We start from the raw sequence: 72089 nt of genomic DNA on the forward strand, positions 1-72089 counted from the left end.
CGAGCGCTTCCGGACGGTCCTCCTCTTTCTAGGCCGCTCGATCCCAGCCTATGGGTGGCCAAGTGCATCCACTTCGATCTTTTCACTAAAGAAAAGGACTTTGTGAAGGGGATGATTGAAGAAGAGGTCTCAAACATGGCTTTCGAGCTGGCCGCTCGGTCCACCATGTGTATGGCCTATGCCGCTATGAAGAAGGCAGTCGCCTCGACCGAGCTTCAAGCGCTTTAAGAAAAGTATGATGAAGCAATGAACTTGAACAAGGAACTTACCCCTTCGGCTGGACGAGGTGGAGAAGATGGCAGAGCATGACAAGAACAAGGCAATAACTCTACTTGCCGAGTCCCACTCCTCCCACCGAAAACTTCAATGCTCCAATGATGAGCTGAAGCTTGACCCTCAGCGATCCACTAACAAAAACAAAGAACTGGTGACCAAGAGGGACAATCTTTTGACTGAACGAGGTGCCCTACGCGATACAGTGCTAAAGTTGGAAAATGAAAACAAGTTCCTAGGTGATGAAGTTGTCAACGAGCATCTCCTCGATTTTGAGAAAGCGCTCGCTCAGTGCAACTTGCTTTTCCAAGTGCCCTTAGAAGACCCCCATCTCGACGTCGGAATGATCGTAGTTGAGGTCGAGCTGGTCCCCATTCAAGTCCCTCCGCCTTCAACCCCAATCATTCAGGCTGTCGAGCAACCCTAGTCGTTGAAGTAATTGAAGAACTAAGGGGGCCAATGCTTAAATTTGATAGTTTTTTGTTTTTTGTACCAGGGTTCAGTTTCCTGCCCTTGGTCCTTTGTAATGAACTATTTTCATCGAATATACAAGTTTTTACCTTGTTTATACTTTTTTGCCTTCTCAATATTTATTCCCGAACATATTATCGAGATCTATAACTTAGCTTTTTCGCGCGCGTCTGGGCGTTTTCTCAGAACATTCCCTCAGTCGCTAAGGTAAGAGTTACTAAAACATTTCTTACCGAGCTTTTAGACTCTAGGAGTTCATTGAGAACGTTCCATAGGTCTTGGTGAGAATTGCAAAAACGTTCCTCACCGAGTGTTTAGACTCTAGGAGTTCATTGAGAACGTTCCCTAGGTCTTGGTGAGAGTTATGAAAACGTTCATCACCGAGCGTTTAGACTCTAGAAGTTCATTGAGAAAGTTCCCTAGGTCTTGGTGAGAGTTACGAAAACGTTCCTCACCGAGCATTTAGACTCTAGGAGTTCATTGAGAACATTCCCTAGGTCTTGGTGAGAACTTCAGACGGTTATCCTCGACCCATTTTAGTAGAAACAATTTTATTGGCCATGTTGAAAGTATGGGCATTATGGATAAGTCGATATTAACATGATGATGTTATCTATCTATATGGATATGTATAGTTATATGCTTATACTGTCATGACACTTGTGAATTCAGTCAAAATTATGTTTCTCTTTATTCTATTGTTATCCACATTAAGTTATATACATGTATTATTGATTGTGGTAACATGTTATATCTCTTTTAGAGACATGAAAGTTATAAGATTGATTAAAGTTATGTTGAGTTGGTTTGATTATGTGATACATGGAAGGAATCTTGTCATTCATGAATTTTGCCCGCCATGATCCGATCATTTCGATTCATATAAGAATGATGACTTGATAATTCTAATGAATGGTGCACACTTAAAGTTTATTTTTAGATCTTCAAGTCATCACATGAACCAAGTTGGAGAATGTTAAATTATATTAATTTAATAATTGGTTCATGTAATTTAAAGAATAACTTTGATGTAAGGATTCTAATGTGATGATTATTAGAATATAAATGTATTAAAGTTATAGGGATGAGTTTAGAGTTATTAAAATTAATCCCTCCCTTCTCACTTCAATAAAGGACATTTTGATATTTTATTAAAGTTGGTATAATATCACAAAAGAGGAAAAATGTTTTACTTCTGTTGACACGTTAAGTTTCTGAAAAGTGAGAGAGAAAACGTTATGTTCTTAGAAAGAAAAAGAAACTATGACTTTGACAGGGGAAACATCCTTGATAATTTCTATATCATCAAGAAAACATCAAAGAGAAGTAAGGGAAGGGAGAACAATTGACAAGAAAGAACTACAATGCATCCAGGTAAGTTCTTTTCTACTGTGCATGTGAGAACACTGAGAATCATGAAATTCAAGATCGTGTATGTTTTCATTTAATTGAAACTATAGAAATTGCATATAAAAGATGTTGCTAAATAGTTCCTTAATCTTTTAGTAGTTATTTTGTATAAGAGTTTGTTCTTTTTCAAAAACTCATGTTATCTATAGTTTGTTTATGTATATTTTATTATTATAATTATTATTTTGGATAATATTATATATATTTTTAATTATCTGGTTTGCTTTATCAATTTTATAATGTTTTGTTAATAATTTTATACTATTAAACATTATGTTAGATAATGATAAGGTGATATGATCGAACATAATTTTAATTAGAGTAATTTTGTTTTTCATATTTCAAGTTTTCATCGTTTTATTTTGATTGTAAGTGAAGCTTTTTGTTATTCATGAAATCATAATTGAATAGATGAGTTTGTTAAGCTAGTAGTAATATGTTTGTTTGGTTTGTGAATTAAGCCTTGAAAGAGAAATTTTGGATTTTTCTTAATTTTTTTATGTTTTTTTATAAAGACATTCCTTAGAGAACACATTAATCAATTTAAAGATTTGTTAATTAATTTATTTTAGTTGATTTTATATTGGAAATATAGTTTGATCTCGTGTTTAAATTTAATGAATTATGATGAGTGAGTTTTACAAAGTTTATTAGACTATAGAGATTGGGATAAACCTTTTGTGCACTATTAGTAGTTCACTAAATACAAATGTTACTATGGGCTTACACCTTATCGATCGGGGACGGTAACAAAACAGATGTGGATAACCGAGCGGTAGATATACCAGAAAACATCTCATGACTGTTTGGTCCCGACAACCGTTGAGTAGAGTTAAGGCGCAATTAATGTCACAACGACTATTGTTAAACAATTAAGATTTACATTAATGATCATTAAGAGGTAAATTAATTGGTCAGATTCTTTTAAACTCTATATATAAGGGTTTTATCTCGAGGTAAACTCACTTTGACTCATTATTAAATTACTAAAGACCAATAGAGAAAATTTTTGACTTGAGTGTCAGAGTGTCTTCTGCAGGTCACCCCCACACACTGATCGGTTAACTGGAGCAAGGAGAAGGCAAGACGCTCGGCTGCGATAGGAACTCTTCAGAGGGTTATCCTCGTCCCATTTCAGCGGAAACATTTTGGCCCCCACCAACGCTCAAGTCAGAAATTTTCTTTGTAGGTCTTTAGTAATTTAATAAGGGTTAAATATGCTTTTAGTCCTTCAACTATCAAGCGATTTTATTTTTCGCCCCTCTTTCAAACTTTAGTACACTTTGATCCTTGTCCTTAAGAAAAGTATAATTTTTAGTCCTCCATAACTAATGGCGTTAATTTTTTTCTTAGGTGGCTAACGGTGTGCTACATCATTTTTTTTTTCTTTTTCTGAAATGTGTCAATCCTTTCCTGCTAATGTCGAGCTTCTCTCTCTCCCTCTCCCTCTGTCGACAAACTGTCTCCCTCTACACCGATCAGACCGGCACCAACATCTTCCACTCTGTCTCCATTGCCAACGAGGACCCCATAGCACTCACAGAGATCGGTGATCTCTGTGAGGCAGACCCTTATCACCAACAACAATGATCAACAACAAGCATACTTTTCCCTATTCATTCCTCTATCTTCTAAGCAAGCAACCAAAATGGAAGGAAGGGTTTGCATAAGATTCCAGAGACCCATCAAAATACATCATCAAGAAGAAATATTTTTTTCTCTCTCACAGCCCTAAAGCAAGGGACCCTTTTCCACAAGAAAGAACCTTTTGCCGCGAACACAAAGTGTTAAAGCCATGGCAGCACCCAAAAACGCAAGAATCAGGACCCCTAACTCCAAATTTCAAAGAAAAAAAGAGAACACAAGGAAAGGAAACCCCAAAATCCAATTTGAAAACAAAGATTCCAACTCCTCCAATCGCAACATCAGAAAAACCAAGAACAAAAACCCCAAAGAAAAATTCCCAAAAAGAAAAATTCCCTAATTCAGAAACCCTAAAATCAAACCCTCAAATTACAAGATCAAAACCCTCAACCTATAGGTGCCAACCTACAGAGAAGAAACACAAGAACAACCCCAAATCACAAGCCAAGAATGACAATGCTGCTTTTCTTCAGAGGGGGTGTAACGGGATTTGCACGTGGGTCTTGAATTTTGTGCCGAATGGTGCCATTCTGATGTTGTTTATGAGAGTGTATTTAGGAAGGAAGAGGAAACCTAATAAGAATATGGGTGATTACGAATGTGGTGAGAATAAAATCGGTCGTTCCTGCTCTTTTTTTTGCGCTGGAAAGGAAGCAGATAACAATAAATTGAAGTCCAATTAAAATCACAGATTGAAGGTTGTTTATGGAATTGGGCACTCTCACTTTACATTTAATAACATATGTGCAGATTCTCTAAAAGGACAAATATATTTTAGGAAGATGTGTAAAGTGTTTTTTTTTAGTACTTTTTTTGATCGATAGCACTGTATTCTGAAGCTTGTTATTAGATTATTCCGGGAGAGATCAAGTATATTAAGAGATGGAAAATTTGGGAAAAGAAAAGATGACAATGCAATGTCATTTTCTCTAAGATAAAGCTCTTGTAGATGAAGGCTAAAATTGAATAACAATTGAAATGTTGAGGAAGTTAGCACATTTGAACACAAATCATTATCGACCTAGCAATACTGTCAATAATGCCAAGCCTCGATACAAAGTTTCGCAACCACAAAGCGTGAAGCGTGGTCTCAAAGCATGCCATGAATTCAGCCTCCATGGTGGAAGTAGCATAATATTCACCACCTCTATCAGATCTCACTACTTTTACTTTTCTATTAAATTTCCTTTCCACCTCCTTTATGAACACCTCAAGGATGTTCACTGATTGAGATTTTTCATGTAATAAATGTATATAACAATAACATGAGGAGTCATCAATAAAGGAGATAAAATATTTTTCACCACTCCAAGATTTAATGTCAAAAGGACCACAAATATCAGTGTGTATTAACTCAAGAAGTTGACTGCTTCTTGTGGCGGGATATTTTGATATGTGTTTTGTTTGTTTACCCTTAATACAATCAATACATACATCCCAGTCATCAAAATCCAATTGAGGTAAAATTTCATTTTTCACTAACCTCAACATCCTTTCTTTGGATATGTGACCTAATCTTTTATGTCATAAGAAAATAAAACATTCATTTCCTACACTATATTTTCTATCAACAACATGTTCAACATTAAATAGTGATTCAGAAAAATTAACATCAAGATTTAAACGATATAAACCATCCAATAATGTACCATATCCATAATAGTAGAAAGTTTATACAAATGAAAAATATCATTTTCAATCCTAAAGTTAAAACCTAAATAATCCAACTTTGCAACAGAAATTAAATTCCTAGCACAACCAAGAACACAGAGATACTTTTCAAGATTCAGACAATAACTAGTGTCTATAATCAATTTGTAAGTCTCAATTTCATCTATATGTACCTTCATTCTATTCCCCATACATAAATACTTTTCAGTTCCTTTTGTGGGCTTGATTGAAAGGAAACCCTCCATAATATTAGAAACATAAGTGGTAGCTCCAGAATTCAACGACCAGGTATTATTAGGTACTTCAATTATATTTGCTTCAAAACTTACAGAAACATAAAAAGTACCTTTCTTTTCGAACCAAGATTTTCTTTTCGGACAATCTTTCTTGAAGTGACCCACTTTCTTGCAAAAGAAACATTTTTGGTCCTTCTGGATATTGCCCTTATACACTTTCATTGGGGCTTTGTCTGTCTTGTTCTTCTTTCCTGATTTGGCTTTACTGAAGCTAACACTTTCATTTTCTTCAATCTCCCTTCCTCCTGTACCAACATGGCTTTGATTTCTTGAAGGTTCCATTTATCCTTAAGAGTGTTATAGTTCACTTGGAACTGGCCAAATTCAGGAGGAAGAGAGTTCATGATAAACTGTCTAGAAAAGACTCATTCACCTCCAATCCCATTGACTTCAATCTTGCTGCTATATTAGCCATTCTAGTTACATGGTCATGTATGGGCTGTGACCAGTCAAACTTTTTGGTAGTCAACTCATTTATAAGAGTTCACACAATAGACTTGTCAATTATGTCTGATTATGAGTACTCCTTGATCATTTTCATGAATTCCTTTGTGTTTTTCGTTTTAGGCATAAAAGGCTTTACATTCTCTGCCATAGACATGCGCATCAAGTTTAGTGACAGCCTGTTAGACCTATGCCAAGCCTCATAAAGAGACTTCTCATCACTTGTAATTGTCTCTATAATGGCTGCGGGCATTTCATCCATCATAATAGCCATATCCAGATCTAATACATCTAGTTGGAATTGAATTTGTTCTGACCAATTAGCATAATTTAGCCCATTAAACTTGACCACATTATTGCTCAAACCTAATAAATTCATAGAAACTAGAAATAATACACAAGCTCATACATTAATGCTTTGATAAAAGTTAATGAATTCAAACAAAATAACTACACTAGTCATGCATTTAAGTTCACCTTTGGATGACACTTAAACATATAGGTAATCGTATAAGTCATTCATTTAAGTTCATCTTTGGGTGATTCTTAAACTGACAAATTCCATACAATTAAGAAACTAAAATGAATATACCTTAATAAACAATCAATCATACTTAAGTCTATATGTATGTTATATTTGGATATACAAACATATTACTAAGTATATGAAATGTCTCACTTTAATGTCATCAATTATAAACAATGGTTCACCTAATGGAAATACACACTCCAATGGAATTTTAAAATAATGCATCTGCATTCTCCTAACAGTGTTTTTGGATTCAAAGCATCATAACATGAGCAATTTAAAAAGAACAGTGGAATTACCAAAACTTTTAATTTTGATTAGAATTATAACTCACCCGAAATTCAACTTAATTGAATTTTCTTCATCCAAGTTTAATTAAAAATTACATATAATTCATAAAACAAAGCATTATGTCATGCGTGTCAGTAGATGCACTTTTCAAATTAAAAGCATTTGTAACCTTCAAACTTTTAATTCACATCTGATTTCCATTCAAAGCACAATGACAATAACACATCCTTATATCCTTATTGTTAGAATATAATATAAGCCGCAACAGTAAAGTTGCTTTATTGTGACAATCCTATACATGGCTTCTGGGTCAAATTCACATAACAAGGAATTGAATTTTCTTTCATACCAATAAAAAATAATTAATATCATAGTAAAATTAAACATCTAAAAAATTTAAAATCCCTAAATTTTATAATTCAAAAATTAGGATTTCTATAATTGAGAAAATTACCATTCATGGAGAATCATAAAATCCAGAACCTAGTTCTGATACCACTTGTAAGTAATTTCTATAATTTCAATTAAATGAAAACATACAGGATCTTGAATTTCATGATTCTCACTATTCTCACATACATAGTAGAAAAGAACTTACTTGGGTCCATTGTAATTCTTTCTTGTCAATTGTTCTCTCTTCCCTTACTTCTCTTTGATGCTTTATTAATGATATAGAAATTATCAAGGATGTTTCCCTCTGTCAAAGTCACATTTTCTTTTTCATTCTGAGAACGTAACGTTTTCTCTCTCACTTTTCAAAAACTTAACGTGTCAACATAAGTAAAACATTTTTCCTCTTTTATGATATTATACCAACTTTAATAAAATACCAAAATACCCTTTATTGAAGTGAGAAGAGAGGGATTAATTTTAATAATTCTAAAATCATCCTTATAACTTTAATACATTTATATTCTAATAATCATCACAATAGAATCCTTACATCAAAGTTATTCTTTAAATTACATGAATCAATTACTAAATTAATATAATTTAACATCTTTGTCACTCACCAGAGACTTATCATTACCCATCTCCTCATTTTTTTATGAAGTAAAGTGACCATCACAAAAAAGACAAATAAAAACACAAAAGAAACAACAAGGTAAGCTAGTTGCAAAAAAGAATTATCATTATATATTTAAACTATATCAAATACAAGCTAAAGCTAAGCATGAATAAGGTTTAATAAACTTATATATTCACTTAAACAGTTGACATTAAACTAGAATATTTGGATACATGACATTGACATCAGAACTCACGAGAGGTGTGCCCCTATGGTAGTTTCTAAGCTTTGAAAAGCCATAACTTCAAGGGATATCATCCGACCACACACAATAATCCGTTCTGCATCTAAGACCAAACATAATTCATAAACTAAGACCTTCTGCTACCTTTCACGACATAATCCATTATACTCTATTTGAGTGTGAATGGTTATTAGAGCGACAAAATACACCCTTAATAAATCTCATATGTCAATGCATACACTAAAGTTATCACTACCAAGAATTTCTCCTTAAAATTCCTTATACCATCACCATTATACATACTCACAAGAACATTTCAACTTCAATTAAATACAATAATAATCATAACATGCATAAAGTTCATTATAGGTCTACCTCAAATGGCCAAATAAGAAAACAGATCCAACATACAAATTGACACTTAAAGGTGTTCCACGCCAAACCTTTTGTAAAAAGTAACGCTCAGCAACAGTTCTCACACTCAGCGACAATTATGGTGCTTAATGTCATTCTTCTCACAAAAAGTTACGCTTAGTGACACTTTCTGATGCTCAACGTCCTAGAGCTAAATTGTTTCAAAGTTGTAGTACAAAGATGGTGCTTAGCATCACCTTGTTGCCGCTCAAGGCCAAAACATTCACATCAGAACTCACGAGAGGTGTGCCCCTATGGTAGTTTCTAAGCTTTGAAAAGCCATAACTTCAAGGGATATCATCCGACCACACACAATAATCCGTTCTGCATCTAAGACCAAACATAATTCATAAACTAAGACCTTCTGCTACCTTTCACGACATAATCCATTATACTCTATTTGAGTGTGAATGGTTATTAGAGCGACAAAATACACCCTTAATAAATCTCATATGTCAATGCATACACTAAAGTTATCACTACCAAGAATTTCTCCTTAAAATTCCTTATACCATCACCATTATACATACTCACAAGAACATTTCAACTTCAATTAAATACAATAATAATCATAACATGCATAAAGTTCATTATAGGTCTACCTCAAATGGCCAAATAAGAAAACAGATCCAACATACAAATTGACACTTAAAGGTGTTCCACGCCAAACCTTTTGCAAAAAGTAACGCTCAGCAACAGTTCTCACACTCAGCGACAATTATGGTGCTTAATGTCATTCTTCTCACAAAAAGTTACGCTTAGTGACACTTTCTGATGCTCAACGTCCTAGAGCTAAATTGTTTCAAAGTTGTAGTACAAAGATGGTGCTTAGCATCACCTTGTTGCCGCTCAAGGCCAAAACATTCACATCAGAACTCACGAGAGGTGTGCCCCTATGGTAGTTTCTAAGCTTTGAAAAGCCATAACTTCAAGGGATATCATCCGACCACACACAATAATCCGTTCTGCATCTAAGACCAAACATAATTCATAAACTAAGACCTTCTGCTACCTTTCACGACATAATCCATTATACTCTATTTGAGTGTGAATGCTTATTAGAGCGACAAAATACACCCTTAATAAATCTCATATGTCAATGCATACACTAAAGTTATCACTACCAAGAATTTCTCCTTAAAATTCCTTATACCATCACCATTATACATACTCACAAGAACATTTCAACTTCAATTAAATACAATAATAATCATAACATGCATAAAGTTCATTATAGGTCTACCTCAAATGGCCAAATAAGAAAACAGATCCAACATACAAATTGACACTTAAAGGTGTTCCACGCCAAACCTTTTGCAAAAAGTAACGCTCAACAACAGTTCTCACACTCAGTGACAATTATGGTGCTTAACGTCATTCTTCTCACAAAAAGTTAGGCTTAGTGACACTTTCTGATGCTCAACGTCCTAGAGCTAAATTGTTTCAAAGTTGTAGTACAAAGATGGTGCTCAGCATCACCTTGTTGCCGCTCAAGGCCAAAACATTCACAAAAAGTGATGTTTAGCCTGTCGCTCAACATCCTAGAACTAAAATGATCCCAGTCCTATAGCGCAAGCTGGCGCTCAGCACCACTTTAATACCACTTAATGTCGTATTAATTGACGACAAATGTATTTTGTGATTTTAAGTGAACTTTGACCTAATCAATTACTCAAATTTGTATTATTTTCTTTATACATTGGTTTAAAACAGTTTTAAACATGAAAACTCGTACCAATTTGTTCAATTGTTCAGATTCAAATTCTCTCAATCACACAAACACAAGCACAAACAAGCATAAATCATGAACCAATCATTCAAACCTTATAAGCTAAATCAACCATACTCCCATAAATCAAATTTATCAAAAACAACTAAAATTCATTCTCAACATAAAAATCAACCATCATCATGCATTCATCAATTTAGCAAGAACACTACAAAAGAATTAAAGACTAGCTTCTCTTATCTTGACAAAGTTGCTCAACGAATCAAAAAGCCAAAATGCCTCCTAACTCGTAAGGTACCCCCTTTCTACATTTAGAGACAACATCAAAACGATTTGATCATGCCAACAATGACATTGACCAACAAAGATTCAAGAATCACGACACCAAGGACACATACGAGAAAAAGGTTGAAAACTAACTTACTACAAATAAGAAATTGATCAAATGATCCTGACGAGCTCATCCCAAGGAAAAACTTTGCCACTCTTAAAGGGTTATATTTTAAAACTTTGCCACTCTTAAAATACACTTATTACATTCTCACATAATTGATACTCTATAATAAAAATTACTTTATCAAATTAGAGGAAATTAGAAAAAAGGGAAAATAATAATTTAAAAAAATGATAAAATTTATAAATGAATAACTAAAATTGTAATTTATATATACTAATTTTTAACTCTACTTTAGTTTCTAAAGGACCATGTAAAATCAAATTTGATAGATTTATATTAAGTATGAACAAAATTATATTTTATAAAACTCTTCCAGAAAACATAACTTATAACTTTTTTAAAGATGATGCAACAAAATACTATATATAAAATAAAATAAAATTTTATAACATGGCTATTGGATATGTCAAAGCAACCTTATCAAACCATAGTTCAACCAACATATAGCTTGCCACTTGTATTGCCTATCATTGATGCACATGGAAACCTAAAAATTGCAGAAGAAAATGGTGACATAAGTCATTTTGGAGGTAATGCGGCCAAATGCTTCCATGGTACCCACAATACAAATTAAAGAAAGAGAGAAAGCTAGAAGATTCTTCTCATACTTTTTGGCAGATTCAACACTTCAAGGTCACATTTAGAAGATATATGTTCATCCATAACTTTCCACCATAAAAGAGGAAATGTAACACACACCAACTTAAAAAACTTTAATGCTTTAGTTTGCATAATGCTATTTAGTAATTTTAAATATATGATACTTTTTAACTTTTATTGTTTAATTAATGTTATTAATTAGAGTTAGTTTGAAATAAAAAATATCAATTAACATAGTTAAGACAATAAATAATATTTTAAGTAAATATAAGTATATTATATTATTAGACGTATAATTTAGTTTTTTTTTTATTTCAAATATGTTTTAAAATTTTGCAAATATTATTTTGTATCATTTTAATTTTGTAATTTTTATTATTCTTAAATATTTTAGATTTTTATTAATATTTTTAGTCTTTACTATTAACTGTACTTGGTACCAAAAATTTAAAATATTAACTAAAATAATTAAATTACTTTTAAGTTCATAATTCAATTAATTAATATATATGTTTAATATATTTTTTAAAATAAGACAGTCGCATCTAATTTTATTTTTCTAATATATTGAGAAAATTATTAAGATATTTTCATAAGCACAAGTTTATCGTTTTTAACGTAAAGAAATTGAAGGAATACATAATAAGGATGTTCTACCATTATATTTGGCGTAGATACTATTTTAATTCTTATTTTTGTTTAGTTTAGTATTTATTTATGTTCAGTTTGTTTAATGTAGTTTTTATTATTGTTGTTTGTGTGTTTAATTTGATTTTTTCATAAAGAGTTTAAATGGTTAACAAAAAAGTATAATAATATGTTTGCATGTGCTATTTTTACTTAGGTGGCTTGATACGTAATTTTTTTGAGTTGTAAGTTGTAATTTTCTTAATTGAAGACTTAATTGAAAATAGGAAATTATTATTGTATTTTGAGATCCAAATTAAGGGTAAAAAGGAAATCAGGTTTGGAAAATGAACTAGATTCATGATATATGTTTGGTTGTCAATCTTTTTATTATAATACTTGAAGATAACGAATTTATCGTTCTTCACATGATGGTGATTAAAAAAAGTTAAAGTTAATTTTTATTTGTAATTGTGATGAAATGATAATATCAATGACAAAAACTTCAAATTATATTGACAAGAATTTCAAAGAATATGTTCAGAATCTACTAATTCCCTCAATGAAATTTGAAAATTTTAATTAATTAATGAATATGATTTTGTTCAATTTCAAACCTTAAAATTAATTGCCATCCATTTTTAATTAAGTCTTCAATTAAAAAAAATACAACTCACAAAATAGTTATTCTTTCATTAATAATTTAAACATCGTCATAAAAATAATTAAATTGGATAAAATTGATTAAAATAAGAACCTGGACGAAAAAAAAAACCTATATTAAAAAATTGAACGAAAATAAAACTAAAATAATATTTACGTTTTAATAAAAACTATAATAAGGGAGTAAAAAAGTTCAACGATAGCTTTCGGCTTCAAGAAAAATCATACTTTTTATTGTTTTTAAATATAAACAATATGTGTTCCTATTTTTATCTCAGTTATGTTATTTTTTAAAATATTATAATTTAAATTGGTTTTAAAAAAAATGATTTCAATATCATATTAAAATAATATAAAATACTTTTTTTAACAGACAATACATGACATATTTATCATGCTTATATGATAAATGCAATTTCATGATCAATAATAATAATATAAACCCTACGTGTAATTTATTGAGAAAAATACTTCAGGTAACATTCATAAAATACAAGAATGAAATAGATGTATATTTTAATTAGAAAGAAAATATAACTTTTCATAAAATTGTACATAACTCAAATTTTTATTATATAATCACAGATAATACAAATATATATATATATATATATATATATATATATATATATATATTAGTTTTTAAAAATATTTTAGAAAATACATTAAAAAATTAATAAAAGTTAATCAACTTAATTATTTTATTGTAGAGATTTTTCTTTTTCTGAAAACTGGAGGCAGTACTAAACTATTTTATTAATGACTTTTTCCGACAACTGTACTGACAAGGTGCAGAAATGGTACACACAATTTATGAACAGCTTGTTATTAATTTCCCTTATTTTTTATTTTTTAATTATAGATAATTACATTTTTTATAAGACTAGTTAAAAGTAATACTAATTTGTATAAATAAATCCATTAATTATAAGTGTATAAAAATAATTTTAATTAAATTTATTTTTGTTGATTTGTTAAGTAATTTGTGAAACACATCAATTTAAGTATTTGTAGTTGCTTTATATACTACATATAGTTTCAGAAAAATGTTAAAATATATTTAACATTATCCATTCGATTAATGAATCATGTTGCAGGAACGAAGGCTGGAAAATGAGTCCACAAATTGAAGGTGAACCGAAGATTTTTTACGTTTGCCTCAACAACAGACAGAAAAACAAGAAGAAAATATGTTGGTTTCATTTTGTTTGTGTATTTTTTCAAACAGAAACCGATTAACATTCTGGTTTTAAGGTCCTCAAAGTTAGTAAAGCTTCCAAAACATAGATTCACACAGACATTTCACATTAGCATTGCTTCTATGTACAGATTGAACAGGCAAAGCAATCTTATTTTTCTAGAAAGCAAACTTATGCTATTGAAGTGTTGTGTTGTCAGTTTCTCATGACACACCATGATGAAGATGGACCTGTGGCAGCTCCAATTGAAGGCTCTCTCTTCTTCTTTTCCTGCCACAAGTGTTTGGTTTTGGATCATACTCTCCAGCCTCAAGAGGGAAGTTGAGAATGGCCTTCTGACCTCTCATCTTGAAAGCAGCACAATCATAGGCCTTAGCAGCATCAATTTCACTGTCGAAAGTGCCAAGCCAAACCCTTGTACCTTTCCTTGTAGGGTCACGGATTTCAGCAGCAAACTTACCCCAGGGCCTTCTCCTAACTCCTCTATAACGTTTTCCTACATCGTATTCTGCTTTCTTTGCCTTCTCTTGTGATTCTGATGATGCCAATGGTTCAGGAGAATTGCATTTGTTTAAGGGGATGGAGATGGTTGATGTTGATGTGGAGTTCATGATGGGCTTCTGATCAACAAACTCCATGTCTGCCACCAAGTCATAGCCTTCAAGGAAAGTGAAGAAGCTGGTGTTGTCTGAGATATATGAGCTGAAATCAAACTCTGCTGACGAGGGGGCTTCAAGCTTCACAAGGTTGGAGAAATTGGAGAAAAAGGAGGTTGAGATGTTTTCTCCTAAGAGATGTTGGCGTATGAGATCCAAGTTTGAAGTTTCTTCTGCTGTTGTCATCTTTAAGGAGTGGTGAAGAAATGTGAGGTGGATTAATGGATTGAAAAATTGCTAGAAGCTAAGGTAGATATTTATATTTGTTTGTCAAGGGAAAAGGGCCCCCACAATACCAAAGTCTTTGTTCAAATAGTTGTTTTCAATTAACAGGTCATTTGATGATGTAAACACAATCCTGTGTTCTATCTAGTATCTGCTCTCTACCCTTCGAATTTGGGGAAACCTTCCAACTAGATATTTCTCAAAGAAATACTAGCAAGTTGGAAATTTTGCCAGAACAAGGGTCTATGAGTGTGTTGGAATACTTGTTCAGTTCAGGTCAAGAATATATCAGCAGTGATTATTCTTTAATATCCTTATTCTATATAGGATAAGGTTATCTGAAATTGTAAAAAAACTCAAATTTTAATATTTTTTTATCTGGATTAAGTTAGCACCATGCATCATCTATCTAAGATGTCGTCTGTTTTGTAAACTGAAACTCTGTATCAGTTTTATCTTTAAAAAAAGATGAAAGATTCTAATGATGGCTATTCTAACGATGACTTTAAAAATGTGTATTTGAAAGTATGCAAACTCTAAACAAACGCACCCTTATAATGTCAAGTTTTCTTTACCTTTTGTATCTTAAAATTGAAAATTAACCTAATGTTTAACTGAAGTTGATCAAATTGCATTTGTTTATTATTGATAATGGCCATTGTTACGAGAGAGTAGAAGACAGAAAAGGGACCCACATTCAGTTGTGAGAGACATCAGAATTGATGGTTGGATGAGAAAGGAGGCTCTTTTACCTGGTTTTTGCAATGAGGTGTTTGTGGACACTGCATCTTCTTATCCAAATTGTGATGTCATAGTGTTGGAGGTGTGCCCACAAAGAAAAACACAATCTTTAATTGCATTTCACCAAGTTGGTCCTTGGCATATTCTCATATCCTCTGTTGTTCTTACAAGGAAGCAATCGACATGGACATCGGGGACAACAAAATCATGCAACTTGTGCTACCATTTTCTGCAATAATTCTTATTTAAGATATTTTATACACATCTTTTGTAATTTTAAATATTTTTTAATATGAATTTTATTTTTGGGATGTTTTGTCCATGTCTAGAACTCAAAAAGTTGGTTTTGTCCATGCAAGAAGGAGACTATCTCCATTGCAATATATAGAAAGTGGTTTTTAATAATGTTGATAGGACCCTATTTCTCAACTTGCACCAAAACCATTGGCCATGAATTTTGATACCATTAACCTTTCACATAAAATCAAAAACATCCTCATTAATAGGTAACAACATTACTTGCTCAACTAGGTTACCAAATCCAACAATGCAAAATAGTTGTTGAGAAATAACATTTTGCAAGAGTTTTTCAGTCCAAAATTTAATTAAATTAAATTATTTTCTGTGATGGCTTTTAGTCGCTGAATGTGAATGTTGAATTCATTATCTGAAATAGAATTTTCTGACATAATTTAAAACAATACCACATCATTTTTAGAATTTGATTTGTTAAATTCATCTTATGAAAGGTCATTATTGTACTCTCAAATTTGTTTTCTGATTGTATGATAAAGATGAAATCAAATATGAGAACCTTACTAAAATATGATATAAATAAACATCAATTTGTTCAAGATTTTTGTACAAATCAGATAATATTTTTGTGTTATCCTATTATATATTTGACAAAGAAGAATATTTGAGAATTCAAAGCTGTTATGTTGATTGCATATTACCCGTGTAAGCATTATTAACACATATATTAATATTAAATATGAAAGATATCTTTTTCTTTTTTTCATTTTCTTTAAATTGAAAAAGAAGAGTTATTCATTAGAACATTATTATATTAGAAGAAAATAAAATATGGGTGATGATCCTTCTTAGTTATTAACAAGTTGTGATGATGATGACAAAAGGGTTGGTGGTAGTTAGAAGGAGAGAGTATCATTTTCAATTATTTTTTAAATTAGTTTCTTTTTTAGGATTAAATTAAATATTACAATAACATGATATGAAATAGAAACTTGGATAAATGTATTAGAATATTTTTTGTAACTTTTTGTTGGATATGATTAATTATAATATTTTGTTTGGCTAATAAGGAGTTAACATTGTGATTCATACGGTGACGTCTTAGTCCATGAATAATGTCATTAATTTCAAATATGGGACATTTACTTCTAATTATGCAAGAAACATAGTGAATTGAACCACTAGATCACAATGGGCGGTGCCTACGGTAAATAACTCCATGTTGTTACACAGTATTAATTTCTCTTTAAAATTGGTCATTGAAAACTCTAGAATTTGAAACAAAGCACATATAATAAGAGCATGATATTAAAATACACAATAAGTCCAAAGAAGAATTATAACTTTTATAAGGATAAAATTATAAACATTTTTCTATATTTTTATAAGAATAAAGCTATATACTATTTTATAATCATGAAAAGGATTGCAGTCGAAGCTGTGTAATGTAATTATGCAAAGTTTTATGTAAATGTGTATTCCATAAGAAAGTGATTCATACCAAGGAAAAGAACAATGAGAAAGGTTTTAGAAGAAAGAAATGTTATTTCACTTATGTTTATTGTGTCTATATAAAAAGAGAGTCGAGTTTATATAGAAGAGGGAAAATAAAGAGAATATAAAACAGAAAAAATAGAAAACAATTAGGAATTTATTGTATTCTCATAACCCATCTCAAGTTTGGAATAGATGTTCATAGTGTCAAGCTTGGAATAGATGTTTATAGTGTCAAGCTTGAAATTGATATTGTGAAAGGTGGAAGAACAACGAAACTTGGTTAGGATATAAGCAAGTTGTAGAGTAGTGTATATAAGAAGGAGCTTGACAGTGTCTTGTTGGACCTTTTCATGGATGAGATGAGAGTCAATTTTTATATGCTTCATTTGTTCATGAAAAACTTGGTCGTTGGCAATTTTAATGGCGAACATGTTTTCATAGTAGATGGTCGTAGGTTGGGAGAGAGGGAGGCATAGGTCCTTCAAAAGATTGATGAGCTATTGAATTTTACAAACAGTTTGTGCATGGGCACGATACTCTGCTTTTGAGGAGCTGCGTGAGACCGTTGACTACTTTTTTTATTTCCAGGATATTGATGAGTCACCCAGATAGATAATGTATCTAGTGGTTGATTTGAGGGAGTTAGCCTTGACCAGGGGTTTGCTTTATATAATGCAGGATTTGAAAGGCAGTTTGTTGGTCAAGTTGGTGGGGCAACAACGTATTGACTTAAATGATGGACAACATAGGTTATATTTAGGCGAGTGTTAGTGAGGTAAGTGAGTCTCTCGATCAACCTTCTGAATGCAGTGAGATCATCAACAGGATCACCTTCAGAAGATACTTGGGTGGAGAAATTCATTAGGGTGCTAATAAGTGTTGGATCAAGCATCTTGGTTTCGGTGAGAAGATCCAGGGCATATTTCCGTTCCAATAGAAAGATGCCTTATTTGCTTCTACCAACCTCAAAACCCATAAAGTAAGACAAATTGCCAAGATTCTTTATTCTAAATTGGTCATTGAGCATGTTAGTAACTATATCAATATCATGAATATTGTTGCCAATAATTATTATATCATCAACATAAATAAGCAGTATAGTGATATTGTCCCATTATGTTTGGTAAAGAGATAATGGTCACCAAATGTTTGTTAAAACTTGTTAGAGAGAAGAAAATAGGATAACTTGTCATACCATTGTTTGCTAGCTTATTTCAATCCATAGAAGGATTTGTGGAGAAGACAAACCTGGGTTTTAACTTGACATATAAACTTCTTCATTTTAATCACCATGCAAGAAGACATTGTTGACATCCAATTATCATAGATGCCAATTTTTAGCTGATTCTAATGATAGAATGAAACAAACACCAGTTAGTTTAACCATAGGGAAAAAAGTGTCAAAGTAATCAATACCCTCCATTTAAGTGTAACCCTTGGCAACTAGGCGAGCTTTGAATCTATCTATGTCCCATCAGCTTTTTGTTTTGTTTTTGTACACCCATTTACACCCTATGACCTTCGTGTTAGGGGAAGAGTGGTGATGGTTGTTAAGATGTCGGCAAGTGTACCGAATTGTATCAAGTAATAATAAAATAGTAAGATCAAGTATCGTTTCCCAAAGCACTCATGGCACTAAACAATTATGTGATTACCCAACTAATTAAGACTTTTTAAGAACAATTTAGTGGTTTTGAATGCAAATGCTATAAAAATAAACATGAATGCAATTTTGACCAATTGAAAGAAAAACAAAAAAGTGAATGGATGATATTGAAAATATGAGATGAATATGTTGTTGGGGTTTAGATTTCACCAAGTTTCCTCTCATGCATATATGAATTCATCTTCTTCATTAATGTTAATATCACTTTCTAAATTACTAAAAACCTGATGTTTCAGCGAAGAAAGCCTATCCTTAATTACTAGTTTACAATGTCTTGTCTCCCTAGCAATTAATTATGCATTACATACGCACAGAAGCTTAAGATAACCAAAACTCATATCCCTATGTCTAGGCAATACTGCTTTTCGGAGCAATTCTCCATATCTAGGTTTCCCCGTATGTGTCCATATCACGAAAACCAATAATCATGTCATGAATGAGTTAAACATAACAAGCATTGAGCAAAGAAGAATAATCCTAACAATTAATGAAAGAAGCATAAATAAATAAGAATCAATTCAAATACATGAGAGTTCACAAGGTTAGATCATCCCCAACAAAAAAAAAATGTTTAGTTCCCCATCGTCATGGAGAAACTAGATGAACAATGGAATGAAAAAGATAGAAAAACCCTAAAAACTGAAGAGGAGAGCTTCCACATCCACTTTTGCCTTCAGAGAGTTGGAGAAAATCTGAATTTATGTCAATTCTGTCAAGAGATACCCTCTCTAGGTCGAGCTAATCCTTAAATAGGGCTGAATTGGGCCTTGGGCCAACGTTGCCACCGCTCAGCGCCCCTACTTAGGGCGCTCAGGCGTGCTTGCGAGAGAATGGCGCTCAGCGTCCAATGGAGGGCGCTCAGGCGTGAAACGTTGTAGGAAATATGGCGCTCACCGCCCCAAAAAGGGCGCCCAGGCGTGAATGCGAAGCTCCAGCGCTGAAGGTCATGAAAGGGGCGCCCAAGCGTGAGTGCGACCTTCTGTAACCTTCTCTTCTGGTGCTCTTTCTGTCCTTTATGAGTTCCAACTTCTTGACAACTTAACTCCTCTTCCAATTCATCCCAATTTCCTACAAAACCAAGGGAATTTAGTGATAAAATCTTCAAGTGTAACCTCAACTCTCTTATTTCCCAAAATAAACCAAAATCAAGAGAACAAACAAGTTTCTAAGTCAAAAAGGGTTCATTTGATATCAAAATTTACTCTCAAATAACGGTGAAATCAATTGTTATCAATGGTCAATGTGTTGTTGTATTCAAGAGCAGTGATTTTTTCCCGCATAGCTTATCGCCAATGACTATGTTGCATGGTCTCCTTATAATCTTGTGGACCAACAAGATTGTCTATAGAAAAAATGAAGGTTTTATATGCAAGTGATAATTTTTCAAAAGTTAAGACACTATCAATAGGGTACTTAGTGTTGGTGGTACTATAAGAAGAGATATGAAAATCTTTTAGATAAGCAAGGGGATTTCTAACTCTAGTAGACCGTCCAGGAGTTTGATTTTCATTTTCTGCATTTTCTTAGGCATGGTCATTAGTTATGGACATATTATCAACTAGAACAATAGTATGAGTTTGATCATCATCATAAATAGATTATTTATTGTGTAATGGTAGATAATAGTGAAGGTCTGTAACAACAGTGAGTGGTATCAGGAAATTCAGTTTCAGTGAAAACAACATTTCTAGAAATTTTAATATCATGATTTTCAAGATCATATGTAATGTAACCTTTTGTAGCATGATGTAGACCAAGAAATAGGATGGTCTTGGCATGAGGGTCAAGTTTCTTCTTATTGGCTTGAAGAGTGCTAACATAGTAAAGACAACAAAAAGCTTTTAATCTAGAAATGTAAAATCTTTTTGTTATAACATGTCATACAATGAGTTATGATTGAGAAAAGGGGTAGGCATAATGTTAATAAGAAGAGTAGCATAGTTAAAGGCCTAGGCCCATAAGTGAATGGGAGTTTGAGAATGAAAAAGTAAAGTTCTAGTTACATTTAAAAGAAGTTGATGTTTCCTCTCAACTATACCATTCTGTTGAGGGGTTTTAATGCAAGATGTTTGATGGATAATGCCTTCTTAGTTGAACAAATCTTTCATAGCAAACTTGTTGCCATTATCAGACCTAATAGTCTTGATGCTGACTTTGAATTGATTTTTAACATATGCAATGAAATGAACAATATGTTGGTAAGTTTCAATTTTTTTTTTCATTAAGTGAACCCAAGTGTATCTAGTATAATAATCAACTATGGTTAGAAAATATCTATGAGAGTGTAATGAAGGATTATAGCAAGGTCCTCAAATATCAATGTGAATAAGATCAAAAGCATTTGAGGTATAAGAGGTACTATGAACAAAAGGTAGCCTTTTATGTTTAGCAATATGACAGACATTGCAATGATCGTGAAATCTTTCGGTAATTGTCGATAATCATAAATTTGTCGATAAATATTTATTGATAATTAATTATCGACGGGTTCTGACCTTCACTAAAATATGCAACCAAAATTGTGATTGGGTCTTCTTCCTCTTCTTTTTCCTTTTTTTATTCTTCTTCCTCCTCTCCTCCTTGTCGTGTGTCCAACGTCGCCACTGTGTCCACTATTGTCACCTCGTCTCCTCCTCCTCCTTTGCTTTCTCTTTTTATTCCTCCTTTTTCTCGTCCTCCTCTAACTCTGACAACCACCATTGTCGCACCTTTGTGTCAACGTCGTGCCTCTTTGTTACTACAACCACCGACTTCGACCTCCTACTCCTTTTATTCCTCTTCTTTTCTCTCTTCTTTTTCTCATTCATCTTCCCTTAATATTTAACAAATTCTATCAGACTTGATGAGAAAATTGTTGTTCAATTTACCAACATATTTACCAATAGAAAAATATGTCAGTAATTAGAATTATAAGTTATCGATGAGATATACCGACCAAATTCACTATTGATACATTATCGATGAAAATATTTATCGATAATACAAATTTTAATTTACCAACAGATTTTACCTACGAATTTTACTGACAGATTCATTAATAAAAGAAATATATATTTGTAGTTTAAATTCTAAAATTTGTCAATAAACTTAGATTTATCAATAAATTTGTTTCTGTTGATAGATATTTGTTAGTAATTATAAAACTATTTATAATGTTTATTGGAGTATGAACAAGTATAACATCCCAATTGCTATTATAAAAGTTTATTGTCAATTTATTGTTGAGATGTTTTTGTTAGTGAAATTATAAAAAGATATAATAATTCTAAAAATTTAATAATACTAGTATAATACGTTATATGTGTTTCTTAAAAGCAATTTACTCATTCATGTTTCTCCTCCAATCCATCGAAAAGTAACTTGTTTATTTGTGTTAAGTTCATTCAAAAGTAGCTTTTTCATTTGCATTTCTTTTCTTGTTTTATTTTAAAATCATTTCTATTTCAATAAACTTATAGAAATTATTACTTTTACTAATTTAATTAAATAAAAGTAAAGTTATTAAAATTTGTATCCAAGCTGTAGATCACCTCACAAATCCATATATGAAATGTTATGCAAGATGAGTAAGAGAAATTAACCATTATTTCTTATGCAGGAGAGACAGGTCCAATCCACTTTTTACATGCCAAATACGGGACATACTAACCTGGATTACTATCCCTATATTTTTTTTTTTCAATCTCACAACCACAATGCAAAAGAAATGATAAATATCTTTTGCCTTTTATTTTATTATTATTTTATTATTATTTTATTATTATTCTTAAATACAATCTAACACTCTCATTCCCTCACTTCCTCCTAAGTTTTCAATCATAGTGAATTATTTTTTAATAATAGTTCATGTATTTCCGAAAATTCTTTCTGAAACACATTTTATGCTGAAGTGTTTCAAAAATACTAGTGCAGAAGGTATTAAATATGTTTAGGAAAATTTGTTCTGGAAATTTGTTTTGAAAAACATAATTCATAATATATTACACACGTTTTGGAAATTTTATTTCAAAAATTTCATTTAAAAAATTTTCTCAGAAATTCTGTTCCAAAAATGTCATTATGAAAATTCTGAAAAATCCTGTTCCAGAAAACCTGTTATGAAATTAATAATCTAAAAAACACTTATCATTTTGAAAATTGATGGAGTGTAGAAATAAAATATGAGGTGTAAGAAAAAATTGGTAGGAAAAGAAGTAAGGTTAATGCGAATTTAAAGCCCAAATTAAATCAATCACTATTACCACAATCCACTTTATTAAAATATATAAGACCATTTCTTCCTGTCCGTACCTTTTTCTTTTCCTTATATAATTTCACTTTTACCCTTACTAAAAACCCTAATTGGTTTTTGTCTCACGTCGTCGCCTGCACTTACAGTCTCCTTTCTTCTTCACTTTTCTCCTCATACAAAAATGGTGCACCTCCATCTCATTCTCTCACTGGTCTTCGATAGTTGTCCTGCATCTCTACACTTGAGTTCCGAATTATTCATTCTAAAATGTATTATTAGATTTAGAAATACATTTCAGATTGTCAGGAATGTATTTTTAGTATATTTTGTATTGACCAATCCGACCGAAAATGCATTTTAAACTATCTAATCCAAAAATCATATCTTCAAATTGATCAATTAAAAAATAATTACTGAATTTCAAATTCACTAAATTCAAAATATATTCCCAAATCTAAGAATTATTTTTGGATTGGTCAATCTAAAAACATATTTTAGATTATCTAATCCAAAAATCACACATAAATTTTAGATTGAGCAATTTAGAATACATATTTTTAGATTTAGATTAAGCAATGTAGAGTGCATTCTCGGATTTGGAAGTGCATTCGGAAATCGCACCTGAGTTTCAAATTAAACAATCAGAAACCAGTTGAACTTTTCTTATTTTATTATATATTTAAGAAGGTAAACGGGATAATATATTTTATTGGGGTAAAAAAGGGAGGTGCATGAAAACATAGCCAACATATAAATGTGCACATAACTCTTGCTGTCCTAATATTAAAAATAGAAATTCATTTTAAAAAAAATACCAAAGCTCTTTATATTTCCAAGAGGAATGAGAATTCTATACTCAAATCATATTACCAATCTTTATGAACTCCATCTCAATGTTTCTTCTTTTAGTAATGTTCACTTGAATTCTTCGTGAATTTGTTAAATCTTTACTTCTCTTTAATGTCCTCAATACTCTACTTCCTCAGAAATTATAAATAAATGACTTCGTCTGCATCAATGCAATTCACAACTGTGAGAATATTTCTGTCTTTGCTTGTGACTTTTGAGCACCATTTAGGTCACAACCACGCCTGAGTTAGGAGAATAATTCTTCCTGACGCAAGTGAAGACCCATAGTGTTAGTCCAACATTTTCCTACCTCACTTCAAATCTCTTCCAATTCTCTACCTCACATCAGATTTCATCAATATGTAATCATATTATTAAAATGAATTTACAATAATAATAATAATCTACAATCGCCTAATATTTTTTCTAATTCACTGCCTGACTTCAAAATTACTGCTGTTATTCTGATCACTCGTAAACTCTTCAAAATATAATTAGTATAACCTTAAAATCATGGCTAATAAAAAAATGAAAAAATTATTATATATTATATTATTTACAAGCTGTATTTTATACAAATATTTTTATTTATATAAAAACCGTTTTGAAATATTTGAATTTTTATTGTAGAGAATGATGTGTGCCAAATGTAAAATAAATAAATAGTTTAATTTTAATGCCGTCAAAGTAAATTGTTAATTAATTAAAAATCATAACCAGACATTTAAGTAGTTATTACATGGTTAATAAATTAACTTTACATGCCATATGAACATGATTAAATGACAATGTGTAAAACATTTACATCAGGTGTATATACAAATCAATTTCATAAATAAATAACCTCAAATGCGGATACAAAAAATGGAATATAGATATTTGAAATTCTATTGTCCCCGTGCAATTCACGGTTTCCGACTAGTTTATACAGTGTTAAGGATTATGGATGAGATCCATAAACAAAAAATTCATTTTCTTCTTCACGTCAATTTCATCACTCAGGAAACCAATTGTTTCCATCCTACAACGAATTCAATTTCAGATAAATTCGATTATTATAAACTCTAGCTTACTTACAAATAGTCAGTTTAGATTTACCTATAGGAAGCATAAATTGCCAAGCAGGCATATTTAAGAGACAGAAGGCTACTACAGAAGAAAATGATCAATCATATGCTGTATAACATCTGCACCTTCTATTTGTGTGATTTGGTCTTTGACCTGTAAAGCATTGTAAAAGATGAAGGAATAACATGCGCAGATAAACCAATGCATTCAAACAAATACAGTTTGAAAGACTGACTATATCAGAAAGAGGATAATTTAAATGGTGATTAATTATGAGTCATACATCAAAATTTAAAGGATATGCAGACGAGCAAATATGTTTATCACAAGGGTATCGCAAGACAGACCTGAATGATAGTATGAGCAGCAAATTTATTCTTGCTATTGCGGAAGCTAACATCTACTTTTTCCCATGACACACGAGATAAGCCAGTTACAAGCTCCTCTGCAAGTTTTCATTCGAATTAGAAACCGTTTACAAATTGAAGATAACATAAAATAGAAAGAAACAGACCACACCGTGACTCTATGGCCCAAATTCAGGCCATTTTAGTTATCCAGGGCAAGATCAATGGCCCCCATAACAACCAAATCTTGTCCTTTTTATTACCTAGAGCCAGCTTCAAATAGATCAACAAAAATTGCTGGGGTCTACAGAATTTAGAACAAGTGTAGAGCCATCTAGCATAAAGACCTTTTTATGGGTCTCTCTTAATGAAGCTGACCAAAATAAGTATTTAGGTGATTCATAAAAAAAAATTTGTCATTGCTTATCAGGGTAGGTTCCGGAACTGTTCAGCATTTCTCATGGTTTGATTGCACTCCATGAAAGATATTCACCTTCCTACGGGATTATTTAATGCTTAAAAGTTACTTGATGCACAAGATTATGGATTTCCTTTTAAAACAAACAATTTTGGATATTGTTAGAATATTCTAAAAATTCTAAAAAATATCTCATAGTATCTTGATTTTGTACGTTCAGAGTAGTAATTTAGAGTATGTTAGATGACCTCCGGAGTGGTTTCCATATTTCATTATATTTCCCGATTTATTTCATTATTTGATTATATTACCTACTGTAAATAGAGGTTAGTGCATTGTCTTTTTTTTTGTAACATATCATTACACACCATACTCTAAACCAAATTGCATTTAGGAAACGGCAGCCTTAGATTATTATTAACATCGGTAGTATTCACACAACCATGTAGAGGGGGTGTAGTGGAACGCAAAAAAACTACAATGAGTGAACTTCCAAAACCAAGAAAAGTTTACATTTATAAAAATTACTGAAGACGCTAACCTTCTATCTTGTCAGAGTTGTTATCTTCCAATATGTCATATTGTTCAGCATCAGAACAAGCCTTGCAGTGCTCTTCATATACAACATGTGTATATTTTTCATTGAGGGTATCCTTCCACTACCAACCAAATAATTTAGCTCATTATATGATAACAATGATCCATTAAATAAGGCAACATGAAAAGATAAGTTAGTGAATATACATTTGCAAGTTCACTTTGACGTCTAATTGATGACGTTCTCCAGCCAACAATATCTAAATTAATTTATGAAGGAAAACCAAATAAATTAATGCACAATTAAATGCACCTAGAATCAGTAGAGAGAAGCAAATAAGGATACGATCATAGTCCACATTTGAATATGCAAATCGGCGTTTAAAACTGCTCAATGCAGACCTACACAAGACAAACAGAAGACATGAAGATCGTTTAAAGGAATCAATCTCAGCAAATTACATGTATATAAAAGAAAACAAATATATGATGCAACAAACATACATGAAATACAAATCACCATAGTCTTCAATCATGCGTTTAAGCAATGGAGGTTTTCCTTCATCATCATCAGTAAGGAAAAGATGCCGACCAGTTCTTCTAAAAATGAAATGAATAACACAACTGGCAACTTTCTCAAAAGCAGGTACCCCCAAAAGAAATGGAACCTGATTCAAAAACCATTGAAATTTAAATACCCAAGTAGAAAAAAGTGATACAACTTTCTTTCATGAAAATATCCCCAGTCAAACATAAGAACTTTATGTCATCCCTAATGGTATTGCAACATACTTTATAAAATTATCTTCATTACAATCTATGAAAGAAATCCAAAAATAATCATTTTCTATGGAAGACAAACTGATGGAGAAATTATTTATACTGAAAAAGTCTAGTTACACTCTAACAACATCAGGTCAACTTTGGACCTTTTTAATTATCAATTAATACATTAATAATTGATTTAGTGTACTGTTCTCAGCCGTGGAGAGTACCTTCCAACACTTACTATTGGTTTGATCAAATATTGGAACAAGTTGTAGGATGACACTTCAAATTTGCAATGATATTGACAAGCCAATAAATATAAGTTATCTGGCTGAGTAAACGGAGTGATAGAAACCCATTATCTTATTAGAACGTCCAAGGGATTGCTCCCCTCAATACAGTGCCTAACATGCAGAACTTAAACGGTCTGCACCTCCCAATGCCTAATGGCCCTAATTCTCTCATAAATGAGCAGATACCTCATTATGTTCTTTTCACCTCTATATTTATAGGCAATATGCGTTATTTCTCTTATTATTCTAGTCCAAAGTAACTCACTCGCTAATATAACTAAGAAACCGTTAACTAGCATTATTGTAACTAGCTACTAATGGGGATTAGTTAAAAGAAGTATACGTAGGTGTGTTTACAAACTCCAAAGCAACCCGATCAATATACTTAATTATTAAACCATACAGTTTAGTGAGAAAAAAACAAGTCACTTTTACAAAAGGTTTAGTCAACTAAACCCTAAAAAAAAGAACCATTTTAGGAAAAAAAAAAAGTGAACCATTTTATAGTGTGGTTTGGTTTTTAAAAAGTCAAACCATACACAGGTCTAGGTCTATACGCATGGATAATTAATTTTGCAGCAATAAAAAAATAGAAGAACGACAAAAGATTGATAACTCAAAACCTATACCCTACCGATTAAAATCAATTTCCCTCTTCCATAAAAAAGTATTATAGGTGTTATATGTGATGAATAGGCCTAAATTTCCCTAATGTGCACACGAACAATGAATCCGGAAACTAAGCTAAGCTAGATTTATTACATTGCCAACAATTTCTTTAGTTAATCATTATGTTTGGGAAACAAAGAAAAAATTAAGATGTCCGCACCTGCTTATTGCCCCTTGATCCTAAATGAGGTGTGGCCACAGCAATGAAATTCATAGCCTCCAAGCCACCTATTGTGCCCACTGAGCTCTCCTTACTTTCTTCATTGCAAGAGTCCTTCATAGATCCTTTTTCAGGTGGCCTATACAGCCTCCCAATTGCATATCGTGCCACTAGTCCTCCCACAGAGTGTGCAACAAAGGATATCTTACGCAAATTTGGCTTGCTTCGAATCACTTCAAGCACCTAAATGTTAGAGTGGTTGTTACCAATAATTACAGGCATCAAATACCATGATATACAGGAATATCAAGAGTAAAGATCTTAAATTTACATTTTTCTGGTTAACAAATAGATTCACTTGAACATAAAGACACAGAATTTATCCATCTCCAACACACTACAGAAATTGACATATCTGATAGAAATAGTGAACAAACTTTAAGTTCCCTTCTTCAAACACATAGATCTCCAAAATTCTACTGTAGGAACAGTTCTTTTGTTTTCCAATAAATTACAAACATTTTATGGAAGATCCATGTAAAAAATTCCACATGGTATGCTTCACCAGTGGCACAAAGGACATGTAAAAGACAAATTTGGTGCAGCATACTTCATATGATTTGATACAGAACTTAATACTAAGATTATACTAATACGTTAACTTATTTCGTTTCACTTTTACATACTCAGGATATTCCTTGTTGTATATCTTAAGAACAATACATTTATGAAATAATGGCATAGTGTAATATAATCAACAGAATGAATCCAGTGAGATTAGATTAAACAGACTTTCACAAGACGTGCTAATTCATAAAACAGGTCTCCATTATAATCACATACTAACCTCTTCTGCTAATCTCTCCCCCATTACATCCACGCCATCTAGAGTGAGCATAGACACATTTCGTTCGCTACCTGGGTGGAAAAATGGAGAAACGTAAAAGCAAGCGCAATATACAAAATTTATAGTCCATTACATTATTTTGAATAATTTCTTAATGATACCTTCTCAACAGTTCACAATCAAAGAATAAATGAGGAAATGAAGGAATTAACATTTGGTCCGAACACAACAAACACTATCGTACAAGTACAAAGCGTTCAATTTGAATAAACTGCTAATGTAAAAGTTATTATAATGTCAACTAATCAGATACCATCATTCATATGATTTTCAAGGTTTACTATTATGACTACTAATAAACTTACCGTACATGAAACTCGAAATTTTTACATTGTAAAAGACTTTTACCCTTTTACCGGTGAATGCATTATTTATTCTTTACATGAATCAAACAATCCTATACAAAACACCAACAATCTTGTTTTAACCACACCAGTACAATCACCAAAGCTTTTCAAAAGAGCCTTACAGTGAACAAACACTTTATCAGGCAATTCCTTGACAAATTGCCCCGCAGCATATTTCCAATCCGTTGTACTGCAGAAGCAAACCATTAACACACGAACAAGAAAAATCAGTTAATTTCAAGAAATACGCACACTAAAATGTATCCACATTAGCAACAAGACTCAATTCAAACAAACACTCAGCAAAACCTCAACACCAAAACAAAACACAACAAAGTAAAATTACAGCATCTCATCAAATTCGAAGTGAAGCAAAGATGATATACCGTCCGAGAATTCCGTTCACCATTACAACGAGGTGATCTGCGGAGGTAGCGAGCGACGGTTCCGAACTCCAAACATCGCGACTTCCTTCAACAACCGACTCCGACGCGCACAAGCTCCTATCCTCCATAGAAAAACAAAAACAAAACCCTAGTGATTCACGAGGCGAAATCGGAGTCCAAATCCGATAGCGATCGCTGCACGAAAAAAGCAGTAGAAACTCCAAAATTTTCCCGAGAAAATCGTACAGCAAGCGCGAGAAAAAGAAAGCCACAAAGTGAAAGTAAAATTTGAAGACGATCCTGATGACGGTGCTGGAAAAGGAAACTCGAAATTGATTATTCGATTTCGATTTGGCGTTATTTATACGAGGAAAGAGCTAGTTACTGTTTCTGGAAGTGATGGGTAGTGTTACCGGAGAAGGAAGGAAATAAACGCGGAAAACGATGGGACACGTGGCGGCACTGCGAGAGTTGGGAGCGTTGGGAAGGTGAGAAAAATGTGAACGCCACTTCTGACTACTGTATATGGTTTTGGATAACGGTGGCGAGGATTTGGGTTATTTTATGTACAAGGATCGAGGGAAGGTGTTTGTTATGGTTAGGTAGGTTGCACCCGAAGAACCAAGAAACATATAAATGATGATATTCTCTAAACGCACTTCTTTTAGGATTGTTTTTTCTCATATGGCATAACTTTTTTTTTTTTTATTTACTCTAAAGTATACTTTACTCAATATTTACCTAGAACGGTTTTGTAAGAAATTAGAATTCGGTTTATGAGAAACTGAATTCTAATTTTTTATTTTAATATTTTTTGCTAAAAAATATATTAAAATTTTTTTGAAACCGAACTTGGTTTTTATATTTTAGTAATTTTTGTAAAAATATATGTTCGATTTTCGAAAATCGTTAAAATTTAAACGGTTTTCAAAAAATAGTTGAAAGATTATTTAATAGTTTTTTAAAATCGTTTAACATATTTTTTTAAATTTTATTTTTTAATTTAAATATTAATAAATAATTTATTTATTTTAATGTTTTAATATAATATTTTTAATTTTAATTTTTTTTTTGTAAATTACTCTTATTATAAAATTTTAAAAAAATAATTTATTTTAATATAAATTAATAATATTATCATAAATATTATAATGATATTGAAATAAACAAAAGTATTTTTTAAATTTTATAATAAAAATAATTTAAAAAGTTTAATAAATTTTAAAAATTATATTAAAATATTAAAATAAGTGAATTATTTATTAAAATTTAAATTAAAAAATATAATAAAAAACCCTTTAACATTTTTAATTTTTTTAAAATTAAATTTCATAAATAACTAATTTATTTTAATATGTTGTCTGATTAGTATTGTATATGATATTGTTTGAATTAGTGAATGTTGTGTAATTCAAATTTGGTATGTTTTAGCATTTATGTTTGATATTGGACTGAATTTGTAGGGTTGGAATTACATAAATCTACAAAATTATGTTTGGCAGAATTATGCAGGCGAAGCCAAAATAAAAGAGGTACTAACTTTGTGGTTGCTGGACGAAGTCAAAGTTAAAGAACTACTATCATTGGACGAGAATATACTATTAAGTTAAACCAAAGTCAAAGTTAAAGAGTCTAATATCAATACATGTATTCGGATAATTGAGTTTTGTACGAGTCTTCATATGTGATATGTTTATTTTATTAAATAAATGAATGATGATAACTATATGTTTGTTGTTTAAATATTCTTTTTACACATTAGCTTATCCTTTTCTTTTATGTTGTTTTGTTTGTGTTATACTCTTTGCTTGCAATGATCACCTTCATTGTATGAGTAGATGATATAGTAGTTGATCCAGTTTAGGATGTGGATGATGCAGAGACTTAGATTATGATCATTTGTAAGGGTCATATATATTATCTTTATATTTTATCTTTAGTTAGTTTGTTAATATTTCTTATTTATATTTTGAGCTTAACCCGTGTTTCTTCTATTATAAATAGAATATCTATTTAACGAGGGAAATTAATCCATAAATAGTTTTTCACTATATTCAACATAGTATTTTTAAGAAAAAAATTTCTATAGCCTATGTCAATACACTACCGATGTGGCAACAACATTGTTCATATAAAATGAGTTAATTAAAGTCAAAATCAAAGTGAACTTTACATAATTAAATTTTAAATATTTTTCAAAATTATATGATTTCCTAAAAATTAAATTATAAAGCTTATATATTAATTAGAAATTGACACTTAATTCATTTTTTATTATTTATAAACATTTTTATACATACTGCTACGAGGAAAAAAAATGATAAAACGAATGTGATTAATTTTTGAAAAATATATAGTTAGTTTAAATAGAAGAAAAAAAGCATAAAAAAGATTCATATTTTTTTTTAAATATATGATTACTTTTCAAATTCTGTATATATGTAATTATTTTTTAATTATTAGTGAATTAATTGAAGTTAATTATAGTGACTTGTCATATTGACATTCTATTTTTTAAGAATATATCGAATCGCTTTATATAACTGAAAGAGAAAGAAAATGATTTTTTGAAAAAGTAAATGATTGCAAGTTTTAGAAAAAAATAACGATCATTAATGAAACACTTTTTTTTTTAAATTTTAATATGTTAAATGTAAATAAAAAATATCGAAAATAAGAGATAGCAATTATATTGAGAGATTACAAAGTTAAGTATATTATGAATTTAGTAAATTTATAATTTAAAATAGTTTTAGATCATGGTAAACCTTAGCTTGTTTTTATTCTGTTTTTGTCAATTATTAATGTTGTTCTTAGTTTGGTTAATGATTGTTGCCAGGTTGATATGGAAATAGCAAATCCATTATTTTGACTTAACTAACATTTATTAAGTTAGTATTACATTTTTATTTTTGTTACTATTGTCAATATAATATAATATTTGGTGTAAAATTACTTAGACTGTATATCGATATATTTGGTTCCATGTATAATGTTGTAAAAAAAGTTGTCAATGTTTTGTTTCCTTATATTTTATAGAACAGTTTTATATTTTATTTGTTGTATCAGTTTATGGAGAATATGCATTATTTTTATTTGTAGTTCCAAAAACACATAATAAGAGTAAAGAAGCAATTGGAATAGGTACTTACACAATTCTTTATTTTTTCAATTCAACACAATGAATGTTGAAGATGATTAAATAGTAAATACATTGCACTAATAACAAGATTATTATATAAAACATAAACAACCTGAAATTACATTTATGGATGGAAAACAACAATAGGACTTCTAACTTGAAAAGTTCCATCATCCCAAATCAAAGAAGACGAAACTGTCTCCACATTAAGTGTCCCTTCAATCACAAGAGTGAAGGATTTCTTTTGACCCACATATGAGAAGGAAATAACATCTGGCTCCACTTTCACCTTCAATAAAGCTGCAACTACACTTAGTCTAGCTTTATATGTTGATGTGTTGGCTCCAACATTGGTAACTGTTCTATGAAAAGTTCTACTGAAAGGTGTTGAAGTGTTGATGGAAAGAGCAAAAGATGGGAGATTAAGATCCCAAACCATTCCATTATTCGGTTGTTGTGTACAACTACTATCATCTTTTGTAATAGTTCTTAGTCTTTTGGTATCATATCCCTGACCGCATAGAAAGTTAACGTAATCAGTTTCATTTGCATCATAAACTAATCCAGGATTCAGTGACTTCATAGGGTTGATTTGGCCAGCACCATAAGCAAATTCAGCTTCAGGATTGAGTAATGCACTCATTGGGGTAGCTGCAAATAAGTAAGAAAAACAACACTCATGCATAACTCTATTTGTTTACATGTTTACTTTGTTTTTTAATTCAAAACACACAAAAATCTTTAGCAATGTTTATGTGATTTACAGGTTGAGAACAATGATTACCAGTGGTCATAAGTGCTGATTTGATTGCTGCAGGTGACCAATAAGGATGAAATGATTTGACATAAGCTGCTGCTGCAGTAGCATGAGGGCATGCCATTGAAGTTCCAGACACTACACCATAGTTTGCAACTCTGTTATCTCCTCTTACATCAGAAACAGGAGAAATTGGAGACCATGCAGCTAAAATCTCAACCCCTGGAGCAGCTAAATCAGGCTGCAAAATCAAGAAATGGTTAGAATAAGCAAACTGTTTCTTTGAAAATACCAATTGATATGTATATTACCTTAAGAATGTTTGGAGTGATTGCATTTGGTCCTCTAGATGAGAATGAAGCTATGTAAGGGGCTACTGAGTCTTTACCTTCATTACTCTTAAATATAGTAGCAGTGGGATTACTGTATAGTATGCAGTTAATATAATATAAATTAGTCATATGTATACACGAATGAAAATTGCTCCTGTGATTCTTAAGTGATGGGATGTGTGTAGTAAATATACCTTGTTAGATTTATGTAAGAATGTATGAGTGCCCCGTTTCTAAGGCCAAGTTGAACGGTTGGCAATGCATAGATAGAAGTCACATCTTCTGGCACTGCACTTCTCAGTAAAACACCAGCTGCTCCAGACACCAATCCCAGAGATGAAGATTCTTGAAGACCATCACACAAAACAATTTTCCCCTTCACCAAATTCTCGTCTAAGGAATGTTGGATGCAAAACCTAAGTAGTCATGGTGTAAGGATAAAGAAATAAGACTCACTAAATGTAATTGTAAAATTGTTACCAGAGAGAAAGATTAGATTTTGGTACCTGGATATGGAACTATTGTATCCACCATTGATGTTTGGTGCATTTCCAGCATAAATTAATGGAAAGCTCTCGTTTTTCAGATCAAATGAATTGATTGAAACTCCCTGAATATTTAGTATGATTTATGAGGCTAATTAGTTAAAACAAAGGAAGACTTGCCATTGATCACAATATAAGGCTTCACTAGCAAGGTTAACATTAATTATCACTTTTTTCTTAATGAAGAGTAAATTGAAACAAAAAAGAATATAACCAAAGTGAGTTATGGTAATATAAATATGATTTAAGACCAAAACATTTATACTCTGAATTACCTGATAAACTGTGCCATCACCCAACTGAACACTGGTAAAAAACTTTCTGTCTATAGTGCTAGCTGCTACAGAAAGTGTCCATGGTGCATTTTTAGATATTGTATAAAACTCAGGACCTGTATTACCAGCTGAAGTGGATGTTAATATGCCTTTCTTCATAGCATGGAAACTCCCTATCGCATATATATCATTGAAATAGTCGTTGTGTTCTACGATTCTTGGTCCTAATGAAATGGAAATGATGTCAATACCATCTTCAATGGCTTCATCAAATGCTTGAAGGATGTCTGCATCGTCACAACCAGATGACCAACAAGGCTTGTACACAGCAATGCGTGCTGATGGAACTCCTCCTCTTGCTGTTCCTGATGCAAGGCCAAAGAAACTTGCGAACTCAACTGAATTTCCTGCAGCAGTGGATGCACAATGAGTGCCATGCCCATCTGAATCCCTTGGAGATATCAACTCATCTTTTTCATACGAACCCTCCATGTGAAAATATTTTCCTCCAATTATTTTACTGCAAAAGGGTTGTGAAAACATGCATATATAAATTGTAATTTAACTAGTTTGTGTCAATGATCTTTCTAGCTAAAATGTGCCAAGGAGTTGGCATTAAGCAACTGAACATTGATTTATTAGAAAAGAAAACATGCATTATACTTTCCTATTTTGCTTAATAAGAAACTTTTAATGTTTACTTTCAGTTGCTTAAAATCAGTTTTAAGGTTTGGTGTTAACAGAATGCTATAAATGTATGAGTGTAATAAATGTTATGTACTTATTGCAAGTGAAGTTATGGCAAGTGCCCTTCCATTTTCGTGGAGGTGGACCAAATCCTTGGTCATTAAAACTATCAGATTCTGGCCAAATTCCAGTATCTATTACTCCAACAATTATGTCACTCTCTGCAGTTGTTCTCTCCACAGACTGAGGTAAGCCTATGAAATCCCAAGACCTTGTTGTATGCAGCTCATTCTTTTTGTTTTGGAGAACAGAAACAACACCATCCAATCCTATGAAAATATCAGAATCATATATCGTAATGAATACACTTACAATGATACATTACATAGATACATAGAAAGGCAATTTGATAGTGATATATAATTATGCATGTAATGTATATTAGAAAGTGGGATCTCCAACAATGTAATCAATACCTTCCATTTTCACTGCTTCCTCTTCTGTTAGCTTTGCAACAAAACCATTAAAACTCTTCTTGTAGCTGTGTAGCAAAGCATCTGCTGCAAATTTGCTGCATGGATGCCATTTGAATCGGTAAATATTTTAGTGAAACACTTTTTTAATTCATCAAGATTTTCATAAAATAAAATCATTATAAACTTAATTAATAATTTGGTTTTTATATTTATATCTTTGATTTGTTTTGATTCTTATATTTATATTTTTAATTTTTTTTATTCTTATATTTATTTTTTACTCACTTGAGTCCATATTTTTGTAAAAAGATTCAATATGAACACTCTCGTTAAATTGGGATTAGCATCCTTTGGAATTGTCATGTATCAAAATAAAGATAATTTTCTCAATGTAGCTCATTTTGTTAAATTATGGTTAATACATTTTAGATGTGTTCACCTGTCAATATTTAGATAAAATTTGAATCATCTTGTAATTTATCTCATTTTGACACGGGACACCTTTTAAGTAAAAGATGACCCAAGTTTTGACATATGATAGAGGTAGATTTTGACATGTGACACTTCCAAATAACATTAAAATCAATTTAACAAAAGTGGTCATATTAATTTTTGTATTTAAAAAAGATAGAGATTCAATTGAATGAAAGAACATATATCCACCAAAATGAATTAAATATTTAAATATTGATTAAAAATTGAAACTCGAACAAATTTCATTATATTAGTGATTCATTCAAAAATTGATCAAATTTCATATAAGTAGAGATTATCATATAAATTTTGAAACTTTAAACCTTCCTAATTTTTTATCACCTTAAACTATAAAATTGTTAGGTATATGGATAGGTTTTCCTAGGAGATTTGGTGTCAATGAATGACAAACAAACTTATAGAAGATATTAATTAGGACATTACCTTCCATTAAAATTTGTAAGACAATGACTTTGTATGTCTTCTTTCTTTTATGTTATAATATGTAACTCAAATTCACTTGAACTCTCCTCTTAAATATAATCTATACTTATACTATTATCAATAAAAAAATTTAATACAAGAAATCAATGAACCTAAGATTTATACGTCACTTTAGGGTTTACATTTTATAGGTCACTTTAGGACATACTCATTGAAATAGATGAGTAATTGACTTTATGGTTATCAATGACTACGTCCCTCCTTCATTGATATATTCCTCTCATTGGTATATTCTTCCTTAATGTTAATTCATACTATTATTAATAATTTTTTTATACAAAGAATAGACAAACTTAAAGATCTATTGGTCACTTTAAATCATACTCATTAAAATTGATCAATTAAAATCGATCATTAAGCCTGTGTTCACTTGTGCGGAATTACTGTTGACAAAGATTTGTGAGAGATAATTTGCGATTAAAAACGTGTTCACATGGAAGGATGAGTGGAGAAGGATTTGTGTAGATTTGCGAGATATAGGAATTTTTCGTGTGTAGTTGTTTTGCGAAGATTTGAGCTTATTCACTATCAAATGTCCTTTTTACCCTCAATCTTTTTTTAAAATGCCATCATCTTTTATCATTGGTGAGTGTTTTGTTCCTGGAGTTTTGTTTTTTTTTTTTTTTTGTAGAAGGAAGGAGAATGGGTTGAAGATGAAGATGAGAGACGTTGAAGATAAAGAAGAGGAAGGAGAGGGCGAGTTCAACGTGAAGAAGATGAAGAAGAGAGGAAGAAGCTATGTGGATTTGGTTCCAGCAGAGATTCCACCCATAGAAGAAGGTGTATTCCGTTCTGGTGGTCTTGGAATCGGTTTCGATGCAATGAAGACATACAACTGGACTTGGTATTCGGTTCCCGTGACGAAGGATTCGGTTCCAACATGTTTTGGTTCCACCATATTCGATTCCAGCATGTTTTCCTTAAAATTAAGGAAGGGTGTGAACACCGTTTGAACATCATTGGAGGGAGGAGATCCGGCCGTAGACGAGAGGAAGAGGAAGCGGATGGAGTCGAACCACGAATCGACGAGGAGATCGCGGATGTGGAAGCACAACTAGCTGAAAAACTTAATCGAGGAAGCGAGCCGATTGCAAAACGAGAACATACATGTGGCGCAGAGCATAAAGGCGAAGGAAAAAGCGTACGTTGAGATGGAAGTTGCCAACGACATCCTCAAAGCTCAAACAATGGAGTTCGCCGATCGTTTGCGGTTTCTCAATTAAATTCTCAAGATCGTCGAAGATGTCAGTGACCTTTTCGTCAAGATCCCACAGATTCCAGACCTTCTCTTCAATCCTTGGTAGATGCACCACCCTATGATGACGTCGTCGGACACGTTCCTCCACGAAACTGAAGGAATGTTTGCTTCATAATAAACATATATAATAATAATAATAATAATAATAATAATAATAATAATAATAATAATAATAATAATAATAATACAATTTATTTTCATCTTAAAAATTATTTTTTATTTTTCTTTTTTTCTTATAATAATTTTTACAATTATATATAATATTAATAATTATCAAATACTTGGTGGTAAATTATATTACAAAAAATATTAAATTTAAAAATAATTTCATTTTACTAAATTATAATTTATTTACATTTTTAAAATTAATTTTAATAATTAATGTTAATTTTTTACTTTTTATAAATTTTTTTATAATTAAATATAACATTAACAATTATCATTTTATATCACATTAATAACTAGGGGCATTTTGGTACTCTTTAATTTCTACCAATTAAACAAATTTTTTTATCTATCACATCAATCAAATCGTATACTAATTCTCATAAATCTTATTTTCAAATCCACCATTGCCTTCAAATTCACTCAAATAATAAAACAATTAATTCACGCTCAAATCCCCTCAAATCCATCCATTCACCCTCTCCAATTCTTCTGCGCCAAGTGAACACATCCTATAAGTAATTGACTTTATTTTAAAAAAAATTCACGAGTTAATCAATCTAAACATATAATTAGTACGTAATTGATAAAGTTTTACTTTTAATTTAATTTTTCCATGACCAATAAATTTGATTTGATTTTCAAATTGAAAATCGATAACAAAAAAGTATTGATTGTATTACAATATAATATTATATATTTTAAATTAATTAGCTAGTAAACAAACATAAATATACTATCTTTGATTATATTATGAATATAGTATTATATTTATCAAAATATGATAATTTATATTTCAATTTTCAATTATAGAATCATATAATTTATTAAACTACGAAACAAGTTAAAAATAATTAGCAGTTATATGAAATATTTTTTACCATAACTACTTTTATTTGACATATCTAATTATAAAGTGTTTAAGAAATTGTACAGGAAAAATTAAAAACCTGTACAAACCAAATTATAAAACATGTATTTGATTTGATTTATATTTTATACTAAATTGAAACGAAACCAAAGTAAACCTTATCTCATTTTATATTTAATTCCAATGAGTTTTTAATAAATAATGATAACAAACAAATAAAAAGTGAACAAATCCTATCACAATCAGTTAAAACAATGGAAGAAACTTAAAAGAAAATTGAATTAATAACCTGCCGAGGATATTTTGAAGCATACTGATGTGAACGGATTCCTTGCATTCAACGCCGTTGGAATGATCGCCCATATACACAATGTAGGCCTTAGAAATAAAATACAGAAAAAAAATTATTTAGTATCTAAAATTTATTTTCATATTAAATTAATTCTTCTAATTAAAGAAACCTAAACACGTTCTTAAAAAGGTTTAGAATTTTATTGAAACTTTTAAATTTAGGTTTAATACATCATTTGGTCTTTTGAGGGTTTGGTTCAAAATGGTCATATCTTTGGAAAAAGTTCGGTAAGTTCCATATTTTGTTTAAAAATATTCAATTCGGTCCTTTTCGTGGATGCTGTTAAAAACATAACGGTGGTGATACCACTGTGGGCAAATTTGAGTGAGTTGGTGGAAATATTTTAAAAAAATAAAATGACTTAATTTGGGTGGTAGGTTTAAGTGTGGGTTAAAACAAAATTACCCTTATCTAAGATTGATTTGGGCATTTCTGGGTAAAACATTGTGCTGCAAGTGGTTTTGGCTGGTGATTCCTTCAAAGTGAAATTGGAATCGCGTGCATGCGTGAGATAAGTGGTCCTAATCTAAGGCTAATAAGTTGATGTTGTTGTTGTATTTGGGGTTAGGGTTTAATTATATTTTGTTTGATTGACGATGATTCTGCCACCGAAACTTGCTTCTCCTTCCTGCGAAAAACCAACCAGAAACAGAGAAGAAAGAGAAGACAAAGAATGATATCTCCTCCTTCCTACGAAGCCACAACAGAACTAGAAACGAAAAAGAAGAGCGTATGCCCCTAGCGAGCTTCTCTCCTGCATGACCGAAGAACACCCTCCCAAGTTTGATTTGTTCGAGACAAGAAAAGGATTTGGGAAAAAAGTTGTTATTAGAGTTCTTTAGGTGTGAAACAAGCATTTGGGAATTAAATTTAGGGTTCAAACGTAATGCATCCATTTAGAATTCAGAAATTAATAGAAATTGATAAGTAAAAGTGATTAAAAGGAAATCCCAACCTTAATTAATTATAATTAAAAGAAAACCCTAATCCTAATTAATTACAATTAAAAGGAAACCATCATGCCTAATATGTTTCTCTAGTCTCATATTTCAATTTTTTTTCTACTGGTTCCTCACTTTTATTTAAACCAATTTTCAAAATTGTCCCTTATTGAAAGAATTTCATGTCTACCTCAAAAATGTTAAACCAATATTTATTGGGCAGCTCTTCTTTTTCATTTCTGGAACCACTTGCAGCACAATGTTTTACCCAAAAATGCCTAAATCAGTTTTAGATAAATGTAATTTTGCTTTAACCCACACTTAAACCTATCACCCAAATTAAGTCATTTTATTTTTTTAAAATATTTTCACCAACTCACTCCACTTCACAGTGTCATGTAATCATTCAACATAACACCTCACTCATATTTGACCACAGTGGCACCAGCACCGTTATGTTTTTAACAGTGTCCACAAAAAAGATCGAATTGAATATTTTTAAACAAAATATGAGACCTTACTTAACTTTTTTGAAAGATAGAACCATTTTGAATCAAACCTCCAAAAGTAGGACCAGATAATGAAAACATATATTTATGGGAAAATATTTAATTTAGAAATTTAAATAATTTTCATAATTTTATTTGAATTTCTTCAACATTGAATCACTAATATGTCGCCGAAATAAAGAGATTTTTATTTTTTTTTATAAATTTCATTTTAACATAAAAACTTCATAAGAATTTTATTTTATTGTTGGTAGATATTGTCTTTAAAGTAGAAACAAAATATATTTTTATAATTTAAAATATTAATTTTCTGTCATATATCAATATATTTAAAATTGAGATTAAACCCAGATTTTCAATCTCTCTCACTCTATATATATAACACCTACAATAATAGAAACGATTTAATACAAACCAATCAATTTCCGACAATTATTGTCGGGGTAGGTAGGAGGTAGGTATAACGTTAAGTTAATTATTGAAAAATAAACATTTCAGACCTTGAAGTTTATATTATAGCAAAATTAATGTATAAATAAAGAGTTTTATATTATTATTCAATTTCTGACATGTAAAAAAGTATTACTTTTATCTTAATAGTTATTTTAAAAGTTATATTTTATTACTACTATTATTATTTTTATTATTTATACACTCATTATAGACAAATTACACTCAATGTTTTCCCCATTTTGAATAATTTCCCCAACTTTTCCAAAACACAATAACTTTATGCAGCCATATGAGTGGGGTTCTCAAAATTTATAGAATTTAAACAAAAATTAGAATTCCTTTTTCTAAAGATGGTTATTTAAGTTCTAAAACCAGATAGAAAGAATTGAAAGTGTCGGTGAAAATATTTAAGAGACAAGCAAAGTCTTTCAATTCTCAAACATGCACACACAAATATACATATTTCTTTAAATGTTTTTTTTTTTGCAAAATACTGTTTTCTTAAAAGTAATATATTTTTACTAAAAACTCTTTCAAAGACGATAGAAATAAACTATACATTATTATTAATTAAACTTGAGATGAAAATTTATTTACCTTTCTTCCATCTTCACAATATGTTTGAGTCAAAAGAAGCAAGCAAGTAAGTATATGGAGAAGATACCATAATTTAAGAGATATCATTTTTTTTAAGTGGAAATTCAGATGAAATATGAAACCCTAGCTTTCATATATATCCAAGTTCTTCTTAAGGGTATATTTATAGGGAAGAATTTGATCTTGTAGAGATTTGGTCCTAGTAGTCACTTTACACACATTAATTGAGAATGCTTACACAAACATGCACTTGGATGAAATTTTCCTAACTTAGTTTCTCCTTTTCTTCCTATTTAGTTTGGGTCACAACAATCACTTATGAGACATTTAAGAGGGAATACTAATACAAAAATGCAATGGAATTATATTTTTCTCTATCCATTAGGGTTTACACCTAATAAAGATATTGGTAAATATTCAAGAAGGAAAAATACTTTACTATGATAATCAAACATTCTTTTGACACAAAAATTTAATAAAACTATTAAAAAAATATATAAATAATCATATGTATAGTTTAGAAATGGTTTAATTCAATAAAATTAAAGTTTAACCTTCTTAGAATACAACATAATGTAGAAACAATATCACATAAAAGAAAAAATGTTTAACTTATAGTTGAAATAGTAATAAAAGAAAAGCACCTTAAAGACTTGAATAATTTTGGTAAATATCAAACCAATAAAACATTTGAGATAATACCAAAATTTATATAGTGAAAAATTGCTTTTAAATTGAAATGAAAAATACCATAAAAATAGGGAAAATCAAATTTTAAATTACTTCATAATAAACGAATATTAAAAAATTAGATATTATTACATTAAAATAAAATGATAATTTCTCAATAAAACCAAAGTGTATTATAATACCAAAAGGTGCAAGTTTGTATATCATTTAATTACTCATAAAAAACCTTTTAATATACCACGCCCAATAACTTGCTTTACAGTTAAAGTACTCACATTAAATTGAAGTTAAAATAATTTATCACTCTTTCGATTTTAAGTTATGAATACAATTTGTTTTTTTCGAGACAAAATCTTAATGGAGTTTTTAAAACATAAAATTGAGAAAATATTGTGATGAGAACATCAATATGATAAGCACAAAGTTAAAACTTTCAAATGCCTTAAATTTTGAGGACCTAATTGAATTTCTTATCTCAGTGTTTCTTTCTTTCGTTTTCATTTTCATTACATCTAATTGTTTGAAAGTAACAGTCATGAGAAAGAACAATTCAATGTGCTTCTGTTAGAAGGTGGATGAGATTATTTAAATTGGAAGGTTTCTAACAAGAAGAAAAGCTTAATTGAAAGGTCAGCCATTGAATTAAATTACAATATGCCAAATTGGTGTTGACTGCTTCTAATTAAGTAGCCATTGAGTAAGATGTTCTTTCCTAAATATTTCATTTATAAGTAGGACATTTTTACTTGTATTAAAATAAAAATTGGATCAAAACATCAAAAACAAGAAAAAGAAAAAAAATTAGAATAATGTTTTTAATTGAATTTAAAATAAGGATATTTACGATATCCAACATAACTCAACTTATAAGCTTCTCTCAGAAATTTGTATTTGATTCTTCTTTAACAATACAACAATTCGTTTTATATATCTAAAACTATATCAACTTATACCGTCTCGATAATATTGTTTATATTGTTTATATTGATTATGTCATCTAGATCATCTCGCCCCGTAATACGTAACAATTAAATACAAAAAAAGTGAGGATTAGTAATATAATTGAATTAGTGTAACTTAAAATGTAATTACTTAGAAAAATAAGATTAAATGAAGAATCAAGAAGGCAAAAAAATTAAAGAAGAGTTGATTTTGTTAATAAATTATGACTAAGATAATGGTAAAATTTGACATTATCACCTGATGGTGCTTAGAGTCACACTCTTCATAAGACATAGAATCCAACTTTTGTGTAGAAAATACTAAAATATGCAATTTCTTCACAAACAAGTTCTTCATCTTGTCCTTCCACAAGTAATAATTTTAACCATTCAAAGTAATCATTTTTGCATTTGTCTCCATCATTCAAGCAACTAAATATAACCCTTAACCAAGAGCTCTAATACCACTGTTAGATCTATGGAGGGATGAGGTTCACTAGGGAGATACAAGAACAATGAGACCTGAGCACAAGCACAAAAGGGATTGACATCACTCTCAACCAAAAACCTTAATAGGTTTATGGGTTTTCATCCTACATAGTGTTTTACTTTCTTATTTCTACCTAACATGGGACATAGACTTAAACTTTTCCCAACAATCTCCACTTCAAGGGTGAATACCTTCCACATTGACACACTCCTTCTCCAACAAAAACATTCCTAATCACGAGTCACTAGTACAGAAAGGGCTTTAGACGTCTGTTATTTTGGGCTTTTAATATTTGATCTTTGTCTGACGTCTATATGGGTGACGTTAATGAGACGTCGGACCCAATAGGTCAGACGTCTATATAGACGTCTGATCCATACAGGTCAGACGTCTATATAGACGTCTGACTCTATAGATCAAACATCTAAAACGTCGCCGTATTTGATTGGATCTTTTTTCACTTGAGGCCTCTCGGGTTGCTCTTGGCTCATGGTGATTCGAGTTTACAACTTTATATTTTAGTTGAAGAGAATGTATTGTACGTTTTTTTTTGTATTGGATGGTTTTAAAAACGTAGTGGAGAGAATTGGAGGAGTGCAAAATGCAAGAAATCGCCGCCCAAGAACGCCGCCCAAGGACATGAGCAAAACTGCACCAAAACCCAACGAAAATGCATTTTAATCGGTTCAAATGAAAGATAATGCATCAAAGAGTGATGTAATCGGAGTAAAATTAATTTAAAACGGTGTAAATGTGAGAAAACGAACCTGAAAAACATAACCCGTAGAGAGAAAACGCGAGGAAGATGATGAACATTAAGTGCGCGTAATTGCTGCCTCGCGTTCGCGGTGTTTTAATACAGCCATATAGAAGTCGGTTGATAAGTGTGAAAAAGAGTTGTTTTTATACTTATAAATGAACTCAATCTTGTAATTATTCATGTTGTTCCTCATTGAAAAGTTGTAATAGGTAGTAGATTGTTATGTAAAATATTGTACAGGAAATAATTTATTATTTAGATTCTGTCAGCCAATTTTCGCAAAGCGAAAGCCAAAATTCGCACGGCCAGAAAAAGAAAATTCGCATAGCGCACCAGTACCTGTGCGCTGAGCGAATAACATCAGTTAAAATACATGTGCGCTAAGCGAATTAATGAATTTAAGTGGTTTTAAAAGACATGACAGAGCGACAGAAACAGGGCCTCTTCGAACAGAAGTTTCGGACAAAAGAAAGAAACGAAAACATCTCAGGAACTTCCGGAGACTACTTCAAGGCATCAAGACACCATTTTTGCAAGGGATTGCTTCAAATGTGTACGTTTAGATGACTAGGAGTAGTTTTTCTTTCGTTGGAATTGGATGTAATGAACTCACTGTGATGTACTTTTCCTGTTCAATATATCGTTGTTCGTTCATATACTCTTTCTTGAATTTACTATCATTGTATGAAAATATAATGTTATTTGAATGTTTCTGATTACTGGAAAGTAACTTTGAACATGGACATAGATAGAGCACCTAAGTGATTTGGGATCTAGGGATAGACTCAATAACTTGGTCATTCTTAACATCGGACTTAATGCAAATTGTATGTTAAATTGACTAAGGGATTAGCATTTTGATATATTAATTTAGAACTAGTTGCTAAGGGATTAGGACTAGTATGCCTTGATGTGAATGTTTGAATGAAATAATGATATATTGTACAGAGTTTTATCTTCATATGATTCATGAAACCCAATTCCAACAAAGTTTCTTTTAAATATAATTCTTTGCACACCAACTGTTTGATAAAAATACCAAAAATAGTTTCTTGTATTTTTTTGTACACTTTGATGTCTAATTGAGTTATAAAAGGAAGAATTGTCATGTGTTGCACAAGTCCCTTGGGAGAACGATACTTTGAACTTACTCTATATTACTTGGAACGATTTGGTATACTTGCCAAAAAGTTATCATCGGTTCCCCCCACATCAAACGTCTATATGGCTTTAGAAGTCGGATTGACGAGATCTGACGTCTAAATAGAGTTAAAAAGTGACTTTTTAGATTTCAAATATGAGTATATATAAGTCGGTTCCCCCCACATCAGACGTCTATATGGCTTTAGAAGTCGAATTTGTGGGATTTGACGTCTAAATGGAGTAAAAAAGTGACTTTTTAGATTTCAAAAATGAGTATATAGAAGTCGGTTCCCCCCACATCGAACGTCTATATGGCTGTAGAAGTCGGATTGGCGGGATCTAACGTCTAAATGGAGTCAAAAAGTGACTTTTTAGATTTAAAAGATGAGTATATAGAAGTTGGTTCCCCCCACATCGGATGTCTATATGGCTGTAGAAGTCGGATTGGCGGGATCTGACGTCTAAATGGAGTTAAAAAGTGACTTTTTAGATTTAAAAAATGAGTATATAGAAGTCAGTTTCCCCCACATCGGACGTCTATATGGCTGTAGAAGTCAAATTGGCGGGATCTGATTTCTAAATGGAGTCAAAAAGTGACTTTTTAGATTTCAAAGATATGTATATAGAAGTTTGTTCCCCCCACATCAGACGTCTATATGGCTTTAGACGTTTGTTCCCTCAAGAACAAAAGTCTATATGGTTGTTTTATTTATGAAAAATGCCACCAGTCATTTTTTACGTTGGATATTCGAGGGTCGGACATCTAGAGGGTGACGTTAAAGGCCTTTTCTACACTAGTGAGTATCCTTTTTCGTATCATCGTTTTTATTAATGGGACACACTTACTTGGAACCCTTATCAGGAAGATACAAGAACAATATTGTACTTGTCTGAGCCGATTAGTAAAACAAACTATCGGCTCTAATACCACTTCGATGGAAAAACAACAACACAACTAAATTTCTAGAGTATGTAGCGGATAAAATTTCTCCTAACTCACTAGTGCAGAATTGGCCTTTAACGTCACCCCGTAGATGTCGAACGATAAAATAACAAACGTAAATTATTAATCGGTGACATTTTCATAAATAAGTTGGGAATATAGACGTCGGTTAGGGGGGTCCCCAACGTCCATAATATTAGGGTTAAATATGTTTTTGGTCCCTTAACTTTCAGTGAAAATTGGAATTAGTCCCTCTTCAAAACTTTGACCTAATTTAGTCCCCAAACTTTAGAAACGTGTGAATTTAGTCCTTTTAACTAAATTTTGTTAGGTTTATTTGATGTTTGAAGTGCGTTTCATGATAGCATTTGAGTTGTTTACACCGTTTGACACATTTTTGCTTCAATGTTAACTGATAAATGCGTTTGAAACATCAAATAAAGTTAACAAAATTTGGTTAAAAGGACTAAATTAAAACATTTCTAAAGTTTGGGGACTAAATTAGTCCAAAGTTTTGAAGAGCGACTAATTCCAATTTTCACTTAAAGTTAAGGGACCAAAAACATATTTAACCCATAATATTATAGAGGTCGATGTCCCTCCTAACCGATGTTTATATGTATGACTGGTAGATGCAAAGTTCTTTTTTTCCGCCATATAGACGTCTGATCCCGCCATCCCGACGTCTATATACGATTATTGACGTCGGCCCCCTATCACAAACGTCTAAATGCCTGACAGGTAGGTGAAAAGTTGTTTTTTTGGCCATATAGACGTTTAATCCCACCATCCGACGTCTAAATGGCCTGACAGGGTAGGTGAAAAGTTGTTTTGGACGTCGGCTCCCCTTACGTCTGACGTTTATATACACCGCGAATATTAATTTTTAAATCGAATGGACGTCATATTAGTGAGGTCCTCGACATCTAGTCGAGAATAGACGTCGGGCACTGGGGGCACCGACGTCTTGATTCCTGTTAAATCAGAAATCGCGAACCCGTGGTTCAGCGCACTTCATCGTCTTCCTCCTCGCCTTTTCTCTCCGCGCAATTGCATTTCCATGTGCGTTCCCGTTGTACTAGAAGGGTTATAGTGATGTTAACTGGATCTCTGATTCATATGAGACAAAATCCACTAGTGGTTATGTATTCACACTTGGGGGTGGTGCGATTACATGGAGATCAGCCAGACAAACAATTATTGCAAGATCAACAATGGAATCTGAGTTTGTTGCTCTTGAGATGGTTGATAATGAGGCTGAGCGGTTGAAAAAATTCTTAGCGAACATTCCACTAGGAATGAAACTAACTTCATCAATATCAATACACTATGATCATTGTTGTCAAAATGCGTTGTAACCCGCGGGCCAACCCGGCCTACCACGGGTTTAAGCCGGGATGGGTTTGAAAAAGTGAAATTTTTTATGCGAGCTAGTTTTCAACCCGGCTCACTTAGAACCCGGCTCACCTAGGTTGAACCCATGGTGAGCCGGGTTGACTCATAAACTCACCTAATTTAATTTAATTATTTATTATTTTGTGTTTCAATATTATTAGTTAGCATTTTTTTTATTATATTTAGATGGGGATAAAAAAATGATGTTTCAAGAGAGAAAAATATTATAGATTTATCTATTCAAGACTCTAATATTATAAATGGACAAGTGATACAAAAATTATCAATATTAAAAACTTATTTGTTTGCCTTTTGTGCTTGTTTTTGGATTATGCTTGGATTGTATGATATTTGTTTTTATTTGGAATTGTCTTTGAGTTTAACATCATTTTATTGTGAACTTTATTTAGATTTAAATTTTAAAAAATTATAATTTTTTTATTTAAAAAAAACTTATAATTAAGTGAGCCAATTCGTTTAACCCACCAACCCGTGATGGGTCAGGTCGGGTTCGAATTTTTTCAGCTCGCTAATAAGTGAGCTGAGTTAGGTTGACTCACTAGATGATCAACCCGTGGTGGGCCAGGCCGAGTCGAGCTGGGTTACCCGTTTTGATAGCTCTAACTATGATTGTCAATCGACAATAACTATAGCTAAAAATAAGAATTACAATGGAAAGAATAAACATATACAATTGAGACACAATTTGGTGAAGCAACTGCTAAAGAGTGGAACTATTTCCATTGATTATGTGATGTCAGAACGAAATCTAGTAGATCCTCTAATAAAACCCCTGGGAAGACAAATGATATTAGAAACATCAAGGGGAATGAGACTTAAGCCACTTGCAAACAAACAAGTGATGGTAACTCAACCTTTGTGTTAGAGATCTATGAATAAGGTTCATATAGGTAAAAACAAGTCATTTGTTAGTTCTGATAGCACTAATTTGATATAAAACATGTCCATTCCTATGATGTGTGTGAAAGTGTTAGAGACTGCATTATTGAAATGTTAAACTTTGTCATTAAAATTCTATGTGGTGAAAGAATTTTAGCTTAAACAAAGTTTTTAATGATTTTCATATCCCTTATGGTTGATGTATGATTTGTAGCATACACTTGATGAAATCACCAATATAAGTGTCGAGTGGGGCCGCTTGCATGAGATCTTGGCATGATTTCTAGAGCACTTATGAATACCGGACATGCGTATGGCCTAATAAGCGCAACACAGAGATAACAACAAGGATTATAGGGGTGTATTGTGAATGATAAACCTCTAACACACGTCAAATATCTTTGGTTCATAGAGCTTGGTATATCAACTACATTATGTGTTAAGTTTCTTAGTCTAAGATTGATTCATAGATCTTGCTATACCAACTACACTATGTGTTAAGTTTCTTAGTCTAAGATTGGTTTATATAGCTTGCTTTACCAACTCTGATGCATTACATCCTATGAGACCCATCATAAAAGTTTTTTTTATCTTTCTTTCAACTTTCTTTTGCAATAGGTGGAGGATTATTGTAAAATAAGTATTTATTGCAAAAGAAACGTTAGTTTTAATCATTGACCAACAATTTTTATTTTCTCATTAACGTTAATAAATGCACAATTTTTTTTTCTCATTAAAGTTTATAAGTGTCAATGCTCAGTTTTTATTACTCATTATTGTGGCAACGGTTTTTGATCAACTTTTTCCTCTATAAATAGAGCATTTTCTACATTCCCAACAACACACCAAATCAAGCTTTTTCTTCTGCTCTCAAGGAAAATTTATTCTTCAAGCTATCTTCTTAGTTTTTCTTCCTTTCTTTTCTTATCTCTTTATATCCTGGGTTTATTCTTTTACTCTCTTGTAGAGTTTCTTACTAGTTTTGAGATCCTTAAAATTTTCTGGAAAGTTCCTGTTGTATCTTAGGTGACTTGTGCAATACACCATGGATAAGTCCTTAAGGATAATAAAACTACACGCCTTAGAAAATATTGTTCATATTTTTGTCAGCTTTTCTGCAACATAATCAACTACAAAAAGTAGTATTAACATCTAGGGAAAAAACAAAACAACAAGCTTGCAAATAGAGAACAAGGAAGATAAAGAAAACTTAAATATACAATTGTATTTGGAACCAAATGTCTTCCTACTTAAACCTCTTTATCAACAATTCGAATGATCAAAATAAAGAACAAAATGTTCCAAACTTGTGGTCAAATTTTTAGTAAAATCCAACAGTGACATGTCGATTTTACAGTGAAGCTCTGTAACAAAAACGTGAAGAAATTTCTTCACTAGGTTAAATGAGACATGAGCTTATCAATTTTTGGGTTTTTTCTCCACATTGGAAAGACGAATATTACCCAATATTCAACGATTCTTCCTGTTATTTTTTTTTCAGGTCAACATAATCAATGACCACTAGTGCAAAAACAGCGTATAACGTCACGCGTTTAACGTCCAACCATTGAATAGCCAACATTAAAAATGACCAGTGACATTTTTATAAATAAATGCAATTATTAAACGTAGTTTAGAATTATAACATCAATTTATTATATTGGGTAAATTTTGCGAAGATGTTTGGCGCGAAGGTGAAAAGATATATACGTATGACGTTGAATTCCCTAGAATTAAACGTCAAAAGGATATAAAACCATCAAAATGTCAAATGTCCCCGCGTTAGACTTTAAAAGGTTAGTGAAGTCAATAAAAATTTGAGCGGAAGATTGAAAATTTATTCATTTTATCTTAGCGCGCGATACCCTCGTCTCTGCTCAAACTTTTCTGGAACGAAGTTTGACGATCATCATATGTAATTTTTCTTTCATTTGTTACAAATGCATGTTAATTAACTGCTTTATGTATGATTTTCGTTTGTTTTGACCGATTATTTTCGTGTTTTTGTCCTTCATAGGCGCATTCTGCTTTCTCTCTGACTGGTTGCAACACATTATTTCGACGAACCCACCTTTTGAAGGTTAGTTTTCGTTTTCGTTTTGAAGAACTTATTTGTTGAACTTGTTTGTTGTTTTTTTTTGTTGAACTTGTTTGTTGTTGTTGTTGTTGTTTGGTTGAACCAGTTTGTTATTCTTGTTTGATTGAACTTGTTTGTTATTTTTTATTGTTGTTTGTTGTTGATATTACACTACACATTCATAGTTCATGCTTTATAAAATACCAAAAACTGAACTTTATTGTTTTTCTGCTTTTCAGGTCTCGTAGAGTTGTAAAAAAGGATCACAATTAATTAAGAAAAAACAAAAGAAAATTGATTAACGTCGAATATTGACAAAATTCGACGTTAATTTGCTTAATGTCGAATTGTTCTATGTTCGATGTCAATTTAACGTCTCCTGATACGACGTCAACATCGATTTCAAATTCAACGTGAAAGGCTGAAAAACAACGACCTTATATAATGTTTTTGTAATAGGGGATGAAGACGATCAAATAGTGAATATAGTGTACCAATAACAAAATAGTTTATAAATAGGGCTCACTTGTAACTTACATTTGTGGATCGAACACAACAATAGGGCTCCTTACTTGAAAAGTTCCATCATCCCAAATCAAAGAACACGAAACTGTAACCTCGTTAAGTGTTCCTTCAATCACAAGAGTGAAGGACTTCTTTTGACCCACATATGAGAAGGACATAACGTCTGGCTCTACTTTCAACTTTAACGAAGACGGAGGTACATTTAGCCTAGCTTTGTATGTTGATGTGTTGGCTCCAACATTGGTAACGGTTCGGTGAAAAGTGCTACTAAAAGGTGTTGAAGTGTTCATGGAAAGGGCAAAAGATGGGAGATTAAGATTCAAAACCATTCCATTATTAGGTTGTTGTGTACAGCTGCTATCATCCTTTGTAATAGTTCGTAGCTTTTTGGTATCATATCCTTCGCCGCATAGAAAGTTAACATAATCAATTTCATTTGCATCATAAACTAACCCAGGATTCAGTGCCTTCATAGGGTTGATTTGGCCAGCACCATAAGCAAATTCACCTTCATGATTGAGTTTTTTACTCATTGGGGTAGCTGCAAATGAGAGAGAAAAGCAACACACTATTGGTTTAGACAATATTACATGTTTACTTTCTTTGTTTTTTATTCAGAAAAAATAAATATCTTTAACAATATGTATGTGATTTAGAGGCTGAAAACATTGATTACCTGTGGTCATCAGTGCTGATTTGATTGCAGCAGGGGACCAATCAGGATAAAACGATTTGATGTAAGCTGCTGCTGCAGTAGCATGAGGGCATGCCATTGAAGTTCCAGACATTATATTATACTCTGCAATTCTAATATCTCCTCCGACATTAGAATCAAATGAAATTGGAGGACTCGCAGCTAAAATGTCAACCCCAGGGGCAGCTAAATCTGGCTACATAATTAATAAATGGTTAGAATAAACAAATTATATTGTTGAATCTATGGAGGAGAAGGTTAGAAGACACGAATATTAAGTCCAATCATATAAGAAATTGACATCATTCTATAAAAAACCTTATCCAATTTTATAAGTGATTGATACTACTCTTTATCAAAAATCTTAACGCAATGGATTAATAGATCTTTTTATATAGTGTTTTATTTTTTCAATTCTATAAAATGTGAAACTTGACTCAAATTAGGATTCCCAACCATTATATATTTGAAAATACAAATTATTATATATATTACGTTATATAAAGTTACCTTAAGAATGTTTTGATTGACTGCATTTGGTCCTCTAGATGAGAATGGAGCTGTGTAAAGGGCTATTGAGTCTGGATCTTGATAAGTCTTAAATATGGTAACAGTGGGATTTCTGCAGTATGCAGTTAATATAATATGAATTAGTGATATGTATACTCTAAAGAAAATAGTTGTTGTGATCTTTATTGTGCAAACTCTCAAAATATAACAGAAATTTCTGAAGTGGCATCTTAAGATTCATAGAACTATTAAGAGAAAATAGTAAAACTAAAATAGAAGAAAATTAAATATACCTTGATCGACTTATGTATGAATGTATGCGAGCCCCATCTATGCGACGAAGGAGAACTGGTGGCAATGCATATGTAAAAACGACATCGTTTGGCCCTAAACTTCTAAATAAAATACCAGCTGCCCCAGAAACCGATCTCACACATGAAGATTGTTGGAAATCATCACACAAAACAATTTTTCCTTTCACCAAATTCTCGTCTAAGGAATTTTCCTGGCATAACCTAAGTAGTGATAATGTTAGGACACAGAGTACTGGAAATCAGTAAATGTAATTGTAAAATTATTACAAGAGAGATTTTGGTACCTGAATATGGAATTGTTGTATCTATCGATGATGTTTGGTGCATTTCCAGCATAAATTAATGGATAGCTCACGTAATCAAATATATTAACTGAAAATCCCTGAATGTTGAGTAAAGTTTAATTGAAGCAATAAAAATACATGAAGACAAAAACAATTATACTCTAAATTACCTGATAAGTTCTGCCATCACCCAACTGAACACTGGTTAAAAACTTTCTGTCTGTAGTGCTAGCTGCTACAGAAAGTGCCCATGGTGCATTTTTGGATGTTGTATAATACTCTGGACCGCTGTTACCAGCTGAAGTAGACGTTAATATACCTTTCTTCATAGCATAGAAAGCCCCAATGGCATATACATCATTGAAATAGTTGTAGTGTTCTACATTGGCAGGTCCAATTGAAATGGAAATGATGTCAACACCATCTTCAATTGCTTCAACAAATGCTTGAAGGATGTCTGTATCATCACAGTAACCAGATGACGAACAAACTTTGTACACAGCAATGCGTGCTGATGGAACTCCTCCTCTTGCTGTTCCTGACGCAAGGCCCAAGAAACTTGCGAACTCAACTGAGTTTCCAGCGGCAGTGGATGCACAATGAGTGCCATGCCCATTTGAATCCCTTGGACTCAACTCTTCATATGAATCCTTCGTACGAAAATATTTAGCTCCAACTATTTTACTGCAAAAAGTTGTCAATGTTAAATAACTATTAATTTAAAAGTGCCTTGTATATGTAATTCTCGTGGGATGATTTTAGTGTAAGAATATATGATATATTAACTATTACATAATATATTTATTAATAAAGTGACGAGAATTGTTTTAGATATGTTCAAATTAATTACTTCTTTTTAGTTTTAAATAAATAATTCAAATTTTGAATGATTTAGAGATTTAAATGCCGAGGTAGTTATCCAAATATTGAAAAACTTTTTTTAATTTTTTTTATCATCTTTCCAAAGGGTTATTGAATAATGAGTTTTGCTTCGAGGTAATGTCAAATTCTTGATATATACTTATGTTGCATTGTTCATTGTTGAATCTTTTTGGTAATGTGAAAAAGAATCACTTAGATGGCATAATTTCTTTTGAAAGAATAACTTTCAAAAGTTAAGAGGGTTGTTTTTATCAATCACCAAATGATGAAATTTAGGAAATTTATGATTTTAATTATGTGATGAATTGGACTGATGATGTAAAACCAATTGTTCGGGTTCATAAAAACTGTTAATTTTAAGATTTATATGTATTATCCAAAAGGTAAACCATCACTTATAAAGATTTGCTTGCATGTGTTGAGTGTGTACATTGAAGTATATTTAGTGGGCATATTATGAATATGAAATGTATTTATTTTATCTAAAGGAAAACTTAAATACATTATTAAAGTCAATATAGTTTGAAAGTGTCTCAAACATTAACTTGTGAGTTTGCTTTAAATGTATGCATATAGAGCCATGTCTAGTATATGTTTGTTTTGGGTATCTATTTCATCAAATTCAATTATTTGAATAAAATGATTCAGTTTTAAGCAGGTGTAATGTGCTTAAACGTTGCATTGATAATGGATGAAAGGCTGATTATGGCTTAAGTCATTTATGTTTAAAATTGATAATACAAAGGAATTCAATAAACCGGTTAAATAGTTATCGAAATCTGACATTAGTGGCAATTTAATGAGGATTACAATAATTATACTTCTGCGTATGTTGTCATTGAAGATGCATATTAGAGCATAATGTAACTCTAATTGAGTTGAATGATTTGTGATATATGGAAGGAATCATGTTGTTGGAAAACTTCCAACCGTTGTTATATAATCTATAATTTATTTGATAAAAGTAAAATGACTTAATAACTTTTGTATATAGTGCACATTTAAACGTTGAATCTTTAAGTCAATATATGACCTTTGGAAGAATGTTCAATTGTTTTCAATTTAATAATGAATAATGTAATTATATAAATATATTAAAGTTATGGGAGTTATATTAAATATATAATAGTCTTTTAATAAATAATTCAAATTTTGAGTTATTTAGATAAAAGATTTAAAAGGGAATTATTAGAACATAAGAGTTGTTTTCATTTTATTTTTATATACTACGTTCTTCTTGGAAGGGGAAAAGAAAATGTATTGTACTTGTTGCAGATGAAGTTATGGCAAGTGCCCTTCCATTTTGATGGAGGTGGACCAAATCCTTGATCATCAAAACTACGAGATTCTGGCCAAATTCCAGTATCTATTACTCCGACAATTATGTCACTCTCTTTGCTTGTTCTCTTCGCAGACTGAGATAAACCTACGAAATCCCAAGACCTTGTTGTCTGCACTTCATTCCTTTTGTTTGGGAAAACAGAAACAACATCATCCAATCCTAAAAAATTATCAAAATCATTCATTACATATATATATATAGATACAATTTGACAATGAGATATACAGATTATTCATGCACTGTAATCAATACCTGTCATTCTCGCTGCTTCTTCTTCTGTTAGCTTTGCGACAAAACCATTTAAACTCTTCTTGTAGCTATGTACCAAAACATCTGCTGTAAATTTGCTGCATCAAAGCCATTTCAATATATTTTTTTACTGTTTATTTCAGGAAATAGTAACTTCAATTTCAATGAATCAGCTTATTTTTATTACATACTTTTTTTAATTAACTTTTAATCTCAAGTATCAATTCACATAAACTTTTAATTTATTACGAAAATGTAAGAATCATATTTTATCAATTTTGTTTGATCTTTAGTTTTATTTCATTTGAAAATTCTTTGTTTCGTTGAAAGAATATCCTTTTTTTTCATCACAACATTAATTATATTTGTTTGTGGTTCCATGGTATATTATATTTGAAGAAATACAATCCTTAATCTTATTGAATTAAAAGGTAATTATATTTACACATTTGATATTTACACAATTATTATTTGATAATACGATTTGATGAAGAAAAAATTAAAAAAAAAACATGTAACTTTTTACATTGAATCATTCATAATATTAAGTTTATTTAGTTGTGATTTTTTAAAAAATATTTAATCAATATTTGAAAGAGTAAATATAGACATAGAGACCACTATAATCTTTATTCGATAGATATAAGACAAAAATTCTACGCCTATAAAATATGTGAATAAAAATAAAGATAAAGATAAATATTTATTTTAAAAATAAAGATATAAATAGTAAAACAAACCTCTCTTCGGCCTTGTTGTTATCTCTGCTAAAAATAATTAACATTTTTATGAAAAGGTTTTACAATGAGTATTTTAGTTGACAAATTTAATAATAAAATATTGAACAATTTTATAAGAAAAATTAAAAATCGTACAAACCATACTGTAAAACATGGATTTGATTTATGTTTTATATTAAAACTAAACCAGGTTAAACCACATCTTATTTTATATTTAATTCCAATGAGTTATCATGAATTTTTTTTATCAAAATCAAATAATAAATTGAAGCAAATCCTATAATTAGTTAAAATAATAGAAGACACTTAAAATAAAACTGAATTAATAACCTGCCGAGGATATTTCGAAGCATAGTGATGTGAAGTGATTCCGTGGATTCCACGCCTTTGGGAAGATCACCCATGTACACAATGTAGCTCTTACGAAAAAAAATACACAAAACCATTATTTAGTATCTAAAATTTTGTTTTCATGTTAAATTAACGATATATTCTAATAAATAAGGTCTTATTATAAAAATTATTATTAATATTTTATTTGAATTTTTTAAGCTTTATTTTATCATATATTTTTCATATTTTTAAAAAAATTTATTCTAATATAGAGAGTCTCTCGCATGTAATGCATTTCTGATAGTGGAAAAACTCAAGCTATGATGTAGTAATCACTTTCTTTTTTCTTTTTTTTTCATGACGATTAAGAACGGACAAATAAACAAATTTCAATTTTGAATTTCGGACCTCAACATTTTCATCATGTTATTTCACGGTCAGTATTGAAAACGAATGGAGAAGAAGGGGAACGTGCTATTTTCATCAAAATGTTTTATTTGATGGTAGGTAGAAAATAAGTTTTTAAAATTAAAAACATTTTGATTTTTATGATTTAAAGTATTAAACTTTGGCATTTTACTAAAAAGTGAAATAAAACTTTTTTCTTCCTCTTCTCCTTCTCCTCCTTTTTTTTCTTTTTTTTTCCTCTTCTCTTCTCCTCCTTTTTTTATTTTCTTCCATTTCTCTTTCACTCCCACCTTGCACCATCATGCAACACCTACCATCGGACCACCATACAACACCAATATTGTGTTTCCTCCTCTTTTTTTATTATTCACTTCCTTCCCTCCTTATTCTCTCTCTCCTCCTCTTAATTATTCTCTTTTTCCTTCTCGTCTTTTAATTCTCACTCATCTTTTCTCAATATACAAACAAATATAATTAGATTTAGTAAGAAACTTTTTGCGTATTTCACCGATAAATTTACAAACAAAAATATTTGTCAGTAATATGAATTACAAATTATCGATGAAATTGATTATTAGATATATTATGACCAAATTGACTGTTGCATACATTACGAATGAAAATATTCATCGATAATACAAATTCTAATTTGTCAATAGATTTTTCCAATGAATTTTACCCACAAATTCGTTACTAGCAAAAATATCTGACGATAATTTAAATTTTAAATTGCATTGATACATTTGGGTTTACTAACGAATTTATTCTCATTGGTAAAATTCTGATAGTAAAAACAAAAACTTTTGTAATGTGAGAAATATACAATTTTTATGTCCAAATTAGCTAAGGTTAAAACCTATGTACTCTTGTAATTGTAGAAAACATTTGATTAATCTAAGAGACTCGTAGCTTTATAAAATGTTTATCTTCCAATCTATGTTTTGTGATTGTAAGATGTTGTTTGATAACAATTAAGTACATAAAATAAGATGCTTTGATTGGAGTTTGACTAAGTAAAACTTAAATGTTTAAGCCTCTTTAAATAATCTTAATGTATTTTAGATGAAAAATTTATTATTACACTTCTATCACCTTAAAATAGAGTGTTAAAGTGAGCCAATTTGGCTCATAGGAGTTGGTTAATCACAAATTGACCTAAAAAAGATCATCTCAACTCGACTTACTTTTTGATGAGTAAAAAAATTTTTAACCTAGCTTAACACATCACATGTTTGTGGATTAATAGGTTGATTCACTTATGAATATTTTATTTTTTTAATGTATTTTATATATTTATTGTAATATAAAAAAAATGGATTGATTCAATTATTTTTTTATAGTAATGTAATCAAAAGTGTTTACCTAATTATCTAAATATTATTATAAAAATAATAGTTGAAAATTAAAGTATAAACATACATTGGTAAAGAAATAAATTAAACATATATACTATTTATATATTATTTCAACAATATTCTAGTATTTAAAAAAGATCAAATTATAAACCTATATAATTAGAAGTAATAAATAATTTTAATAAAAAATGGTAAAAATATCAATAAAGTGTTTTATTAGTGGGTTAGGGTCAACCAACTTTCAATTCAGCCCAAACCGATTTAACTCTTGAATTAAGTAAATCAAACTCATTAAACCCACGAAAAAGAATTAAAAAATTTCATATTCAAACCATAAAACTCCTAATAGACCAAATTAACTTAGGAATTATATCTCATCTTGACATCTCTATCTTAAAATAATTAGAACTTATTTATAGTAATTGATAAATTTAACAGGTTTCCAATATAATGTTAAAAAGATAATTTTGTCATTAAAAATAATTAACAATTATTAAGCGAATAAAATATAAAATCAATTTTTTAATACTTTCTATCTTAACATAATTATTGATTAAATTTACAATCATACTACTTATAAATATGAAAAATAATAATAATATAGACACTTTTAACTTGAAGTTATTCTAATTTTAAATCAAAACAATTATATATATATATATATATATATATATATATATATATATATATATTATAATTTCCTTAAAGTGAAACTTCACCTTATGAAAATCAATGATTTGCAATTAAAGTTAGGATGTAAATTTATTTACCTTTCGTCCATCTTCTGAATGTGTTTGAACCAAAAGAAGAAAGAACGTAAGAATGTGGAGACTGCATAAGCGAAGAAATATCATCTTTTTTGGCAAATACAACTTTATAGTGCAATAAGTTCTTCTTAAGAGTATATATATATATATATATATATATATATATATATATATATATATATATATATATATATATATATATATATATATATATATATATATTATAGGCTAGAACTTGGTTGTTACTGACATATTCAGAATACTTATAAAAAAAATGCAATGAGATTGAACGTTTCAACTTAATTATATTTTTGTCGTACAATAATAATCGACATAATTTATAAAACATCCAATGGAATGTTATTTTTCTCTAGTTTACACCTAACAAATCTGTTGGTAAAGCTTTCGAAGAAACTATGCCTATGATAAACTATGAATTTGTACGATTAAGCAATTAAATATGACAATCAAATATTTACGCGGGAAAACAAATATTCAAATAAAACTGTTAAAATTAAGTATAATCATAAGATATACCTTTCAAAAATAATTTAATTTAATAAAATTGAAGTTTTATAATTATTTATGGGTTTTTCAAGATATTCATTAAAGAGATGGCATAAATATGATTCTAACCTAATTCACGGAAGTAATTCACGTAAGACATGTGGAATTTACATCATTTTCAACCTATGAATGATTTTTCTTATGAGTAATTCACGTAAGACATGTGGAATTCACGTAAGACACGTGTGAATTCACGTAAGACATGTTTCTTCTATAATGTTTAGTTTTTTTTTTTTTTTTTTTTATCCAGAAGCACTTGATTATTCTCAATAATTTTTTTTCAAGAGTGAACTTTTCTTTTATATAATACACTTCTCCACAAATGTACAATGATAGATGTTTTAAAGGAACAAAATGATAGATTTTTTAAAGGAATTCATTAGGAAAAGACTATTTAGATTAATCATATAAATAATTAATAAATTTATGAATTTTTTATATGATATTTAATTGTATTAGTTTTATCTAATGGGTTATTCTCAATAAGTTTTATGATGGAATACATCATTTTTTTTTATATTACAAATATCTATTTTTGTCATACAAATCTCACGAAAAATAAGAATACTTATCTTTTCTTTTTGGAGACAATTTTCATATTATAGCACCCATAATTCAAATGGGAAATAGTTTAAACACCTTTGAGAAATACAAGTTTATTTATTATCGATGATAACATACTGTAATTAAATAATGTCTTACACCTCAAATACACAATAATCCTCCTTTAATCAATCAATATGTCTCTATAAGATGAAATCAATGATAGAATCGTTAACATATAAATACCTGCGAAAATATAATGGTCAAATTATTGATTTGGTAAGTAGAAAAAAATAAACCTATAGAAATGTATTTTCAAAATAAAATTATAACGAATTCTTATATAGATTTTTGTTTTCTTTCGTTTTCATCATATTTAATTATTTTAGAATACAGACATAAGAAAGAACAATTCAACGCGCATGAAGGTGGACGATTAGTTTAAATTGCGTTGTTTAACATACTAATATAATATTGGTTTAATATATAATTTCATCCCTACTTTTAGAAGTTTGGTTAAAAGTAATCATATCTTTTAAAAAAGTTCAGTAAGACCTCATATTTCGTTAAAAAAATTTCAATCCAGTCATTTTCGCTCACGCCGTTAAAAACATAACGGTGCAAATGTCACGTCATCATCACCATATCCAGAAAAACCCTAATTTCTCTCCAAGAAACCCTAGCCGTCGCACCATCCAGTGCCGTCATCGCCGCCGGCAGCCACCCTCTCCAACACATCACGCGCCACCACCAAAGCATCTTCTTCCTTCTGTTGCACCTCCATCACCTTCGCATCTTCGTTCACGCGCCACCACTCAACGTGATCCCTTGCTATGTCGCGACCACCAATCTTCACCATTTTCACCATCGCACTAGCCAAATCGTCGTCGCGCCAGCAGCATTGCCGTCCAATCTCCACCACAGAATCGTCCACCACTAATCACCACCCAACTCGCCAGTTGTTGCAGATCGCGAATCGTCACTCTTCTCCACCACTAATTGTGTCGCTGCTTGACCACAATCAGACTTGCAAGCAAACTGTGGAGACCTAGGAAAAATAATATTTAAACCTTATGTATTAAACCTATAATATTTATCAACCGAATATTCACTTGCCTACAAATCCATGAATACACCAATAGGAAAAATAATTTAATAATTTTTATACTGAATAATTGTTTGATTAATCTAAGATGGAACTATTCATATAATAAAAAAATATTAAGACGACCACTTAAAAGATTGAACAGTTATGTCATATAGATCAAACAATTATCTTTAAACAACTAATAGGTTTATTGAAGATTAGTTTATAACATGATTAACATCAATTGGGTCATGATTAGGTCCTAATCCAAAGTTTATTCTGAAATCTATAAATATAGGCTTAAGGTAAAGAGATAAGTGATTGTGTTTATTATATATTAAGTGTTGAACTAGTCGAATCTTTATTGACTTTGGCATTGAAGTACCTTGATTAACACCAATTAGACCACAATTAGGCTACCAGTAATCAAAAGCTTATTCTAAAATTTATAAATACATTTTTTAGGTAAACAAGTAGGTGATTGCATTTATTACGTATTAATTGCTGAATCTTTACTAATTTTGACGTTAGACTACCTTTTACAGGTAACCTTCCAAATAGACTGAATAGTTTAAAAGATGATTAGTAGCAAAAAAAAACACCAAGTGTTAGGTTACACCAAACTTGAACTTAAAGAACATATAATGTAAGAACCTAGAAAATAGATGATTAGAGTAGATAGGTGTATTAAAATAATGAGACCGATTATTTTATTTTAAGATAATCTTATAATATAAATAGAATTTTCTAAAGCTCGATTCATTATCTAAATTATCTCTCTAATACTTTGTTCTCTTTCCTTTCTCCCACTTCTCTCTATAATTTCTTACACTTCAATCTTTATTCAACGATCAGGAAGTGTCTAGACAATCCTTGAGTAGAGAGCTACCTCTTTCACCGATCAATTTCTTGATTTGGGCAAGTAAGTGAAAAGCCCTCTTTCTTGTCTTTTAGGGTTCTTAAAATTTGTAGAACAATTCTGTTTTTACATGAATCAAGAGTTCATCTTCTTAAATTCCTGGTCTGTTGGTGATTCTAAGAGTTATCTTCAACTGTCAATCGATGAATTATACGTTTTCTAAGAGTTCCTTGTACCGCAAGTAATCGACGGAGAATTTAAGGGAATCTTGAGCTGTTAAGTTAAGGTAAGGAAAGCTAGATATGCTTTGAATTGATAACTTAGTTGTATATTTTGTGGTTGTATGATTTTTGAACTGGTTGCACTGAAAGAATGTTTATAGTAGATAGAAATGTGTAATTGTAAGTATTTTTTTTAGTGTGAATTATTGGGATGAGACTTTGAATCATTTTGGAATGGTATAAATCTGTGTTTGTGTGTTTGAATTGTTATCAATCTGCTGTAGGGAAGTATTTGGATGAATTGAAGAGACTTATATTGGTTTTATAGTTAATTTAGAGGTAGTAGAGTAGTGAAATTGGGATTGTGTGGTTAAAAGTTCAATTGGTTTGTTGGGGGTAGCTTTGGTAAGTCAAAAGTGATTTGTTTGAGGTCTTAAGTTAGTTAAAAATGTGTCAAAAGTGGTAGATTGAGTTTTGGGTCTATAAGTTGTGATTCTAAAGGTTTTGAAGTAAGAATTGGTTTATAAACACTCTAGGTTGATGGTAGAAAGGTTTAGAAACATTTGGAAAAGTCCAATTAGGTATATAATACAATTTAGGAGAGTTATAAGTTGGGAAAAATAGTTAGAAGTGGTAAATGGGGTTGAGTTGCATAATTCTGCAAAATTTGTGCTGCAGATTATGCAGACTCGCTGAGCGAATAGATTCGCATAGCGAGTAGTCATGGTCAATTGCTCTCTGACGGAGCAGTCGCATCGCGAGAAGGTGCGTTGTGCGAATGGTTATGAAGATTGGCTCTCTGTCTGATGATTCGCACAACGAGATAATGTGTTGAGCGCCTAGTTGGGGTCTGGGAGCATTGTGAGTTTATTTGCATAAGGAATGGGTGTGCTTAGTGAGGTTTTAGAGGGTCTGGACTTTCGCACAGCGAGTTGGGTTGCTTGACGAGAGATTTGGGGTCTGGTACCACTAGAAGTTTATTCGCACAGCGAGCTAGGTTGTAGTGCAAGAAACCTTTGTGGTCGCTCAGCGAGTGTGTGCGCTGAGCGACTGGTTCATATGTTAGTTTCCTCTTTATTTTCTTGTTCTAGTTTGAGTTAAATAAGATTGTTGAATTATGTTGAAGCATGTATGAATGTGTATTAAGGTATATGATTTATCATGTTATGAGTTATGTTCCAAAGTGAAAGTATGTGATTTCAAAGTATGTTTGATGGAAGTAATTCCATGATCCTCACGGAAGGTTACATGGTGGTGCCCTGTGTTGTGTTTCAAAGTGAATCCTCTTGGTGAGGTTCAAGTGTGTTTAGAATGAATGCAGGAGCTTAGTCTTGGGGGTTATCCTGAAACTCCAATGATCTTTCATTCTCAAGTAGAGAGGATTGATCCATGTCGTGAGGAGCAGGAGGTCTTAGTCTTGGAGGCTTCCAGTATGCTTCAAGGCGCGGTACAAACTAACCTCGTGAGTGTGGTAGGGTGAAACCCATTGGTAATGACTTTGCAAGTGCACAACCCGCCATAGCTCGACAATCATTCTAAGTCCGGACGGTCAAAGTCAGTATAGTGTCAAGTATAAAGGGTTGTTGTGATGTGAATAAATATGTATGATTGTGTGAAACTTAGTTAATAGACATATGATTGGTCTTTGTTTAAACTAACTTACCCTGTTGTGTGCTTGTGTTTGTATGTGCGATGTTTTCCCTTTGCAATGATCATCCGAGTGGGTGTGAGTAGAGGTAGAGGAGGTTTCTGTAAAGCAAGTTTTGGACGGAAGAGATGCTGCTAAGTAGTTAGTTTTAGTGTAACCTTGTAGATTTTTTTTATTACCATATTGTATATATATAGTTTTAATTTCTATGGTTATTTTGGATAACTGTAAAGATAATACTTTATATTATAGCTGGATAACCGTTCTATCTTATCATGTATGTGATGACTCTTCTATATAGTTTATACTATATTTTTGGGATGTTACATATAAGGTTTAATGTCTCGGTAGGTCCTCATTTTGGTCAGGAATTTCAAATAGGTCCCTTTTCTTTTTTTCGTCTCAATTGGGTCCTTTTTTGTGTAAAATTTGAGCAATTAAAGGCCTACCGTCAAATTGGGTAAACGACCGTTTAAATGTTGGTTACGTGGCATGGTCAGAGTTCACGTGGCATTATAAACGAATTTTGTATTAAAAATTATGAATGCAGAGTGATGTAATAAGATTTTTGGAAGGGAAAACTCGGAATAATAAAAAACTTTAAGTGCAACCATCATTGCAACCTCCATGACCGCCACACGAAGCCTCCCTCGTCCTCGACCTCCCTAATGCCGTAAGCCAAGTTCGCATCTTCGCCATCTCCACCAGGGAGCGAAATCTTCTCCATCCACCATCGTCGGAGCACCGTAAGCTTTCTCTTGCGCGCGCCATCATAAATCTCATTAACACTGAGTCGCGAGTCCTCCATGGCACCCAGCAGAATCGCGAATCGCGCCACTCCTCGCGAGTTCGTCATCTACATCATTGGACCTCCAAAGCAAAATCCAGAGAAGAACAAAAATGTCAGTCTCTCGCCGAACCTCCGCCGTGGCGCAACCATCTCCCTCGCGTCTTCATCGTCAACCTACAAGCAGAAAACCACAAGAGGCGCACCACCAAAAACCAACCCAGAATCTTCTCCACCATCACCAAGCATCATCGTCGCCGCTGTTGAAGCCTAAATTGCCTCGACCACCATCGCACCGGCACTTTCTCCTTTGTCTCCATCAACCTCTGAATCAATAAAAACACACAGAATCCAATTCGCGGCGCAGGCAGGAAGGCCTTCTTCCAACTTCCAACGCTAATTTGTTCCTCACACGAACCCTACCCCAATTTTTTCCCCAATCTCAATTACATTTGTCAACTAAAGGGGTATGCACTTAAAAGTTTTTTATTATTCTCACTTTACCCTTCCAAAAAGCTGGTTACACTACTATGCATTCATAATTTTTAATACAAAATTCGTTTATAATACCACGTTTCATTAATGTGAACTCTGACCATGCCACGTAACCAACATTTAGGGCCGTTTGCCTAATTTGACGACAGGCCTTTAATTGCTCAAATTTTACACAAAAAAGGACTCAATTGAGACGAAAAAAACAAGAGGACCTATTTGAAATTCCTCACCAAAATGGAAATCTTCATTAAAAAATAATTTTCTTATTATTATTCATTATTTAATGAATTGAATGAATTCTAAAAGAAATGAGTTGAACTTCATTTTACTAAGAATTCAATTTTGTAATATTTCTTTATGCATTACTATTTCAAAATGGATGTTAAAATCAACGTTAACGACGAGATCTTAATCCTATATATAACATCTACCCCACAACCTAAACAACTTTCAAATTCTACATCCCATCCCTCAGTATAGCCGTTTTAGTTGGTCTACTCATTCATAATTACTTAACATTGTAGTATATTCATCATGTCATAAATAAATCTATTCTCAACAGGGGCCAATGAGTTTCCCGTCATTCCCATGCAACAATATACAATAATCATTTATCTTCATATCAATACAATCAACTATGCAAGAGTGACAATTGGATGAACATGCAACAAAACTAAATTTAAAAGTTTCTTTTTAAAAAAAAAATCTTGTGATTTGAAACTGTATAATGCATTACATATTTTAGACATTAATTTGGACACGTATCTAGAACGATATTTACCAAACCAAGTGCTACGACTGTCGCGGTCATACAAATTTGATGTGCACGAAATTATGCAGTATAACTAGGATGTGACTCCTAGGTCGTCTCTCAAGGACCAATTTATGTGGTTCAGTCTTAGATTTAACACAAAGTGGGGGGGTTTGTGGATGTTTTTGACACTGAAAAATAAAATAAATTAAAAACAATTGAGTTTTAATTAAAACAGAATTTAGAAACTTTTGAAATAAATTTTAATGGTGATAAAAACTGAACGGTAAAAATACAATGACAAAATTTAACGGTGCAAAAAAAAATACTAAATGGTAAAATAGAAGACACAGCAAAAATAAAAGCACTTAATTGGAAATCAAATTTAGCAAAGATTCAACACTTGAAATTAAATCCCTGGACAGTGAAAATAAAAATTACAGTAACACACTATACGCTTCAGAAAATAAATCACTGTTGCACTGTTTGGAAAATGAAAATACAGAGAGTTGATTGAAAGAGGAAGAGGCAAGAGCCTCTTCCACCAGGGGCGTGAGTACTCCTAATTCCTACTCTAAAATCTGATTCCTTGCTTCTCTGATGATGCTTGCATCTTATAGCAAATCTTTCTGGAAGGGAATTGCTAGCCTCCCAAACCCGTGAGCCCAACTTGTCTTCTTCTTCAATCACTTTTTTTGCACACCATTCCAATCGTGGGCTCCTCTTCTTTCTCACGTGAAGCTTTCACAACTCAGCATGCATCTCTCCATTCAAACACCTGTTCTTTCCTAACAACACTTCTACTGCCGAGAATACCACTGCTGGATGGGTGCGGCTCAAGGACCGGTGCTGCTGCTTCTAGACCAGCTTGGAGGCTGCCCTTTGTTGCTCATGCTATTTGTTGGTGGACCAGTTGCTGGATCAAGAGTGCCTCCCGTTTCCACGTCAAGCCATCACTTCCTTCTTCATTCTCTTCTACTTCCAGCAAAGCCGAGACATCTCTGTACCATTCTCCAAGCCAATTAATTTCTTCTCTCAAAGTGGTTGTCCCCTAAGTGTTGCTGCAGCTGGGACGTGAATGTGTGGGCACTATATCTCTTTGAAACCGTTGGACGCTCCTTCCTTGTGTGAAGGCCGTGAGCTTCCCGTTCATCCCAGAAACATCACTGTGTGAGTCTTTCTTCATCGTGACAGCACCTTCTCTGCTGGACGCCTCTGCTGCCATGACTTCCCTCCACACGTTGCAGCTGCTGGTGGGCACTGGATTGGCTCCTTTGGACGTGCTGGACTTCATGTGCTACTAGTCCGTGGATTTCTTTCTCTCAAGGTGGCTTGCTGGATATTTCTGGACATGCTCTTCCGCCTCCAACTCAGCTGGAACGTGTGTGCTTCCTGCAGGCCGTGTTCTTCTCTGTTGCCAACTGCTGGATGCATTGAAGGACCGAGAACTGCTTCTATTTTTGGTGGACAATCCATTCACTTCTTCCAGTCCATGTTTCCCCTTGCTCTTAGTAAGAAACTTCTCCAGCAGAAACGGAAATGGTCCGTGCAGTATGGAGCTTCTTCTCCAAGTGGCCATGAAGTGTGTGTGCTGAGAACGTGAGCTGCCAAAATGAATGGCTGTGTGGCATGTGTTCCAAATTCTTCTACGTGAAATGAGTGGCCACAAACTAACAAAATAAATTAGCATATCACTCTTCCAAACCAAACCGTGAATGGAACATGCTTTTCACTTTTTAAGAATAATATTCTTAGTGGCAGCCCATATTTTTCTCATATGCATATCCTTTTCAATTTGGATTTGGGAGTGCACATTGTGCCAAGCAAACTAAATGCTCTGAACCAAAACCGTGGGTGGTGGCCCCTCTTTTCTATTTGATTTATTTCTTTGAAAGATTCCAAGCAACCGTGGCATTTTTACTTAGAAATTGTGGCAGCTGCACTTCATTTTTCACCCATAAAAAAAATGTAAATCAACACCTACATCTTGGATGTAATCTTCTACAAATTAATCCATGTGTTTCCAAAAATAAAATGTGGGCTCCCTCCAAGTGGTGTCTCGTCGTGTCAATTTCCAGCCATATGACATATACTTTTCTCCAATTAAAAATGAAGTAAGCACTACTTCCTCAAGCAAAATTAATCAACACTTGCTCATTCCCATCCGTGAATCACTTTGGCACCAATTATTGATTCAACACCGTTCTATAATTTTATTCAAAGAAAATCCTTGGTGTTTGCTGGACGTAGCACCCTTCTTTATGCACACAAAATACCAAAATGAATTCACTTGCTGTCACGGCCAGGGCTAAGTAATTGCCTTCCAAGTTCACTCCAAAAAGAATGAAATGCAAGCTCCTCGTTTAAAATTAAAATTGATGTCTCAATTTTTCTTGAAGTCCAAATTTGTGATTCCAATATTTTCCTTGCAAAATAATAATACAAATAATTAGCTTTAGATAATTCAAATTAATCAAAATTTGAATTACTAGTCAAATTAAGCACAATTATGGAAAAACGGAAAAATACTGGACGTTTATGCACAATTCCACAATTAATTCTAGCACAATAAACTAAGTGAAGTGTAGAAAATAATGATTCATCAAAATAGACCACACTTAGTCTTTTGCACTCCTGGGCAAAATCAAGATGCAAATCAGGGAATAGTTCAAAGGACAATTAAAGGATTGACACAAATGTAGCATATAGAAAACAAAAACTCGCAAGGAAATAAATAGAATTTACAAAGTTCTCAAGAAATCTGGACAGAGAAAAGAAGTAGTTAATATCCAACACGTAATCAAGAAAAGCAGATACTTACAGAAATCATCCAAGCAATTCAATACATAGCAAAATGATTATTCAGCTCAAGAGGTGATTCAAAAATAACAAAACCTCACAGATGCACTCAGAGTGTTTCTCTCAAGTGTCTAGGGTAAATCAATGTCACTCAATGCATTCAAGAAAGTAAACACAAGTAGACTTGGCAAGCTTCTAATTATAAATACTTAAAAACATATGCATGTTCAGATCAAAAGGTCTTTCAGGGTTGTAATGTGGTCAAGGTCAGGGGAGGATAAATATGGATAAGTAGCTACAACTCAGAAGAAATAGAGGAGCATTGGGGAACAAGTGCAAACACAGTGAAATCTCACCCAAACCTCTAATTCAATCCTCTTCTCGACTCCATTATTCACAACAATTATTTTTCAATTTTTTTTTCTTTTTCTCATCATTTTTTCTCATCCTGTCTTCTTGCTTTTTTTTTTTTTTTTTTATCACACAACAGGATATAAATTATCATTTCAAAAGATGATGAGGAACCAACTAGCCAATTCATCAGAATTCCCAAGGAGACCACACTTATTCACAAAATACTTCTATAGCTTCAGACTTTCCTAAGGTTAAGGTAATCATTTATTTTTCACTTAGGATCAGTGTATGAGCTTCAACACAAAGAAATATATACAGTATAGGATCAAAGGGGTTATCAAAGAATAATAACATGGTAGGCTTATTTGGCTAAAGAGGCTCAAGAACAAAAATGCCTTTATCACGTCTGAACATGCATATCAATCAAGTATATCAAAAAGAATCAAGCCAAGGCATATGTGCAAGCAATCAAGATACATATCACACACAAGAAAGAAAATTAAGTGGCTCAAATCTCACACAGGGTATTCGTCACAATCAAATCAACCTCTCAAACGTATAATCATCTTTCCAGGTAGAGAAAAGCAAGGATTACAATCTATAAGTAGTAAGTAAGTGAAGGAAAAATCTACAACTTAGATAATCCAGAAATCAAGAGAAAAATGTAAAATTTATTGCACACAAAACTGGATAAAAATAACTTAAAACAGAAAAAGTTAACACTCAAAAACAAAAAATTTAACACACTTAAAAAAAATTTAACACACAAAATACATACTAACATAAACTAACAGAAAAATCAAAATTTCTCCCCAGTAGACCACACTTAAATCACACAATGTCCTCAGTGTGTCACAATCATCAGATTATCAATTTCAGAGCAGTCAAATAATATAGACAAGTGCAACAAAAGATTAGGAAAAAGGGAAGAAATTTTTCAATAACATCCATCAGTAGATGTTAAAATCACCTAGCACCCATCAGAAGATGCTAATAATTTTTTATTTTATATATATATATATATATATATATTTTTTTTTTTTTTTTTTTTTTGAAAAAGGAGACCGGTACTGTGACAACAGTCTCGGTGGCAAAGACCGGAACTGTTGCTACAGTGGAAAGAAAGCTGGCTATAAAAGGGTACCTCCTCAGCGTCAGAGCGCCATTTCCTGACCTAGCCTCTCTCTCTGCTCTCCTCTCTTCTCTCTTCTCTCTATCTGCTCTCTTCTCGAGCGTCTGGAGCTGCGCGGAGCCTCTGCCACCGTGCCATCTGAAGAGTCTGAGATCCACGAGGAGCTCCCCTGCCAACCCTACTTCTCCGGGTAAGTCCTCGACACCTTCCTTCTTTCCTTTCTTTCTGCTTTTTCTGCTTTTATTACCATCCTGCTTTCCTGCTTTCCATTTTTTCTTCTCTGACCTCTTGCCTGCTCTCCCTCTTTTCCATTTTCCTGCTTTCCTTTATTTTTCTTCTTCTGCCGATTATTATTTGTCCTCTCTCCCTGCCCCCTTTTCCTGCTTTATTTATTTTTTATTTTTTTATATTCAGCTTTTCCAGTTTTCTGTTTATTATTATGCACACTAAAAACAACTAAACATCAAACTAAAATCAAAAAGAATGGACAAAACACTGGACCTAGATCCGTTAGGACCCTATGCGAGGACCTGGACCTAAACATGGACAAAACTGATGGACCTAAAACTGGAAAATGGACAAACCCGAGACAAGACACAAAAACATCAAAGACTCACAGGACAAAATAAATTTAACGGGAAACAAGAACAAATAAAGAAAACACAGAACTAATCTAATTTTTTTTCTTTTATGCTTTTTATTTTTCAGTTTTTTATTTTTTTTTATTTTTATTTTTTTTTATGTTTTAGAATATGATGAGCGAGATGGAAATCGA

The 72089-nt window shown here is 31.7% G+C and overlaps 4 protein-coding genes across 8 annotated transcripts; all 4 read right to left on the bottom strand.

Moving 5' to 3' along the window:
* Nucleotides 1–14056: 14056 nt before the first annotated feature.
* Nucleotides 14057–14904, bottom strand: LOC108325232 (ethylene-responsive transcription factor ERF107). Its single transcript, XM_017558267.2, has one exon. It carries the CDS (start codon nt 14811–14813, stop codon nt 14175–14177), a length of 639 nt encoding a protein of 212 aa, XP_017413756.1. The 5' UTR covers nt 14814–14904; the 3' UTR covers nt 14057–14174.
* A 9192-nt stretch (nt 14905–24096) lies between these two features.
* Nucleotides 24097–30618, bottom strand: LOC108326581 (putative lipase ROG1). 5 transcript variants are annotated; one of them, XR_001831985.2, is made up of 11 exons: nt 29992–30618; nt 29728–29795; nt 29199–29269; nt 28352–28594; nt 26966–27129; nt 26808–26863; nt 26669–26721; nt 26466–26583; nt 25507–25604; nt 25190–25312; nt 24097–24356 (listed from the first exon to the last, which is right to left on the bottom strand). XR_001831985.2 is itself a non-coding variant. In XM_052874240.1 (11 exons), exons 2-11 carry the CDS (start codon nt 30012–30014, stop codon nt 25241–25243), a joined length of 966 nt encoding a protein of 321 aa, XP_052730200.1. In that variant the 5' UTR covers nt 30015–30108; nt 30405–30618; the 3' UTR covers nt 24948–25240. The 5 variants fall into 5 exon arrangements, 3 of the variants coding, with proteins under 3 accessions (XP_052730200.1, XP_017415652.1, XP_052730199.1); XR_001831984.2 differs by lacking the exon at nt 24097–24356 and adding an exon at nt 24948–25112; XM_052874240.1 differs by lacking the exon at nt 24097–24356 and having other exon boundaries at nt 24948–25312; nt 29992–30108; nt 30405–30618.
* Nucleotides 30619–33206: 2588 nt separating this feature from the next.
* On the bottom strand, nt 33207–42447 carry LOC108325587 (cucumisin). The gene is made up of 10 exons (XM_017558683.2): nt 42330–42447; nt 39767–39855; nt 36206–36300; nt 35824–36058; nt 35043–35562; nt 34729–34832; nt 34417–34638; nt 34202–34313; nt 33918–34131; nt 33207–33784 (listed from the first exon to the last, which is right to left on the bottom strand). Exons 1-10 carry the CDS (start codon nt 42414–42416, stop codon nt 33258–33260), a joined length of 2205 nt encoding a protein of 734 aa, XP_017414172.2. The 5' UTR covers nt 42417–42447; the 3' UTR covers nt 33207–33257.
* A 9739-nt stretch (nt 42448–52186) lies between these two features.
* LOC108324456 (cucumisin) lies at nt 52187–60176 on the bottom strand. Its single transcript, XM_052874241.1, has 10 exons — nt 60075–60176; nt 57539–57627; nt 56472–56566; nt 56144–56378; nt 54166–54679; nt 53996–54093; nt 53691–53912; nt 53398–53509; nt 52870–53083; nt 52187–52734 (listed from the first exon to the last, which is right to left on the bottom strand). Exons 1-10 carry the CDS (start codon nt 60156–60158, stop codon nt 52202–52204), a joined length of 2196 nt encoding a protein of 731 aa, XP_052730201.1. The 5' UTR covers nt 60159–60176; the 3' UTR covers nt 52187–52201.
* Between the last annotated feature and the right edge of the window lie 11913 nt (nt 60177–72089).

The sequence above is a fragment of the Vigna angularis genome, chromosome 3, assembly GCF_016808095.1.
Source record: "Vigna angularis cultivar LongXiaoDou No.4 chromosome 3, ASM1680809v1, whole genome shotgun sequence".
In the NCBI taxonomy this organism is placed as follows: Eukaryota; Viridiplantae; Streptophyta; class Magnoliopsida; order Fabales; family Fabaceae; genus Vigna; species Vigna angularis.

What these genes read in the sequence shown, in the direction of transcription:
- LOC108326581 (XM_017560163.2), bottom strand. Translation starts at nt 30,119, where the DNA reads ATGGAGGATAGGAGCTTGTGCGCGTCGGAGTCGGTTGTTGAAGGAAGT. An exon ending in GTGAACGGAATTCTCGGACG is followed by an intron (nt 29,796 to 29,991) that starts GTATATCATCTT and finishes TTGCTTCTGCAG; the next exon opens with TACAACGGATTGGAAATATG. An exon ending in TGATAAAGTGTTTGTTCACT is followed by an intron (nt 29,270 to 29,727) that starts GTAAGGCTCTTT and finishes TTTTCCACCCAG; the next exon opens with GTAGCGAACGAAATGTGTCT.
- LOC108325587 (XM_017558683.2), bottom strand. Translation starts at nt 42,416, where the DNA reads ATGATATCTCTTAAATTATGGTATCTTCTCCATATACTTACTTGCTTG. An exon ending in ATTGTGAAGATGGAAGAAAG is followed by an intron (nt 39,856 to 42,329) that starts GTAAATAAATTT and finishes TTTATTTCTAAG; the next exon opens with GCCTACATTGTGTATATGGG. An exon ending in TCACTCCAAACATTCTTAAG is followed by an intron (nt 34,132 to 34,201) that starts GTAATATACATA and finishes TTGATTTTGCAG; the next exon opens with CCTGATTTAGCTGCTCCAGG.
- LOC108324456 (XM_052874241.1), bottom strand. Translation starts at nt 60,158, where the DNA reads ATGATATTTCTTCGCTTATGCAGTCTCCACATTCTTACGTTCTTTCTT. An exon ending in CTTCGAAATATCCTCGGCAG is followed by an intron (nt 56,567 to 57,538) that starts GTTATTAATTCA and finishes GCTTTGATGCAG; the next exon opens with CAAATTTACAGCAGATGTTT. An exon ending in TCAATCAAAACATTCTTAAG is followed by an intron (nt 53,084 to 53,397) that starts GTAACTTTATAT and finishes TTAATTATGTAG; the next exon opens with CCAGATTTAGCTGCCCCTGG.
- LOC108325232 (XM_017558267.2), bottom strand. Translation starts at nt 14,813, where the DNA reads ATGACAACAGCAGAAGAAACTTCAAACTTGGATCTCATACGCCAACAT.